General features: G+C 35.4%; 1 protein-coding gene and 3 long non-coding RNA genes across 4 annotated transcripts; 1 reads left to right on the plus strand and 3 right to left on the minus strand.

The window, feature by feature from the left end:
* Positions 1-4,093: 4,093 nt before the first annotated feature.
* On the minus strand, positions 4,094-25,089 carry LOC145797238 (uncharacterized). Its single transcript, XR_014338523.1, has 3 exons — positions 24,751-25,089; positions 10,219-10,688; positions 4,094-4,365 (listed from the first exon to the last, which is right to left on the minus strand). It is a non-coding gene; the product is annotated as an uncharacterized LOC145797238 (long non-coding RNA).
* A 2,129-nt stretch (positions 25,090-27,218) lies between these two features.
* On the minus strand, positions 27,219-31,978 carry LOC114263227 (putative disease resistance protein At4g27220). Its single transcript, XM_082883885.1, has 4 exons — positions 31,361-31,978; positions 31,187-31,269; positions 27,683-30,021; positions 27,219-27,598 (listed from the first exon to the last, which is right to left on the minus strand). The coding sequence occupies exons 3-4, from the start codon at positions 29,966-29,968 to the stop codon at positions 27,254-27,256; spliced, it is 2,631 nt and encodes an 876-aa protein (XP_082740011.1). The 5' UTR covers positions 29,969-30,021; positions 31,187-31,269; positions 31,361-31,978; the 3' UTR covers positions 27,219-27,253.
* A 3,705-nt stretch (positions 31,979-35,683) lies between these two features.
* LOC145797239 (uncharacterized) lies at positions 35,684-42,156 on the minus strand. The gene is made up of 3 exons (XR_014338524.1): positions 42,033-42,156; positions 39,656-39,715; positions 35,684-35,744 (listed from the first exon to the last, which is right to left on the minus strand). It is a non-coding gene; the product is annotated as an uncharacterized LOC145797239 (long non-coding RNA).
* Positions 42,157-47,300: 5,144 nt separating this feature from the next.
* LOC114262114 (uncharacterized) lies at positions 47,301-50,018 on the plus strand. Its single transcript, XR_014338525.1, has 3 exons — positions 47,301-47,738; positions 48,167-48,254; positions 49,722-50,018. It is a non-coding gene; the product is annotated as an uncharacterized LOC114262114 (long non-coding RNA).
* Positions 50,019-72,089: the final 22,071 nt, after the last annotated feature.

Raw genomic sequence — 72,089 nt, forward strand, 5'->3', positions numbered from 1 at the left:
GAATACGGACCGAAAATGACATGACACGATAACATGAAATAATAAACGAGTCGGATTAGTATTGAATTAATTTTGATAGATGACACGACATGAACACGACTCGACATGACACGATGTCTACCCCTAATTATGAGAGAAAAAATAAAATGATTATAATTTGTATGTAAAATTTTGTCTAATTAACTATTTTAATTTTTTTTGTCTTTATTAATTATTTTAGTCAAAAAATTACATCTCAAACAAGGCCTTAGTCTTCCAGTGGCCTAGATTAAAAAAAGCAAAACTCTACTACAAATTCTTATGTTGTTATTGATTTTTGTTATCAACTAAACACATAGATATAGAATGCAAACCCTACATCATATGTGTGGTTGACGGAAAAAAAAAAAAAAAAAAATCTATAATTTAGTTAAGATTTATTTATTTATTTTAAAAACAGTTAGATTGTATTTGGATCTTAATTTTCTTAAGTGAAAAGAAAGGAAAATAAAAATGAGAAAAAGGAAAAAAAAGAGATGGATAGAAGGATCAAAGGAGTCATGTTGTCTCAGAGGCATCAAAGAATCTGATCCTCTATTCTGAATTTTTATCTCAAAATATATATATATATATATATATATATAGAAAAATCTCATTAACCTAACCATTATCTATACTATATATTAAGTAAAAGGGGTTTTTAACCCCAAGTCTTGTGAGAGTCCCAATCTCCCAAACTAAATTTCCTGATTTTTTGATTTAAAAAAAAAAAAAATCTTAACATTTATTAATTTCTCCCAACTCCCAAGTCTTACCATCATAATAACACTTTAATGCAATAAGAACAAGCATAAAAAAAATTCTTTAAAATCCAACACATATGAATTCCTTGAAAAGTCTCAACACATATGATTATTATCCCTCATAATAATATTTTAATGCATTAAGAACAAGCATAAAAAAAATTTCTTGAAAATTCCAACACATATGATTATTATCAAAATATTAAAGTTTAATATAATATAATAAAAAAAAAAGACATTTAATTCATTGAAAAGTTTAACACATATGATTATTATCAAAATATTAAACTTTAATATAATATAAAAAAGGAAAAAAAGAAGACATTTAAAAAAAAATTAAAAATCACAATTTATATATATAGATAATTGTAAACACAATCCGTGCATAGTACGAGCGATATGCTAGTTTCTTATTACTGCAATATAGAACTTTCATTTGTTAGTGATGTCATATATCATCGTTAAACTACATATTTAATTAAACTTTGACAAGATTTTATTAATTTTCAATTGATAGCATGAAAAATTTAATGGTTTACTAATGAAATAAAAATCTATTGATTTCAAATTCAACCAGACCTATCTTCCTGTTCGAATCAGCCTAATGTCTTCTTTTTGGGCCCTCCAATGATCAAAACTTGGTCTATCTCTTTGTGTATTAATGTGATTGCTATGTTTTTTGTGGCAACTGAGAAGAACATATATCAGAAATGATAGAGAGCTCTCTAACCGGGGCTCTAAACCCAGCTCCAGCGATGTGGAAATTCAAAAAAAAAAAAAAAAATCATGATCAAAACATCACATCATATCACGCCCCAAAATTTATTACTATTGTTGGATTAATGTATTTTTAAATTGGCATTGTGCATAAGATTTTCAAAAGATGAGAAAAATATTTTGAGCATGACATGACATATGCATTCATCTCATAAGATTGTATAAATGTATTTGATGCATTGTTAGATGTCATTATGAATTGTTTAATTATTTGATTCAATTGACAATGAGATAATTGAATAAATTAAAAGGGGTGTTATGTTACTGTTGAGGCATGCTTATTTATTTAAGTTAACTGGTTATGGTTAATTAAATAAATTGAATTTAAGAGATTATGTAATAGAATCATATGGTTTGACATGATATGATTTCACGTATATGTATGAGTACCTTTGTACTCGCATATCTTCTAATGTTTTAATATGAGCCTGTTTGGTGAGTTAGTGGTTGCTCACCCCCTACCTGTACATGTGTACAGGGAATGCTTTTGGATTTGAAGATCAAACAATGAGTTTTACCATTTCATAAGTGTAATGTAGTGATGGATTGTACTACTTCATTTGTTTGTTTGGTTGAGTGCTATTTTTTTGTAAAGAATAGTGTCCCCTCTTTTATTGTAAATCTCAGGGCATTTTTTTTATTCGTATGTAAATGTCTTTATTGTATTACGAGAGGAAATATGTATATTTAATTATTTATTATTTCATCAAAGGATGAATTGTCATTTGTAAATGAACTTAATTAATGAATATTGGTAATGTTATTCGAGTAATAAAAAACGGAGCGTGACACATCACATGAGGTCGATCACAGATTAGAGCTCTCTAGAACTCATAAATTAGAGCTCCCAATCTTTTTTCAAACATATATTTATGGGTTTTTTTTCACTAAAATCTCTCTATTTGCCCAATAAACTATAAATATAATGAGTTGCATTACAAATAAGCAATATAATAGTATAGTATTGCTGCACCTTATGGGGGTGTTTAGTGAAGATTATTTTAAGTTAAAGGCTAATAATCAGAAAATTGAAGTTAAAAGCACTCTCCTCAACTTCTGCAAAATCAAATTTTTTTAGTTTATTTAAATTATTTCTATTTAATAAGCTATAAACAGAAATTGTATTAAACAATCTGTCACAAATTTTTAAATTAAACTAAGTTATAAGCTACTTGCATAATCCCCACCAAACACCCTCATAAAAATGTTACATATTATTGTGGGGAGTAGAAGTTTGGCCCAAATATCTTATGCCCAAACAACCCAAGAAGAAGAAGACCTAGCACAGTGACAAGCCCAAAGCATGATCGGCTAAAAGAAACACAATGTAGTTGATCATTATAAGAGGCATAGTTTAGCCGATCTCTAAGAAGTGACTTCTGATGAGGGCCATCCGTTTGATAAAAGAGGAGATATCCAACGCCATATGACAATGGCAAGTTGAACATCGTTTGACTATAAAAAGAGAACTAAGCAGCATTCTAAGCACAAACATACAAAACAAACAATTCATTATAATTTTCTATTGCAAATGAGTCGAGCAGAGCTGAGTTTTGCTGAGCTTGAGCTCGGTACATTTGCTTATCGAGCTCATTTATTGAGTTCGAGCTCGGTTTATAAATAACTGGATTTGAGCTAGGCTCGGCTTTTAATATTAATGAAACTCGAGTTCGGCTCGGCTCGATAAGATTTTTTTACATATTATTTATATTATTTAAATATATTTATATATTATTTAATATATAAATAATGTATTTATTATATAATTTAAATAAAGATAAATGAGTCGAGCCGAGCTCTTAACGAGCCGAGCCGAGCTTGTTCGTGAACAGTTCGATTCATTTGCAGCCTTATGTATGATCAAGATATTTGACTCGATTATTGGAGAGTCTTCCCAACCATTGTAAGTCGAGAAGATAACTGACTTTGGATTATTTTGCAGGATAGGCAGAAGCTTAGACGCACATTTTCATTACCTACCTGGGGAAACAAATCCATCCTCCACAATTATTTTATTGCATAAATTATTATTTCTCTCACAAAAACGACGGGTAAATACCCCAATTATTATTGGTGATTTATGTAGTGAAATATAGTTTTAAGTCCGTAAACTCTAACACAAATGAGAGAATGAAAACATAGTTTGGGAAAAAGGGATAGGTAATTCTTTATCCTTCAGCCTTCCAAAATCAAGGCTTTGACAAAGGAGGGAATTGTCCATACATAGTTTAGAAGAATTCTTGCTTTCAATGGCAAGAATAAGCGCTTAGTTGTCTTGTTTGATAATTCCATCCAGAATAAGGTCTTAACAATTTAGGGATTTTAAAATAAATTGTTAACATGAAAGAGTATATATTTTTGCTTCTAAACACATAAGAGTCTATATGTATCCTACTGTATACATACACTAATTCAAAATCAATCACATCCTTACCAAAGGAAAAGACATGACATCCAACTATTAAAAACTTTTATAGATAGATATTGGTCCACACAATAATATTTTTCAAATCCAACAACAGTATACACAACCATGGTTCATAACAATATATAGTATTACACATAATCAAATGGTCTCTTAGATTTACATACTTATTATGCAGCCCAAACCAAGCAAATCTTAAACTAAAAAAATAAAAATAAAGTCAATTTTGACACATCCAAATGAACAAATAACCATCATTCAGCATATTTGTGATATACTAGCTAACATAAGATGATAATGAGCCAAATTTTCTTTGATAATCTGGACTCCCATGTAAAGGCAGAGCTAACCTTGTCTAAACATATCACAATATTGAATCACCTGTAAGCAATTTGAACAACTACACCAAGTCAATAACTGTACAGTTGCATATTTTTATAGTGTTACACTTTTTCATCAAAATGTTACTCAACAATAATAGATTATATTATATTTCAACTTTTTGTAACATTTCGATAAGAAAAAAAAAAAAAATTACACTACCATAAAATATGTGACTGTATCATGATTATTGTAATTTCATTTTAAAAATCAAAAATTATCATAACACTACACCAACAAATTATGTAACATTTGTTACAAAAATTCGTAACATTTACTTCAAAAATACTTAACTAGCATTTCCCTTGATTTGATTATATAACTATGCATAAGACATGGTCTATATTAATTTTTAAATACCATTTTACTCGAATAATATAAATATTAATGTTTGAAACATATGAAATCTATTCAGTGTCTATGGATATCAACGTATACTTATATTGGACACTCATACTTGAGTTCATGTAATGTAAGGTTGAGAAAAAGTAGCAAATACTTCTAGCAAATCACTAAAATCACAATACTTCGGTGTGTCGGCGGCCAATATTATAGTGCGAACTAGTCTCCAACATTGAACTTCATGTAATTTAATTCTTGTGCTATTTCAAATTCTATAAATTAGTAGAAACCCTTTCAAATTATATTTCACCATTAAAATTACAAATTCAAATTACTACTGTACATTACTAACATTAATCAGTATGTGTTAGACAAAGTTAATAATAATGTGTTGGCATGAGTTGTAAAATGAGAGTGAGTGTGGCATGAGTTGTAAAGCAAGTGTGCATGTGGCATGAATTGTAAAGCAAGAGTGCATGTGGCATGAATTGTAAAGCAAGAGTGCATGTGGCATGAGTTGTAAAGAAAAGGGATTGTCTAGAATAAACTCTGTATGATAGTCTATATATATGGACTTGTATTTCATAGAAAAAATAAATAAGAGCTATACAGTTGTTCCATGTCTCTACATGGTATCAGAGCAGAGATCCTAGGCTTTCTGCTTCACACTTTACACCTTCACGCCGACTATGGCAACTCCATCCACAGACCAAACATCCATTACCAACCCAACCCTAGAAGACCTAACATCCAGAATGACAGATTTACTGTCCCAGACCCTGACTCAGAACCAGGCACCAACCCATGAACTTTCCGCTGCACCGATCGGCATCAAGTTGGATGGCACCAACTATGCTCTGTGGTCCCAAGTTTTGGAGATGTATATCTCCGGCAAGGATAAACTTGGATACATCAATGGAGATCTCCAGCAGCCCCAACAAACTGACCCAACATGGCGAAAATGGCGGACTGAAAATTCGATTGTGAAATGGTGGTTAATTAACTCCATGGAACCAAGCATGATTGGTAATTTCATTCGATTCCCAACGGCAAAAGCAGTGTGGGATGCCATCGCCACAACTTTTTTTGATGGCACAGACACATCGCAGGTTTATGATCTCAAGAAACGGGTGACCAAGATGCGACAGGGCGGTGGGCAAATTGAAGCCTACTACAATGGCCTTCAGGCCTTATGGAGGGAGATCGATTTCCGACGCCCCAATCCGATGGTCTGTCCCAATGATATTCAGAAATTTACTTCCATTCTATAAGAGGATCGAGTGTATACCTTTCTTGATGGCTTAGACGATCGGCTTGACAAGGTTCGTAGCGACGTACTCCTCATGAACCCGTTCCCCTCAGTCGAACAGGCATATGCCTATGTTCGCCGTGAAGATTCACGACAGTCCGTGATGATGGTCAGCACAGATGGACAGGTTGGCGCTGCTATGGCATCTCGAGGAGGAACCCGCTCCAATCCGCAGCCTCTGAAACAGCAGCTATCGATGGTCCCAACTGGGAAATCTGCAGCTGGAACTCGGCCTGCAGCTGGAACTCGGTCCAGTGCAGCGCTGCCCAAATCTGGTTTGTCTTCTTCCAGCCGTAGCTCTGGGCAGCCATCTACTGAAGGTCATGGATGTACTTATTGTGGCAAGCCCAAACACACCCGTGAGACCTGTTTTAAATTACATGGGTTTCCAGAATGGTGGGACGAGTTCAAAGCCCGGAAACAAAGTGAAAGTGAAGCTGCTGTCAACAGTGTTTCGGGACGGGCGGCTTTAGCACATGCGGAGCCCGAGTTGTCTCTTCTAACATCCACAAGTACTTCTCATCTCCTAGATGGCTCTACCCCTTTCAGTGCTTCAGGTAACTGTGGTTACGCTTTATTTAATTCCATTCCGGATGCCTTTAATGGTTGGATACTTGATTCGGGAGCCACCGATCATATGACGTTTGATCCCAATGACTTTACTTCTATTACTCAACCAAAACGGGTAAATATTGCTAATGCCAATGGGGTCACTTATCCGGTTATTGGAGCCGGCACTGTCTCTCTCTCTTCCTCACTCTCATTGTCAAACACTTTACTTGTTCCATCCCTATCAAGTAAATTAATATTTGTGGGACAAGCTACTGAAGAATTCAATTGTTGTGCACTAATATATCCCAAGTTTTGTTTTCTTCAGAATATTCTCACCAAGGAGATCATTGGTCGTGGTACTAAGAGGGGGGGGGGGGGTATATGTTATGGATGATTTCAGTCCCGGCCAAGCTCATCATGTACAACAAGTGCCCAATGTGAAACGTCAACAGATTTGGCTTTGGCATCGTCGCTTGGGGCATCCATCCTTTAGCTATTTAAAGCATTTGTTACCCGATTTATTTTCTGCCATTAGTGAGTCTGATTTTAAATGTGACACTTGCATTTTGGCCAAGAGTCACCGTGTGCCTTATCCTTTGAGTTTGAATAAAAGTAATGTTCCATTTACTTTGGTACACTCCGATGTTTAGGGACCTTCTCCAGTTTTAACTCCTTCTGGGGTTCGTTGGTTTGTGACCTTTGTGGATGACTGTACTCGCATGACTTGGGTTTATTTGTTGAAACATAAGAGTGACGTATTTCCTCTTTTCCAGTCCTTCCATGCCATGATTCAGACTCAATTCTCTGCCAAGCTTCAGATTCTCCGCTCCGATAATGGTGGCGAATATATGAATGATGCATTCAAGAGTTATTTTAACACTCGTGGTCTCATTCATGAGACCAGTTGCTCTGCCACTCCTCAACAGAATGGTGTGACGGAACGGAAAAACTGACATATCTTGGAGACTGCTCGGGCCCTTTTGATTGGTGCCCATGCCCCTCGTAGTTATTGGGCCGATGCCATTGTTACAACAGTTTATTTGTTGAATCGCATGCCTTCCAAAGTCTTGGACTTTCAGACACCGCTTCAGGCTCTCTCATGCCATGGCTCTTTACCCTATGTCCTGATGCTCCCACCTCGGATATTTGGGTGTGTTGCTTTCGTACATCTCCCGAAACCTCAACGTACTAAGCTTGATCCTTGTGCTCTACGTTGTTTTTTTCTGGGCTATGCAACGCATCAGAAAGGGTATCGATGTTATCATCCCCCCACCCGACGTACTTATGTTAGCATGGATGTCACATTTCTCGAGTCTGAGTTCTTTTTCCCTAACCCCATGATCGATTCTCCTCTTCAGGGGGAGATACGACATAATGAAGAGCAAAATTGGGCTGTTTTCGATTTCCTAGCAATGGGGACAGAAGTAGCTTATCCCGAGCCTACCGCAGCTTCTATCACTACTACAACCGCCGCTCCTACTGATGTATCAGGAAGGACTGCTGACCCTGGAATGGAAATCATAACTACACCAGCTTGTATGGCTGACTGTAGAGAAGAACCTGGTAGAAGTCGCGACGATGAAGACCCCACTCATCAACCTCTAATACCCGAGACTGATCAATCTCTTGCGAATATTCGTAAGGTAACTACTCCTCCTCCTGATAATGCTTGTGATACCTCTGTTGGTTATCAATTACCTTTCAGGCATAACCGTGGAAAACCACCAGACCGATACTCTCCAGATCATGTGAGTAAGAAATCCATATATCCGATTGCCAATCATGTCTTATCTCAGAGGTTATCAGATTCACTCAAAACATTTGTACACCAGTTGTCTGTTGATCATATTCCTAACCAAGTACCCGAAGCCTTGAGTGATCCGAAATGGATGCATGCTATACAAGAGGAAATGGCGGCTCTTCAGAAAAATCAGACATGGACACTTATTCCTCTGCCGAAAGGGAAGAAGACTGTCGGATGCAAATGGGTCTTTTCTATCAAACACATGGCTGACGGATCTATTGAGAGGCATAAGGCAAGACTTGTGGCAAAGGGGTACACACAGACTTATGGCATAGATTATCATGAGACGTTCTCTCCAGTGGCGAAGCTGAACACAGTCAGGGTATTATTGTCTCTTGCAGCTAATCTAGATTGGCCACTGCATCAGTTTGACGTACGGAATGCCTTCCTTCATGGTGATCTCAAGGAGGAAGTATATATGGATGTTCCACCTGGATTTTCATCTTCTCAAAATGGAGTCGTATGTAAACTGAATAAGGCACTATACGGCTTGAAGCAATCTCCCCGTGCATGGTTTGGACGGTTTAGCATGGCTATGCGACAATGTGGTTTCAAGCAGAGCAATTCAGATCATACACTATTCCTAAAACACTACAAGGGAAAGATAACAGCGTTGATTATTTATGTTGATGATATGATAATTACTGGAGATGACGTTGGGGGGATTTCTAAACTCCAAGAATATTTGGCGACCGAATTTGAAATGAAAAATTTGGGTGGGTTGAAGTATTTTTTGGGAATTGAGGTGGCTCGGTCAAAGCAGGGCATCTTTCTATCCCAAAGAAAGTATGTGTTGGATTTACTCGCAGAAACTGGAATGCTTGATTGTAAGGCTGAGGACACTCCAATTGTTCAGAATCATCACCTAGGAGAGTATTCTGATCAGCTACCTGCGAATAAAGAGAGGTATCAAAGGATAGTTGGAAGACTAATCTATTTGGCACATACTCGACCAGATATCACATATGCTGTGAGCGTTGTAAGTCAATTCATGCACTGTCCTAGTAAAGATCATATGAATGCAGTTGTTCGAATACTTCGATACTTGAAATCAGCCCCAGGGAAAGGACTTATGTTCTCTAAGAATAATCATCTAAATATTGGTGGTTACACAGATGCAGATTGGGCAGGCAACAATACTGACAGAAGATCTACTTCGGGATATTTCACCTTTGTAGGAGGAAACCTTGTTACTTGGAGGAGTAAGAAACAAAAGGTCGTGGCTCTTTCCAGTGCAGAAGCTGAGTTCAGAGCGATGAATAAGGGACTTTGCGAACTCCTTTGGTTAAGGAAGTTACTTACAGAATTTGGTTTCCCACCTGCTTCAGCAATGGAATTATTTTGTGATAACAAAGCAGCCATTAGTATTGCTCACAATCCGGTCCAACATGATCGTACAAAGCATGTTGAAGTGGATCGACATTTCATCAAAGAAAAGCTCGAGACTGGGATAGTTCAGTTTCCGTTTGTTAAATCAGAAGATCAACTGGCAGACATGCTAACTAAAGGCGTGTCAAGTAAAGTGTTCTACAACTCACTCGACAAGTTGGGCATTGGCGACATCTTTGCACCAACTTGAGGGGGAGTGTTGGCATGAGTTGTAAAATGAGAGTGAGTGTGGCATGAGTTGTAAAGCAAGTGTGCATGTGGCATGAATTGTAAAGCAAGAGTGCATGTGGCATGAGTTGTAAAGAAAAGGGATTGTCTAGAATAAACTCTGTATGATAGTCTATATATATGGACTTGTATTTCATAGAAAAAATAAATAAGAGCTATACAGTTGTTCCATGTCTCTACATAATGAATATGAAGGTTTTGGATGAATATAAATAAGAGAATGACATACCTCTTCATTGGAATGGAAAGATTTATTGATTTTCTCTCTCACATTAGGGGTCTAAAGGAGGGACATTCTTGTATTGACAATTGCACTGATGGTGGCAATTTATATCCAGAGCAAAAGCTTACCAGGTGTGGTAATTTTTTAAGGGAAACACTTTCTAATTGAGGAGGCACGGGAATATTTTCAACTTGTTCGCTTGTTGCGTCATCTCTTGAAACTATTCCTTTCCCTGCATTTGATTCTCTGGTTTTGAATATCTCTTCTATGGACTCACAATATTTTATCTCAAGTGATTGTAGATTCTGCAAACTTCCAAGTAGTTTTGATGGAGCAACATACAGTAATTTGTCACACCCGTCTACATACAAACGTGTTAGTTTGTTGAAGGAGTTGGTTGGAGGTGTGCTTATCCATATCTGTTCAAAGTTGTCCATGTACATAATCCTCAATTCTTTCAGGCAAGGAAACACAACCTGTATTATTGATAACAACATGAGAAATAAGGAAAAAAAATTACTAACTTCTATTAAAAGGAAAAAATGACAGATAAAAAGAAAGAGCTTCGATCTCTCAAACAAGTGAAGAAACAATAAATCATATAAAAAGTGTTACTGGTGGTTTAATTTTTTATACTTTCCTCTCATTGACCACAATCAACAATAGAACTGATTTGATTTTTGCTTAATAACAAGATACAAATAAACAAATTAGAACTGGTTACCCTTTGAAATTGTTAAAATTCTCTCTCTAATGAGGACCACGACTAAATGCAAGAGTGAGTACCCTCTCTCTCTCACAATAGAAATTTTCACATAAAAAGGTACATTTGAATTTCTAATCACAGCTAGGAGATGGACGATTTGTTGGTATTACTATCATGCATTTTCATGCATTTCTAGTTCACCAACCTAATTGCATCTTTTTAGCATGTCTCCCAATTCCGTTACTACTATGAGTATCTCAACAATGATTTGCATAAACGTGGTAGAGAAATATTTAATAAATTTTATTATTTTAAATTCCTTAATTTGTTATTGATGTTTTTAGTTAAGAAAGTAGAAAATTCACAAAAAAATCAAAGCCAAAAAAGTTAAAACGTCACAATATACATATCAATTATTCACTTTTTTTCATACAATTCTCTATTCAATTACTAAAAAATCATTTCAAACATATTAACTTTTTCACCGCACCAAAAAATGAAAAAGTTACTAAGAAAGACAAATTGCCAAACATGGCCTCAGAGTGGGTTTGTAATTTTTTCCCACAAGTTAAAATATCTAAATTAGTTCTTGTAGATAGAGTTTTCATTCAAAAAAATAAATTAAAAAATATATATGATTTTTTGAGATGTTTGAAATAATGAAAATAAGCAAACAATTTAAAACAGATAGAGTAATAAAAAATGTATAAATAGAATTAAGCAGAAAAACGTCTATTTACCTCTTAGTTATTTTTGAGACCACAATTTTATTGGAAAATTTCGAGTCTCTAATATTGTGTTTGATTGAGAGATTTGATGAGAGATTTAGAAATTAGGTGAAATGTAGGTATATTTATTCATATTTCACCTACATTTTTCCTTTCTCTTTTCAAATCCCTCCCCAAATCTCCAAACCAAAAACAGCATAATAGTTAGGCTTGGCTTATTTATTTTATTTTATATTTTACCAATTGATAAATGATTAATTAACATTTTACTTAGTGATTATGTGGTACCTTTTGTGGTGTGAGATTTTTGCTTCAACTCTTATAGATAGGAGTTTGATACCTTTTGTGATGGTGTTTGTTTGTCCCCCATTATAGGGGTTGAATGTAGATAGTAGTTGTTGGGCTTGGGATTGGTTGTGTTAGGTTTGGTGGTGGTTGTTGACTATCTAGTTCTTGTTAGGCTAATAGTCTATTTAATATGTAAGAAATAACTCAAGCTCAACAAATTGGGCCAAGGAAGACCCATCAAGAATATATCTCTAAAGAGAGTCCAACAAGCCCATCCGAGGAGGCTTAGATCATACAAGCGTCCGAGGAGGTTAACCGTTGCTTTCAAAAGATATGAAACCCTCGAAGGAGATTCATTTTCTGAGGTATTGGCTTAGTCTTGAAAAGGTTTGGAACCACGAACCTAGAGACCTATTTGAGCTCGGACTCAAAAGGGTTCGGATCAATGAACCTAGAGATCCAAAGCGCTTGGCTTCAAACAGATTCGAATGTAATCTAAAAGTCGCTCCGTTAATAAGTCCTAGAACACTTGCGGGCTCAAAGCTTTTTGGAATCTACGCACCAGAACCATGGGTGTGACGAAGTCTAAACAAAGGACTCGATCCCGAGGAGGGTGAGTGAAGAAAAATTCACTCTTCGGTTAAACTGGCCTATACCCAGGTCGAGGTAGAACAATCTAGGGGGTCCCTAAGACTCGGCAATATTTTCGGTAGGGTGTTCTCTTGAACTACCCTTGACCCTTGTAATGCCCTCAAAATAAACCCATAATATCATACATTCAAGGTACAGAAAAGAGATATTATATTACAATCATCTGAGTATTCTTACAAAATGTATTACATGTTAGCAATTAAAGTAAATGCCCTATGGACTTACAACTTTCCAAGTCAACACTTGGGTTACAAAGAAGAGTACTAACTCAGAATACAAATTAAGCCCTTGGCTTGATATACATGTAATACAACAAAATTAACAAATAAGAATCTTCAACTCCCTCAACCTTCCAAGCTAAGGTCTCGGAGACGGCATAACACCTGAACTTGAAAATGATGTCCCATATAAGGTGAGCCAATGCCCAGTAGAGATATGCTAAACATAGTATGAACAATAACTAAAATGTCAACAATTGATAAATGTTTAACTCGTACACAACTTATAATACTATTCAATCCCATGACTAATATATCCATGTTCCATTTCAACTTCCATTTCCTATCAGATCCTCGATTTATAATTACGATTCAGAACTAGGCCAATCATCTTAAATGAGATCACATCTTACGGCTACGGTATTTCTATTTCAGGTGAGATAATAACTCATTTTAAACATTTCATACTCCATAATAGATACACATTTTGGTGTTGTATCACAGTCAGACAAGACATTCCCATGCTTCTCAAATGATATTCATTTTAGTGCTATATCAAATAAACACGGAAACACTTCTATACTTCACACCTGATACACATTGTAGTGCTGTATCAATGTCAAACAATTTTCGATTTAGAGGTCTATCCCCCATCTTCCAATAAACCGTGGAGTACATCCCCCATCTCCTCCCACACAAAGCATTGTATATAAGCAGTTATTATATACAAGTTCAATCAATCAATACAAATGATACACATTTTAGTGCTGTATCAATGTCAAGCAAAACACTTCTAGACTTCACGAATGATACACATTGTAGTGCTGCATCAATGTTAAACAATTTCTGGTTTAGAGGTCCATCCCCCATCTTCCAATAAACCATGGAGTACATCCCCTATCTCCTCCCACACAAAGCAATGTATATAAACAGTTATCATATACAATTTCAATCAATACATAAAATTAATGTATTCTTTCAACCGTCATATTCGATGACACATCCAATCGATTAGTTTTGGTTTGCCTAATCATCATGCATTGTCTACAACAATCAAAACTACCCTCCACCGGTAGCCTAAGGCAATTATTTCTAAACAGATAATAAAAGAACCAATAGATAAATTATCCGCATTTTCAAAAGTGACCGATTTATTAATCTGACTCTACTATTCCATCTCATAATGAACTGCTAACATTATATTCAACTCAATTTCACAAATCCATAACTTTCTCAAATTAGTTATACCAATTAATTTATACACAATTTAGGGCTTTCTCCCCATTTTCTCAATCTTGACCCCCAAGGGTCCAAATATTACCAAAAACATCAACATACTCATTTTGAAACCCAAATACACGGTTATGGTTCAAAAGAAACAAAACCCCTCTTTTCAAAATCACACATTTGAAACCCTAACTTCCAAAATCCAAAACCATTTATACAAAAGCTCATAATCTAGGTCAAGCCCATAAAGATGAGTAGGAATCCCTACCTCAAAGATGAAACCCAACGAAGAAGATGAAGGAAACGAAGATGCTCCAAATCCCAAAATTCTTGGATCAAAATATAGCCCTCAACGATCAACATACTTTTTGTAAAGGCCGAAAGAAAGGGGAACACCCTAGCTAGATCAAACCCTAGAGAGAATGGAGATTCTAGAGAGAGGAGCTCTCAAAAATGGTTCGGATGACTCATATATGCACGACCCGCTCGAGCGGAGAATAGAACGCTCAAGCGTCAAGCACAAAAATCTGGTCCCGCTCGAGCACCGAGAAACAAAAGCAAAACACATCCGCTCGAGCGTGAAAAACTAGTCCGCTCGAGCGCAGATGTTCATCTCCCAAAACTTTTCAAAAAAAAAAAACTACCCGTTCGAGTGCCAAAAGGCCCGCTCGAGCGTAAGGAAACCCGCTCGAGCGTGAAAAACACACCTGCAGAAGTTTTGCAGAGGCACGAAATACTGGAAGGGTGTAAACCCCGCTCGAGCACAAGAAGACCCGCTCGAGCGGACAACTAAAAACCAAACTCCACTCGAGCGCATAATGACCCGCTCGAGTGTAACACCAAAATTCTGGGCAACAACACTAGAGACCAAAACTCAATCCACCCGTTTAAAACATGCGCAACATATCCTAAAACTCAAACACAAGGAATTAAAGGAAGACAACAAGGTATACAACCACCAACTCCACGGAACCAAAGTCCGGAATACAACAAATACAGAAAGGGAAAACCAGGATCGCTAGCCTTCTTCTTGGTACCAAATTGTGCTCGGCGATTGTCATAATTCTGCCTCTTCCTCTGGCTCTCTCCTGAACTCTGGTATCTGTTCAAGTTAGCTTCGGCCAGAATGGCTTTGTCCAATACTCCGGCGTAAGTTGGCATGTTGAGCATGTTAACTCGGTCTTGTATCGGTCCACGAAGCCCACTTTCAAACTTCCTAGCCTTCATATATTCATCGTTGACCATGTGGGGTGCATACCTCGCCAACTCGGTAAAAGCATGGTCGTATTCAACCACTGTTCTATTGCCTTGCGTCAAAGTCTGAAATTCGGTAGTCTTGCGATCTCGAACACTTAGGGGGAAATGCTTGTTGTAAAACAACTCCAAAAATTGGGTCCAGGTCAAGTCTGGATTGCCTTCTCGAACCATCATCCACCATCTGCAAGCGTCGTCATCTAATGTAAAGGCTGCCAATGACACCTTCTGAACGTCGGTGTTGGGGAAGATCTCAAACAGCTTTTCCATTTCCAAAACCCACGCTTCGGCTTTCATCGGCTCTATACCCCCTTGGAATCTCGGTGGCTTCATTTTTTTGAACTCTCTGATCAAAGCTATCGTGCCGTCCCCATATAAAGCTGGCTGTGGGAGCATTTGTGGTACTGGAGGAGGTGGAGGTGGAGGCCGAACTGCATTTCGGCCGTTTGTCTGTTCGGTCTAAGTCGAAGTAGCACTAGCGTACTGCTGTCTTGTTTGCCTCAATTCGCAGGCCAAACCTTCAACTAACCTTTCCAGTCTGTCTAACCTGTCCTTGGACTGATCTCGGCCAACTGGAGGTCTACCTCTCCTCATGATGCTATGAGTATGCAAAGTGTGACTTTAAAACAACATGAGCAAATAAACACGTAGGCAAGTAACAATTAAGCATGCTGAAACGATGCACACCTTGTTCAAGTAGCAAGCAATATGATGTAATCCTAACATCATTCTAAGGGAAATCCTATGCTCTTTAGGACTCAAAGTGTGTGAATAACGTATACTAAGGAACTTGTGCTCTGATACCATTCTGTCACGACCCCATTCCGCCCCTAGTAGAATGGTGCCGTGATAGCCAGTAATCCGAGATTACCGAAGGCCAACTTTCAAAATTCACACATAATCAGAGTATTACATATGGGGCTAACATGTGCGGAAGCAATAAATTAAAGTATAAGTGGTCCATAAGAGCCGTGCATAGATCAAATGAAATATCATACATCTTAACATAGGTTACAACTTGGTTACAAATAAAGTAAAGTACATGTTACATCTTGATCAAAAGGCTTCTCAAGCCGACGTATGCAAAATATAAGTATTACAAGTCGAGAAGCATAATCTTCAAGATTGCCGACATGAATACAACCAGGTCGACATAACATGAATCCAAAACAAGCTTTCAAAACACATCTAGGCGTCACCGCCTTCTTGCTCATCACCTACATATATATAAGAGAGGGTGAGCTTGGATACTCAGTGAATGGTACTAGTAATAAAGGGTTTGCATGAATAATAGCCGAAGTCTTTTCAAACAATACATATCAAACTTTACATAACAAGGGATGAACCACGTTTATCTAACAAATCTTCAAAGCTTCAAGGGATGCTTACTAGCATCAACGTATTGCAAATGATGACATTCCGGACAAACAAACCCACGCGGTAAACCGTCAGTGGCAAAACAAGACAAAACAAGGGAGATATCTCAAACGATGGTGCAGTTGCATTATAGTCCCCTGGCACTAAGGACTTTTCTAAGAATGTCATCAAAACAAACGTATTTACTTGATACATAAAAATAGGGATATTCATTCATGCTTGAACAAATACTTTTATCAAAACAAGGCAAAGCAAAGCTTTATAACATAGCTTTATTAAAAATACCACTCACATAGTTCTTCAAACGTCGGGGTCAAGGCAAAAGTCCAAGTCCTACAAACACATGGCAAAGTCTATTGAACGCACTTTCAAACAAGCTTCACATGCAAACGGATGATCTCGGCATTCTTCAAAACTAAGTTAAATCAAAACAAAACACTGTTTCTCATCTCGGGAAAGCATGTTGGGCACCAACCAGGTCTTGGTCGAGGTCCCACACCTTCTCGCCGAGGTGTGGTCCCGACAGCCACATTCAAAAGCGAAGTCAGGAAAATCTGGGTTTCCCTTTGAGGAACATGAAGAACATGCATGCTTAAATCATAACTTGTCATTAAAAAATTTGAGATTTCATGCTTATGAGTTCGAAAACATGGACCTGGGTACCCATACTTGAAGATCTTGTGAAAACAAACACAAAAACATGGTTCTTGATGCAAACTTTTGGATCAAAACAAGACTTTTCTTCAAGAACACATGAACACTATCTTCTTTTACTAAAACCAACTTTAAATCAATGCAGGGCATGCGGAACAGGTTCGATCATGCAATGCAGCTGGACGATCAATAAGAACAACAAGAGTAGATTAAGATTCTAACCTCAAAACTCGCATCTAACGGTACAAACTCCAACGGTCAAGCTTGGAGGTCCACTCTCTCACTCCAAAGCTTCTCCTCCTTCTTCTTCCTAGAGTCTCTCTCTCTAAAAGACAAGATTTTATACAAAAATGATATGTTTTCTCGACAGTCACTGACTTAACTCTCTGCTGGGACACGTGGCATCGGCTGATTGGCTCTTCTCAAAAAGGTGACTGACTGACAAGACAAAACCGTGACAAAGTGTGTTCAACAAGCTAGACGGCAAGAGCACTCCGGCAAGTGATGATCTCGGCTAAGGACAAAGCTTCGGCAAGTAGGGTGACAACGACATCGGCTTGGAAGGACAACACTTGACTAAGCTGTGCCACACCTTGGCCTAGATGTGCCACACCTCGGCCTAGATGTGCCACACCTCGGTCTAGGTCATACCAGTCCAGGAACAAAATCACTTAGGTGCAAGGATACACATCTCGGCTTAGATAATACACATCTTGGTCTTGGTGCTGCACACCTCGGCGTAAATAGCGACATCTCAGCCAATATGCCAGGGTGAAGATGGAGGTCAACCGAAGTGGTTCCAAGATAGTTTTAAGTGTAAAAGGGTTCAAGGGTGACTAGGCTTAAGATGATCTTGGCAACACACCAGGCAAAACAAAGTGTGCAAGCAACACTCAAGCAAAACAAGACAAGATTTGCAAATGTAACATAACAAAACAAGATCATACATAAATGTATGCAAGTATGGCTAAGTTGAAGTGAGGGTTGTTACATACCCGGAGGGGTGCATAGTGCTGAAGTTCATCAAATTCAATGGCAAATAAGGAAATGCTTGAGAACATGTTGTTCGGTTCACCAAGACTTTGGGGATTCATCGTTCAAATCATGTCCTCTGACTAAGAGAATTCTCCAAGTCCCTCACCGATCGAGCATATAGTTGGTACGTGAAATTGGCCCCAAACTCTATTCGAAGTTGGGAGGAGATGGTTAACAAATTCTACGCCAAATTCTTTCAAATGGCCGAGAAAGTGACCACACTTACCCTGTGTAAGGAAAAGCAATGGGAGGGTGAAGACGTTCTCGAATATGTGAAGAGGTTCCAAGACAAAGCCATGGACTATTATGAGGCTGTAGAGGAAAGCTACTTGGTCCAAATTTGTGTTAAAGGGGCATTGAATGGGTACAAGATGCTTCTTGTTAATCACAAGCTACCCACCTTCTCGGCACTAATTGAAGCATCTCGGAACATCAACATACCTCAGTCTTAAGAGATCGGGTTCGAGACTAGTTATAAAACCAGTTTCAAGTCATCCCGAGGACCTTTTGTCACTGCGACTTTCGCGTCTTCGACCCAAAAGTTGCAGGGGGAGGGATCCAGAGGCCAGAAGAGAAAGAGCTACGAAAATGACGCTCATTTTCCATGTAGTATTGAGGAGGTGAAGACCTTAGTCAAAGAATGACAAAGAATTGAAGTTATCTCATATCGAAGAGCTTTTACCGAAGAAGGATCGCGAGGGCTCTAATTATTATGTTTTCCATCGATCATTAGGACATCTTACAAAAAATTGTCGAACGCTTAAGAAGGTCTTTAGAAAGAAAGTTGAAGCAGATGAGCTAAGTTTCAAAGAACAGGGGCTCCGGGATATCCTAGAAAACGTGGCTATGATGGCATATGACAGGCCAATGATTGAAACAATTGAAAACTTGGAGGATGATGACCACTCCCTCAAAGACACCCTTAAGCCGAAGGATGAGGAGCATTTCCCCAAAGACGCCCTCGAGCCAGAGGATAAGGAATACTCCTTCGAAGACGCCTTTGAGCCTGAAGGCGAGGAAGTTTCTTATAGTGAACCTTTCAATCTAGAAGGAAGAGTTGGTTACGAAGCATCCTTAAATCCAATGCCTTAGCCGGATCTCTCGAGGATATCCAAACTCTTGTTTAAAGGCTTAATAGAGGCTGATAATAAGAAGAAAGCATATTGTTTGTATGCCATCCTACTTCAATGAAACTGAAGAGTTGGTTAACTATGAGCCGCCGAGGATAGAGAAAGATCCAGATCACTAAGCAAAGACTCTCTAAGATAGCATCAAGTTCAAACAGTTCTTTGATCAGCTCGGCCTTTTCGAGGAAGCGAGAATTGGAATTACCAAGTCCATTATCAATATTGCCGAGGCACACCATAAGGGAGGTGTGATAGTTGAGAGATCTATTCCAAGGAAAGAAAGGGAGCAGACTAATGCTATAATCTTTTCTGAGGCAGACCGGAAGTACCCTTTTCCACACAACCTACCATTCTATGTGACCGCTTACATCAATAAGGTTGAGTTCAAGAGGACTTTGCTAGATAGCGAAACTTCCATCAGTATCATGACCTGAGCAACTCTAGAGACGGCCAAGATTTCTGAAAACCGCATCGTGAAACAACCAGTAGCCATCACGTGTTTCGGAGGAGAAGAGAGAGTTACTCTGGGGTATGTGCTAGTTGATTTGGCTGTAGGGGTGATTCGCTCGGTCACTAGGTTTCATATTATTGACTCTGAGACAACTATCATATTATCTTTGGGAGGACTTAGATGCACAAGTATGGTGTTGTACCTTCAAGTTATCATTAATGTGTCAAAGCTAAGTGGGGAAATGAGATAGTGACTATAGAGGCTTCAGAAAGACTTTTTGGTACATGCGAGCCTTGTTACTCAAATAACAAACCAAAGGTCGAGTCAAGCAAACGGCCATTGTCCCAACTTTCCTCTTTGCACAAAAGCTCTTTTGTCCCTCGGAAGATGATGAAGGTTCGAGAGGGAGGCAAGACGGTGTACTACTCATGAAGGTGTTGGGGGTCAGTTTCTTCCATAGCTGGCCCCGAGTTGAAAGAAGAACCTCCCAATGAGGGCATAGTGTTAAAGCCTAAAATGGCTCTAGAAATGTATGCAAGATGGACCGAAGCCGCACTCGAGCAACTGGTGAAAGCTTTCCGAATGACTTCGCAACTCTAGGGCAAAGGTCAACATTCCACAGAAGAAGTCTATCTATGACATTTACAATTTGTATTTACTGTATTGTCCAAGAAATTTTATCTTTCTTTCTTATGTTATGAAGAAATTTATTTCCTCCACATTGTGTATCTACGTTAGAAGTTTATTTTCTCTATATTGTGTATCTTCATTGTGTTATATTGCTTGCGACAGTTTTTATTTTTTTTATTATTTTATTTTATTTTTTTGCCCCTTGAAGAAGAAGGAGGAGTGATAGACTCGGTTGCCAGCCATAAAGGATCTTTCTTGCCAAAGAAATGAGTGTGCTTCCACCCAAACTTTCGAGGGACAGCCCTTGCTTTCATTTGGACTTTCAAAGGACAACCCTTGTTTCCGTCAGTGCGAGCTTCAAGAATCTTTCTTATTAAAGTAGAGTGTGTGCTCCCACTCAGACTTTCGAAGAACAGACCTCACTTCCATCAGTGCGAGCTTCGAGGATCTTTCTTACTGAAGTAGAGTGTGTGCTCCCACTTGGACTTTCGAAGAACAGCCCTCGAGACTCGGTTGCCGGCCAGAAGGGATCTTTTTTCTCGAAGTAGGGTGTGTACTACTTTCAGACTCATGAGAGACAGTTTTACTTCTGTTCGGACTTCTGAGGGACAGCCCTTGCTCTCATTAGTTCAAGTTCTAAGGGCCCCAAGGTCGTGGATTTTGCACAAGAATTCATTTGTCTAAAATAGTAAAGTTGACAAACGAGATAAACAATATCGAGTTCACATTACAATTCAAGCATTACCAAAATAGAGGTGACATCAACAATAGTAATGAGTAACTTATAACAATTCTACTCCTCCGAGCAATTTCATGAAAATGTAAACAACATTCAACATCAGTGATTCAACTTATGCAAGATTATTAACTCCGATTTTTGCTCTACAAAAGTGTGTTTGCCAAACATGGCATAAGGATAAAAGATTCCTTCTTATTAATATCATTTGACAATCTTTTCCATAACTTATGATGAGTCATCAATCTTATCCAAAAGCCACATAAGGATAAAATATTCCCGAGGGCGTAATGCGAAGCATGGCCGAAGAAGAGAAAATATGCATGTTCGAGAAATTCAAAATTTCCCATACATGCAATGGGAAAAATGTTAGAGGGGTTAACTTGAGCCCATTAATTAATTGGGCCCAATCGAAAAGCCTAAAAATTGCTGAGCTTGGAGAAATTATTGCCAAATGGGCCCAAGTCAATTCTATTGAACAAGCCCATAAGAAAGCTAACAAATTGGGCCAAGGAAGACCCATCAAGCATATATCTCTAAAGAGAGTCCAACAAGCCCATTCGAGGAGGCGCAGATCATACGGGCGTCCGAAGAGGTTAACCGTTGCTTTCAAAAGAGATGAAACCCTCGAAGGAGATCCATTTTCTGAGCTATTGGCTGAGTCTTGAAAGGGTTCGGAACCATAAACCTAGAGACCTTTTTGAGCTTGGACTCGAAAGGGTTCGGATCTACGAAACTAGAGATCCAAAGCGCTTGGCTTCCAACGGATTCAAATGCAGTCTAAAAGTCGCTCCGTTAATGAGTCCCAGAATACTTGCGGGCTCGGAGCTTTCCGGGATCTATGCACCAAAACCATGGGCGTGGGAAGTCCGAACAAAGGACCCGATCCCGAGGACGGGCAGTGGAGATAAATTCACTCTTCGGTTAAACTAGCCTACACCCAGGTCAAGGTAGCACGATCTAGGGGGTCCTTAAGACTCGGCAATATTTGTGGCAGGGTGTTCTCTTGAAGTACCCTTGACCCTTCTGCGGCAGGGCATCCTCTAGGACTACCCCTGACCCTTTGGGATAATTGGGGATGATTGCTTAGATGTGACTAAGAAGAAGGGCGCGCCGAGAGGTTGATCTCCTCTTCAGGTTTTTCTCTTCCTCGAAGAGGTCATCTTCTTGGATAAGGTAGTTAGAGGAAATATTCCCCATGTGCCTTGCACATGGGCTCCATCTTACATCATGAGGTGCCTATAAATAGAACCCACTCATAGCTTTACAAGTGATGGATTTTGGAGAGACAATTCTTGGGAGAGAACTAATTTCCTTTCTCCATTATCCACTTTCAGAGTGAAAGTGGGAGATCATGGGAGAGCCTTGCCATTATTTTCTCTCTAACTACTTTGCCTTCTTCTTCACCCAATCTATTATCTCCATCATCTCTTTGCTATTGTGTTTCTAGTTGCAATCATTAAAGAATCTAAACCTCTCACTATTTCTAGAAGATTCGAAATTTCCGGCGATATTTGAATTTTTCGATGGACATTTGAAGATTCCAGTAACTTTTCTGGCAACCTTCGAATTTTCCAGCAACATCCCTTAACCCTCTCATACAGTTATGCCTTAGTTATTTTCTAGACACTAAGACGTGTGCATTCGACTAAAAATTAACTTTTTGTTATTTAATTTTCCACATAAAAATTAATTTTTTAACATAAGATTCATGCACATGCAATGGAATATTAATTAACAAATTATCACACAAACACACCCTCAAATTTGCTATTCAGCGAGTCCAATCCTACGTAATCAACAAACAAGCCAATAATATTTTTTTTTCCTCAAATTTAATTTTTAAGTATTCATAATGAATAAACTAGAATTTCAATTCTGTGAGATCCACTTTTTTTTTTGGTTAATATTAGTTGCATTTTATGTTGTATTTTTGGATAAGAAGAAGAAGATTCTAGGTTTAGTTCCGGGGGAAACCCATTGGAATGTAACCACCATAATTGCAAATCAAGTATTCTCACTCGTGCTGTAAATTTCCCTTTGAAAAAATAGAACAATTTCATCAAATGACAAAAATAATTATATAAGTTTTTCAATATCTATATATTTGATCTACCAAACATGCTATTGTAATATTGTTTGCCATATGGGGTTATGATCCACCCGTCCCCAAATTGACCACCAGTCCCAAATTGACCGTTTAAACAAAGTTCATAATTCTATTAACAAATATTGTCATGGGTTTAGGATAAATTTTTGTTTTTGTTCTAATACCAGATGCTTTAGGACTTTGTTTTTACAAGTTTAAATAATAATACTATGTTTAGATCTAGAATTTAGGAAAAGTAGAAAAATGAAAATGAAAGTATTTGTACTTGTTCATTTTTTTACATTAAAAAAAGAAAGAAAGAAAGAAAGAAAGAAAGAAAAGAAAAGATATATTGGAGAGCTATTTATTTTCTTTTCATTTTCTTAGTTCAACCAATAAAAGTAAAAATATTCAATTCATCTCACCTGGTTTTTCTTTTATATTTTTTTTTTCCCACTTCCCTAAACAAATACTAGAACGAAACATAACGTAAGAATTCATAGATTTTGTGATTAGGAGCTAGGGTCAGAAAATAATATTATCTCTTGAGGTGGTTAATTACATTTTGCGATCATTAGATGCTATCAATCATAGCTTTATCATAATTAGTCGCAACAAAATCACAAAAATATATAACTTTGCTCACAAAAAAATCATAATTTTTTAATGTTTATAGCATATAACTATAAAATTCATTACGCAATCACAATAATTTGTAATTTGAATGCTATCAATCATAGCTTTATCATAATTAGTCGCAACAAAATCACAAAAATATATAACTTTGCTCACAAAAAAATCATAATTTTTTAATGTTTATAGCATATAACTATAAAATTCATTACGCAATCACAATAATTTGTAATTTGAATCACATGAAGTACCCCTCTGAAAAAAAAAAAAAAAAAATCAAATGAGGTAGTATTGTATCGTGAATTTTACCAAAGTGGTTTATGAGTTGACTGACTGATTAGAAAATGGTAAATTACAAATGTATTTTTTGAGATTTATTTAAAATATAAATTGCTTCCGATGTTTTAAAAAATTACAGATGCACCTTTGTCAGATTTTTTATTTAACATAATTAACTAAAAAGATAAAATTCTTAACTGCTCTCATACAATAAAATAAAATTACCTAAATTGTTAATTGAAATAAATTTTAACACCACTAAAAACTGTTAATTAACTTGATAATTTATTAATAAAAGAGGCAATTTGTTATGAAATTAGAAATCTCATAGACTGGGATGCAATTTCTTAAAAAAATAGAGACAATTCGTATTTTAAACAAATCTCAAATAATGTATTTATAATTTACCCAATTAGAAAATTAATACTTCTAAAAACTCATAAAAACAGTCATACCTTTTCATTAAAGAAGGGTTGTGGTTTGAAAATTTCTTTTTCTGCTTTAGATCCACAAATGCTGTAGAAACTCTTCAGATTCTTCAAACATTCAAGATGTAGAGAATGCAGGTCACGAAAAATGAGAGGCTTATCGTGGGCCCCTCCTTCCTTATTAGCTACTAATATTGCTTTCAATTCGGGGCAAAAGACTATGCGTAGATCTCGGAGACACGGTAGGTTCCAAAAGGATTCATTCTCTTCTTGTTGGACTGGGAGTTTTAATTGTTTGTCCTCTATTATCCCTAATATGTTTCTTACAAATTCGATTGTCAAGTCCTCCAAGACAGGGAATGCCACCTGCAAAATTTAATAAATCAAACTCACTTTTTTTTCAAAAAAAATTTACGCATAAAAAAGTATATTTGAATTTTCTAATCAGAGCAACGAGATGGATCTATTATTTGGTATCATTATGATGCTGCATTTTCATGAATCCTATCAAAGTTGTAATCATCACTTCATATATAGTTGTTGATACCAATGACATGGTATCACCCTTATATTCATTCCCCCTCCCCCCATATAGAATTGTAAAAAAATGACCAATTCAACTAGTCTGGTTAATTATACTACAATATATTAGAATTTTAGAGATCAAATTTTTTTGTCTCTAAAAGTGAAAATTTTGTTATAAAGGACATTTAGGAATTAATTTTTATCGTCGTGAGGATAGTCGCTAATAAATAGACTTTTAGTGACAAAATAATTTGATTTCAAAATGATTTATTTTTTTAGACCCAAAAAAAAAAAATGGTCCTAAAAGAATAATAATGCATCAATGTCCAATTTTCGTTATTAAAAATATAATGACAACATTTTTCGCAACAAAAATATTTGATCCCAAAAAAATAATCTTGCTCCTAAATTTTGATATCTAAAATCTTAATTTTCTGTAATGTTAGGCTTAATTAATTACCCCTTAATTATTTTAGAAACACTGAGACGTGTAGTCGACTGAAATTGAGTTATAAGTTCAAACTTGTATTTTATTCTTACTAATGTAAGATTGTTGGCTAGATAGTCTAATAATTTTTGTTATTTGATTTTTCGCGTAAAATTGTACATTTTATACAATTCCTTTACTTTTAACATAAGATTCACAATGGCATATTAATTAATTATCACACTTACACACCCTCCAATTTGCTATTAAGCAAGTCCAGTGGCACGAAATTAATAAACAAACCAATAATTTTTTTTTCTCAAATTTAATTTCAAAGGATTCAAAATGAATGAACGAATCTTTTACAGACTTCTTTTTCTTTTTAAAATTAATTTGCATTTGATGTTGTATTTTTGGATAAGAAGAAGATTCTTGGTTTAGTTCTTAAGGAAACCTATTACACTGTAATCACAATAATTACAATATAGTATTCAAACTCTTCTCTCATGCTATAAATTGGCCTTTGAAAGAAAAGAACAACTTCATCAAATGACAAAAAATAAAACATGTCATTGTAAATATTGTTCTTAATAAGTGCTTATGATTCATAGTCTCCAAATTGAAGTTTAAATAGAGTTCATAATTCTATTATCAAATATTGTCTTGGGTTTAGGATAATTTTTTTTTTGTTCTGATACCAAATGTTTTAAGGTGTTGTTTTTAAAAGCTTAAACAATTTTGTTATATTTAGATCTAGAATTTAAAAATGAAAGTATTTGTACTTGTTCATTTTATCTATATAAAAAAGAAAAAAATATATAGATATATTGGAGAGCTATTTATTTTTCTTTATATTTTCAACAAAAGTAAAAACATTCGGTTCATCTCACTTAGTTTTTCTTTTCTAATTTTTTTATTTTTTATTTTCACATCCCTAAACAAATCCTACAACCAAACATAACTTAAGAATTCATAGGTTTTGTGATTAAGATCTATGGTTAGAAAATAATATTATCTCCGCGAGGTGGTTAATTTTATGTCTGATGTTTCCGTTTCAAAATCTACTTTAATTAGGTTTCAACTCAAGATCTTTCAGGTGCTATTAATCTTATTTTGGTTGGGAATGAATAAAGGGAAATTTTTCATACCGACTCCGTACCATATTTCATAACTTTACCATATTTAGTCGTAATAAAATCACAAAAATACATTAGTTTGTTCATCCAAAAAAAAAAAAATCTTAGTTTTTTTAATGTTTATAATATAACCACAAAATTCAATAATAACTAACACTACAAAAATTAGTATACTTCCTTACGATTAAAGGTAATATGTGTACAAAAATTTTAATAATAGATCTTTGAACTCAAAAAAATTGAACTAGAAATTTATCCAAAATGAAGATAGCTGGCTTAGATTGAACTTATGTGTTGTGGATTCATATCTAAAATGCATTTAGACATTTATTAAAGTTTTTGAGTAAGTTTATGGGGCAAATATTATAGGTATGCAGCACTATCGAATTTTTAATCACATGGTAGTATTGATATTTCTAAAAACTCATAAAATGTATGACAGTCATACCTTGTCATTAAAGAGGGGTTGTGGTTTAGAAATTTCTTCTTCTGCTTCAGATCCACAAATGCTGTAGAAACTCTTCAGATTGTCCAAGCTAAAAAGATATAGAGAATGCAGGTCACGAAAAATCAGAGGCTTATCCTGGGCCCCTCTTTTCTTATTAGCTACTACTATTGCTTTCAAGTCCCAGCAGTCGGATATATATAGATCTCGGAGACGCGGTAGGTTCCAAAAGGATTCATTCTCTTCTTGTTGGACTGGGAGTTTTAATTTTTTGTCCCCTATTATTCCTGATATGTCTCCTACAGAATCGATTGTCAAGCCCTCCAAGGCAGGGAATGCCACCTGCAAAATTTAATAGATCAAACTTATGTTCTTTCAGTTATCAAGCATTTCCAAATCAACAGAAAAAGTTACAACAAAACAAACCTTTTCACAAAAGAGAAGTCGTGAAGGGTTAGAATTGTTTGCCTCTGTTGTTGAAGTGTTTTTCATACTCGAATAGAAGCTTCTAAGTTTCGGTAAGTCCTTTAACACCATTTTTTTTAAATGATGAAAAATAATTTCCTCCTCGTCTCCTTGTCTTTCATTTCTAATAATATCTTCCATATCCTCACAGTCTCCTATTTCTAGACATTGGAGTTGCTTAAGACCTCTTGCAATGGAGTGTGTGAAGAGAAATTTAAATTGACAATTTTCAACACGCAATTCACACAAGTTACAAAAAGAACCTGGCGGAATTTGTGGTTGAGATTTTGGAAACTGTAATTCAGAAAATCCCGTTCCATCTTCGTCGTGAGACAAAACCTTTTTCATACCTGTAAGCTTAAGTATCTCAAGGTTCCTTAAACTCCCAAATAAAGCTATGTTTGTCATCAGTCGGCCACCATTTAGACATAACATCCGAAGCTTAACTAATGTTGGAAGTGATGATGGGAGGCTCTTTATAGGCATTTGACTCAGATCTAGGACTTCAAGATTGTTTTCCACTCCATTGAAAAACTTGTTGGGAAAATCTGTTGGTGAGTCATTGCTGCACTGTAACACCAATGTATGGAGTCCTCTACATTCCAACTCATTAGGAAACTCGTGTATTTTTGCGGTGAACCTTAACGAGATTGCCGAGTAATGTTCATATCTGCCTTTCTCTGGCCACTTTTTGATACCATGTTTTACTAGATATCTTTGCTTATCTTCCGCGATCGATATAGCAACATCCCGAATAATATCATGCATTTTGACCACACTTTCATTTCTGCCATCTAACAACAAACAAGATGTTTTGAGGACATCAACCATCGCAAGTACTCTATCTCTTACTTCATCAAATATATTCAGGTTTTGATCAAGTAACCTCATGCCAATGCTATATCTCACCAATTCGTCAATTGAAATCTCAGCATCTTCCTTAAACAAAGAGCAAAGCAAGAAGCATGACCGTGCATCCTTGGGCTCTAGACGATCATAGCTCCATTTTAATGAGATGAACAAATTTGGATCGATATCCGCAATTTCTTTTATCTTGTAATTTTTAAGTTGTCGCAGTGCATCTTTCCACGCATGCTCTGCCTTGCCTTTCAATGCTGCTGCAACTGCACGTATAGCAACGGGCAAGCCTCCACATTTGTCACACACTTCCTTTGCTTCAGAAGGGATTTCAGAGTCCACAGAAATTTCAGCCACCTTCGTAAATAGGCTCCATGCTTCTGTCTTTGTTAACACATGAATTGGGAAATTTTTTAGTTCACTAGACTTTTGCATCATTTGGCACACACGTTGTTTCCGTGTAGTTATCACAACTTTGCAGCCCATATCACTACCAGTTGTAAAAGGAATTCCAATATCTGGCAAGTTAAGTTGCTCGTTGTTACCACCATCTGTAGTAGGAATTCCAATATCTGCCAAGTCAAGTGGCTCCCAAACGTCGTCCAATATTACAAGGGTTTTTTGCCCATTCCTCAGTCTATTCAATAGTTGACCTGCTCTTCCATACTCATCTAGCTTTAGTCCCAATTGACTTCCCAGTTCACCTTGAACTTTTTCCTTTTCCACAGCTTTGGACACAGTTGTCATTGCGACGGAATGAAACAGCCCATTTCTCTTTGCTAGTTGGCGAACCTCTTCCACCATTGTCGTCTTGCCAACACCGCCTGGTCCGTAAATGCCAATCATTTTAATGCTAGGATCTTTCAACGATCTTATGATCTCCTCGAAGATGTGTTTCCTTGAATCAAATGCTTCATAATTTGCAGAGAATGTGAATCCAACGTCTGGGAGAGGTGCGCGGTGCGACAGTGGGCATGTCATAAACTTGGCGCCCTCCTCTTTTAGGGTAATAACACCAGCAATCTTCTCTTTGGACTCCTTGCCTAGCCAGTAACGCCAATGAATATTTGGACACGAGCATTTGAAGCACGACTTGTTTTCCCTTACCATGTCTAATAGAAACACCTCGACTTCTGCTTTCATCCCATACACGGACATTAGCCACATCCAAACATCATTCTCAACGACTTCTGCATTGTCTCTGGCTCTCTGGGCCTTTCCATCGATCCTTCTCCACTCATCATCAAGTCTCACAATTTCATCTTCAAGTTTTTGAATGTTCTTCTTATAGTGAATCACATAGCCAACGTGAGACCAGCCAGCTTTGCCGGTTTTTATGACACCGTCCGAACATAATATTTTAAAGATGTCGCCCACACCAATACTCATTTTTGTATTCTATTTTTTCCCTCCTTTCCTTTTGGTCTCTTTTCTCTCAATTTCTGAAAACAAAAGGGCGCAACGTTGATAATTGGGGAAAAAAAAAAGTACATGAGGTTTTAGCTTCAGGAGTTCATTTTTTCTTTTGAGCCCTGCTTTTCAAAGAAAAAAACCAGAAGCTTTGCTTGCCAAATTTCCTGATTCTCACCTGGTTTGATTCCTCATTTGAGAACTTGGTTATTTTAGTTGACATTTTAATTATTTTAGCTTGATTAAAAAAATTATGTTTGAGATGATAGTTGACTTTTTTTTAGATGATTTGATGATTGTAAAACAAAAAATAAAATGATTATAGTTTAGATGTGATATTTTGTTTTATTACCAATTTTAGTCTATTTGGCCTTGTTTGGAAGGACTAAAATGACTAAGGCCAAGATTGGCATCTACTAAATAATACAAAAAGTCAAAAAGTCATTATCCTATTTAAGTCACATCATCTTATTTAAATCGCATCACCTTTCTAACACATCATATCAAACCCAACCCAAACCCAACCCATATAAGCCAATAAGTCAAAAAGTGCACTTTTTTAGAACATCTCAAACCAACCCTAAGTAAGTACAAAAAGACAAAACAGACTAATTTAGTTAATAAGACAAAATGTCACATTAAATTATAATTATTTTATTTCTTCTTTCACAACCATCACATCCAAACTTTAAAATAAAATAAAAAACGAAAAGTTTTTTTTCCAAATGGAGCTAAGCCAGGCTAAATTAGACAAAAAGTTAGTCTAAATTAGCTTTTCTCAAACGAAGACTTTGTCTTTATTGACTATTTTAACTAAAGATAGGTTCAATTTTTAATTCAGCTCAAAACCAAAGATAAATATGTCAGTAAACACCCCTAAAAATGATAGATAAATCTCACATATACACGTCACTTATTGCATAAAATACACATAAAAAATGAAGTAAAATAGTGAAGCTAATGCAGTGATAAATAACATATCTGCATAGGAGGCTATTTTCGTCATTTACTAATAAATGTTTTCTAGCACCTTAGAAATAATTTTTGTGATTTGAGAAGGGTCGGTGATATTTTTTTGGTAATTTATTTTTTACTATTTTATATGATTTTAGTTAGCTTTAAATTAGTTTTACAGTTTGTAATGGTAGATCTAGAAAGCAAACAAATAATTGGAGAGAATGTGGTAACGCATTTAACCTGTAGCCTGTAGGTGATCTTTTTCAGATAAGATAATGAGGGGAGTAGAAGATGCTCAACTCTGTTATAGTAAATTGTTACAACTGCATAAGATGAGTTTTGACGCTCAATGGGAGGGGAAGCTAAGCCACCAATTCAACTTTAATTAATGAGGATTTTGAACATAAAAACTACCTTGGAAAAATGTGAGAGTAGTTCAACTGTCAAAAACATGCAGCTCTACTACACTAACCCTCTTCTGGAACTCTGCTATAACTTCAAGAAAAGTGAGCTTAACAAAATAAACAAATAAATAATCAAGAAGAAAAAATAAAATTGAACATATCAAGAAGTTCTTGGTTGAAAGGATAATTTGTTATCATGACATAGAGAGAGAGAGGTGAGTATGTAGTTTCAAGTAAATCCCAAGGTGGTCAAGACCTGGGTATAGGGTGTGGTCTCTAGGAAAATTATTGGATATTCTTGGAGGATCGCGTGCTCATATTTCTTCACTAATCATCATTTATCATATCTCCTCGTATTCCTTAATCACTTAACACAAAATTATAAGTCTTACATTTTCCATCAATCATAATATCCTGGAGCACCACGTGGCCGTGCTCAATAGGAGTATCCAATAACTTCTTGTGGTCTCTCTATTCAACAATTTTCTTTTTATAATTTTCCCTATAATTATTGGGCTCTTAAATCATGAGAGAGCAATGCACCTTGTCTCTAATAATAAATTGATTGGAGGATGAGATTCGATGACGAATAGCCTTGCCTCTGTTCTGTGGAACAAATTGAAAAATACGCGTACAATAAGCTATAATTAATTTAACAAAGATAAAATGTTAAGTATATAGGAGGAAGTTAATACATTAGTTGATATTTATTTGATGAAACAGAAGGAACTGCATTAGTTTGACATTTTTATACTCATATACAAACAAAAATTATGTGTTATGTTATTGGTCTATAACTATAACCCATTAATATATTTTTATGGGTAAATTACACTGAGCTGCTGGGATGTTGTCGATCTTTAACATTAAAGTTGCTCTGGGCTGCTGCTGGGATGGAGTTGGGGTTGTACAACTGTGTCATGCAGGGCTTGTTGCATCTGTCATGGGATTCTGTTCTTTGCTGGTATGGTTCTGTTCGGGGCTGCTTGTATGGTGTTAGGGAAGTTTAACTGTTCTATGCTTTCTTCTGGGTTGGTGCCTTACCAACTGATCTCTGTCTTTTTATTAATTTTGTCAATGTTTTTGCTTGATCATTATCAATAAATTTCCTCTTTGGCTGTTTCAAAAAAATTACACTCACCTCCCTTAGAAAAATATAGTAAACTTTATAAGTTTGATATAATTACATTGTATTCTCTCAACATTTTAATTTATATAACATTTGGCCCATCTATTATCAAAAATTCGTTAGTTATATAAAAAAATAAAAAGATGATGTTATTATTTCTTTGAGGGTAAATCATACTAGTAGTCCCAACATTTTACTCTTTATGTTATTTTAGTCCCTATACTTTCAGTTGACTCAATTTTGACTCTTAATTTTAAATTTTACGTCAATTTGGTCCAATTGATAATATTATTAGTGTTTTTGATAGAAAATAATCACTAAATTGATTAAGATTAACTTACTAACCAAATTTATAATTTTGTTTCTAAAAATATGATACATCACTTATGTAATTAGACTAAATTGAAATAAAGTCATAAATTTAGAGTCAAAATTGAGTCAATTGAAATTACAAAGACCAGAATGACATAATGACTAAAATAGAGGGACTACCGACGTAAATTGCCCTTTCTTTTACACTGAAATTTTATTTCACCTCGTGTATCTTTTAATTTTACTAAAAAAATAGATTGTGCAATTATATCAAAAATTTTTAAGGACATCAGTACCCATCTTTTATTTATAAAAAAATCACTGTCATGCCAGTTTGGTGGATAATTCTGAAAGAATATTTTTTTGTTGATATTAAAAAAATAAAAAAAATAACTATTTTTAAATAGAAACCATTGGAGAGGTTTGAGGTCTGTGCTATTAGCCAAATATGTTCAAATAGAAGATTAAATGAAGAATAAAAGTTGCGTTTTCCTGAAAATGTGATCACGTTTGATTCCCTTCCGTTAGAGAACGTTGTCTCGTGGACTTATCACATGTCTAGGTCTTTTGGTGATTTTTATTTTTATTTTGACAAAAAACAAAATTAAACATTTTAGATACACACAAAAAGTAAATTATAATTTATATGTACAAAACAAACAAAAAGATCAAAAAAGTCTGCACATTTTTAAATTTTATTATTATTATTATTATTTTGGAAAATTTTTTTCCAATTTTTTTCACTTTTACAAGTGAATTAGGTGAAATTTTAATTATATATATATATATATATATGTAAAAAAGCAAAAATCCTAAAATAAATTCTGTAAACCAAACCAAATATGCATGTCTTGAATCACACTTTGCCCTGCTCCCAATTACTTTTATTCACGTCTCAATATTTATTACCTTATATTTCTTGTCTGTCAACAATTCATCATCCACACACAGCTAACAAAATTTGAATATGAAGAGTTGGGATGAGATTCAAAAGAAGCAGACTTATAGATTTCCGGTAGATGAGACCAATAAAAAGTTAACAACGATGTGTTGTGTGGCTATAATTTGTAGTACCTCTCCACTTACACTGTTGTTGACTTGCATTAACTTGGGGGTTTGAGTTTGGTTTGGAAAGTGGTATGATTTTTGGTTTTTAAATTTTTTAAGTTATTTTAGCTTGAGTTAAAAAATTTCGTTCAAGATGAATTTTTTGACTTTTTTTAATTTTTTGGAGAAAAAAATTGAAATGATTATGATATAGATATGACATTTTATTTTATTAATTTTTTAATTTATTTTGTCATTTTGTGACTATTCTAACTCTAACCTATGATGCCAAACAAAGCATCAATATTTAGTGCCCTTCCCTTATCATTTGCTTTATACATTTACGTTTGGTTTTTTTAAGCAGAAAATATTTTTTAAAAATATTTTTATTTATATTTTTGATATTTAGTACGATAAAAAATAAAAATCAAAAGAAAATAATTTTATGTAGGCAAAAAATATTTTTCATTTTTTAAAAACAGAAAACATTTTCATATTGAACTTAAGGTCTTTCACATATGAAAATATGAGAATTATGAATAAGGTCTTATGCTGTGTTTGGTTGAGGGATTTGGGGAGGGATTTGGAAAGGGAAAGAGAAAAGGTGTGTGAAACTATATGAAATATAGACATGATTTATTCACATTTCACCTAACTTTTCCATTTTCCTTTCTAAATTCTTTCCCAAATCCCTCAACCAAACACAACATTAAGGTCGATCAATAAGGTCTTTCAATATGAAAATTCCCCATTAACTTATTGGGCTCTTAAATCATATTGAACTTAAGGTCTTTCAATAAGAGCCCTATAAGGTCTTTCACATTTGAACTTTCAAAATGGGTGCCGAATGCTTCATTATGGAGGAATGAATCTTTTGAAAATATGATAAATAGAACTTAATTATTCATATTGAAACGCAATAATAATTTCGAAAGCAAAACAAGACTCATTAATATATATATATATATATATATTTTAATTCACCTCAAAACCAAAATAAATCAGTCAGTAAACAGTCATAGAAAGTGATAGATAGATCTCAAAATGGTGTGTATTATAATATTTTCCCAAACCCTAAGAGAGTGAAGTTAATGGGGAATTTTTTTTTTTTTTTTTGTGCGCGCGTGTTAAAGGTAGAATGTTAGTATGTTATTAAAATTAAGTTACAACTTAAAGGGGCCACCCCTGATCCATCAGCTCGAATCCAGACCTTCCACTTACCGCACCGCACCCTGAGGTGCGGCTACATGCCACTTAGCCAGAAGGGCCTCGACTAATGGGGAAATTTATAGGATGTATACCATATAAACTTTTAGTTACGATTTTTGTATTTAGTTATAACCTAATATGTTGGTAGTTATGATATATTATGATGTTAGTTATGACATTATTTTAATTATAATTTAAGAGTTGTTTGGATATACCTCATGTGTTGTTCAATTATAACTCAATTTTTTTAAAAAAAAATTATGACTCTCATAGTGTTGAGTTATACAATTTATGATAATTAAACTTACAAATGACCTAACTTACCACAGTATTTCCCTTCATTTATCGCATAAATACACAAGAAGTAAAAGAGTGAAGTTGATGTAGTGATAAATAACATTTCTACAAAGAACAATATATAGAAAGCTAATTTTGTCATTTACAACAAATGTTTTCTAGCACTTCTGGTATAAAAATAATTTTTGTGATTTGAGAAGGGTGGGTGATATTTTTTTGCTAATTCATTTTTTACTATTTTCTATAATTTTAATTGGCTTTAGATTAATTTTATAGCTTGCAGTCGTAAGATCTAGAAAGCAAACAAATAATTAGAGAGAATGTGGTAATGTATTTAACCTGTAGCCTGTAGGTGATCTTTTGCAGAGAAGATAATGAAAGGAGTAGAAGATCCTCAGCTCTGTTGTAGTAAATTGTTACTGTTAATGTACACTAAACCTAACCCACTAACCTAACCCACTACATCCATCCCACTAAACCTAACACACTTACCATCTCCACTACCACCCACCACCTCCACTACCATCCACTACCACCACTCACTTACCTCACACCTCTCCTATATAATAGCTTGTAACATACAATACAGAAACACATCAATCTTGTAACAACAAATCAATCAATAATACATGTGTTTTAACATGGTATCAGAGCTATAGGTTAGCTCTTGGTGATCTTCACCTTCCGGCGGGCGGCAACCTTGCCTTCACCGCCCGCCGGACCCCAACCATGCTTATTGAAACCTCCATCAACTCCATTACCTTCTGGTCCATCATCTCCAACGGCAGGTTCTGCAAGTTCAGCCAACCTCCATGGCTCTTCTAGCTCGAAACTCACATCGAATGGCCCTAGTCGCATCACAGAGATCAGCAACAAACCTGTCTCACCTCGCTTTCGATACAGTTCACAACAACCCATCAGATCTATCTTCTTGGCTCGAATCCATGATCACCGAGCTCAACCCTCTTCCTGAATTTCCCTCTGCAATAGCGTCAGAAACACCCAATCCCAAGAAAGTGAATTTCGTCCTCACACCAAGCCCTTCCGATGCCAGAACAATTGGGTCTCCAGGACCCTCCTCAGCCAGAGGCAAATCGGGGTTCAAAAATCTTCTACCGAAACTGAGCTTCAAGGCTCGGCGTTCTCAGTCCGACGCAGAGAGAGCTACTGCACATCCAGTAGTTGAAGCTTCGTCTCCATTGCCTTTACCGCAAGAGAAGCCTTCTATCTCGAGGTCATGGTCGCTTACCAGAATTTTTACTCCCAGGATGAAGAGTACAACATCATCAACACCGTGTTTCTCCAGTAGCCTGGCAGCAGTGCATGTAGTCATGATGATGATGATGGCGTTGTCGGAGGAGCTGTGGCAGAGCGATACGAACACGACAGAACGCATCTACTCCCCCGATCTCGGCGGCTACGGAGACACCGATGCTTCTCCTTCCGCCACCAGCTACACCGTCCTCCACATCATCAGCGATCTCGTCTCTCTCCTCTTCTATTTGATGAGCTCAACGGCAACCTCACCATGATCCACATGGGCTTCTGCTCAACCCTAGCCTTCATCATCATCCGCATCTTCAAGCTCGTCGAACCAGTCTCCATGTCCAGAGACCTCTATCTCTTCTCCTCTCTCGGTCTCCGATCACACTACAACACACATACAGCTTTCTCTCACACACGGTTTAGCGAGAGAGGGGACACACACTCAAGAGACCCACTCTCTCTCTCTCTTTCTTTTTCTTTTTCATTCCTTTGCTGTTCCCACTCACGACCAAGCCAACCTGTAAATCTCCACCATTCTTTTTTTTTCTTTTTTATTCTTTCCACTCAACTTTCTTTTTCTTTTTTTTATTATTTTCCTTCAAAAGACTTTTGGCCAAGACATATCTGAGCCATTCCACCATCTTTTTTCTTTTTCATTCTTTCCACTCAACTTTTTTTTTATTATTATTTTACTTCCTCTTTTGAAACAAACACAACTTGCTTTGTCCCCCTTCTTTTCCTTTCTTTTATTTTATTTAAACAAAAAAAAAAAAAAAAAAAAAACAACAACAACAAAACAGACGAAGCGGACTGCAGACCAAACTCATTTTATTCATCTCGGGGCTCACCCCGATCACCATTTTACATTCAAAAAAAAAAAAAAAAAAAACAAAACAAAAAAAAAAAAAAAAAAAAAACAAACAAAAAAAAAAAAAAAAAAAAAAAAAAAAAAAAAACAAAAACAAACACAACAAAACAAACCACACCCACAGCGGGATTTTTTCTTCTCTACTCTACTGCAGGTCTCTTCTTCTTGCTTTTCTCTTGGGTGTCCCTTCCCGGTGTTGCCTCCGTGTTTCCCACTCCACTGGGCATGATCAGTACTCCCTGCTCCTCCACTGCAGCATATGGCGGCCCTCCAAATCGGAACATCACAGTGGCCTTCCGCTTCAGCTCCTTGTTTTCTGCCCTTAGCACGCTTATCTCTGCTCGCGCATCCTTATACATGCGTTGGAGCAGCGCCAGCTGGGCGTTTAAATGCTGCACCTCATTTGTCCTACTCTGCAGCCGGTTCGACAAGTTTGTGACCGCCGTCATGCTTTCCACACATGCCTTCAGAGTATACTGATTGGCCTCCACATCCGACTGCACAGCCATTTTTTGCTCCACCGACTGCATCGGAAAGTTCAACGGAGCAAACCCAGTGGTGTTTGGTTGAGGTTCACGGGACACCGCACCTGCTATCTCTCTTGTGGACTCGTTGAGGTCGGGAAAGAGGGTAAGCAGCCCGCGGGAAGACGAAGCCATTTTTTCTGGGCAACAGAGTGTTATAGAGAGTGTTACAGAGTATCTTCTCAGCAAAACCTTCTCAGCAAAACGAAGAGTTTTTCAGAGGATTTTCGCCAATTGTTTGTCTTCGCCTCTGCCTCAGCTCTGTCTTGGTTAAATAGCCGAGGCAGCCACGCGCATCGCGCGCCTCTTCTCGCCGACAAACTGGCACGCCTTTTCATGCATTCGGGCACGCCTTTTGATGGCACGCCTTTTGAGGGTGCGGGCACACCTTTTGAGGGCACGACTTTTGAGGGCTCGATATATATCTACATGTATATTTTTTTTTTGGGCCGCCTATCTACCCACTCATACAGTGTCTTCTACCCCGGTCAGCTTTATCAATCCCTTTGTTTCAACCTCAAATAGGTTTCTATCTTCACACCTATTTGAGTTTGAGGGGGGGTTATACCAGTATCATGTATAAGTCGCTCATGGCGCACTCCCTAAGTCGCCTCCTCGGTGCACCACCACAGCTGCTCCAACGGTCCGACATGACCCCATAAACTGTCTTCTCCAACGGTCCGACATGACCCCGTAAACTGTCTTCAACAACGGTCCGACATGACCCCGTAAACTGTCTGCTACATCGGTCCGACATGACCCCGTAAACTGTCCTGCTACAACGGTCCGACATGACCCCGTAAACTGTCTTCAACAACGGTCCGACATGACCCCGTAAACTGTCTGCTACATCGGTCCGACATGACCCCGTAAACTGTCCTGCTACAACGGTCCGACATGACCCCGTAAACTGTCCTGCTACATCGGTCCGACATGACCCCGTAAACTGTCTTCTCCAACGGTCCGACATGACCCCGTAAACTGTCTTCAACGGTCCGACATGACCCCATAAACTGTCTTCTACATCGGTCTGACACGACCACACAGTGTCTTCTACAACGGTCCGACATGACCCCGTAAACTGTCTGCTACAACGGTCCGACATGACCCCGTAAACTGTCTTCTACATCTGACACGACCACACAGTGTCTGCTACAACGGTCCGACATGACCCCATAAACTGTCTGCTACATCGGTCCGACACGACCATACCGTGTCTCCTATCCTGTTTTGTTACTCTCTTCTGTTTTATTTATCAGTTTACTTTTCTGTTTTGTTACTCTCTTCAAACTCAAGTTGGTTAGTTCCTATCCTCCTTGAGTTTGAGGGGGGCTGTTAATGTACACTAAACCTAACCCACTAACCTAACCCACTACATCCATCCCACTAAACCTAACACACTTACCATCTCCACTACCACCCACCACCTCCACTACCATCCACTACCACCACTCACTTACCTCACACCTCTCCTATATAATAGCTTGTAACATACAATACAGAAACACATCAATCTTGTAACAACAAATCAATCAATAATACATGTGTTTTAACAGTTACAACTACATAAGATAAGTTCTGATGCTCATGGGAGGGGAAACTTAACCACCAATGCAACTTTAATTAATGAAGTTTTTGAACATAAGAACTTACCCGGAATAGTCGGAGTAGTCAAAAACTTGCAGCTCTATCTACTATCTCTTATCTGGAACTCTGCTATAACAGTTCAACAAAATAAACAAATAAATAATCAAGAACGAAAAAAAAAATAAACATATGAAGAAGTTCATCATTGAAAAGCATAATTTGTGATCAAAATATGGTACGCTAGTTTATTCCCAACCTATCAACCATTTGACCCTTTTATTTAGGCATTTATTTTAAATTGGTAAATACATATATGTTAGTATTTTTATAATTAAAATATAGAGGCTTGGGTAAAAAATTTAGATATATTCGCAATAAAAAACTTTTCAAGACCGAGTCAGCTTATACCATGAGCCATGGTCTAGCCTTAACCTTGGGCTTGACTTAAAATATTAATTGGTCAATTAACAGACATATTTAATAACAATTAATTTAAACTTTATATTTTTTTAAATTATATTATGATTTATGAAGTTGTGTCAGGCACCTTTTGTATATCTCGCTTGGAAATAGATTATTTTAGTAATTTTTTAATTTTTTGTCTAAAATATAAGATACAAAAATTTAGTTTGTTTGGGATAACTTTTTGATTTTTTACGAAATAATGTATAAAAAGTAAAGAAAAAAGAGAATTTTTGAATTTTTAGTATAGTTTATTAGAATTGTAACTTTTGTAATGTCTTTTTAACTTTTAAATTAAAAAGTGATGTTCCCAAGCGAGGCCAAAGAGCCTTGAAATTGGGTTTCCGTCACTTTGTACATGAACAATTCTCAATTCTAATTGAGTTCTTGAAAATTTGTTTAGTTCATTGCACAACTCAGGAGTTACTTGGCTCACTAATTTATTTATTTTTTAAATTAATAAATAAGAAATATGTATATATTTTTTGATATTTTCATTAACACATTTTAACTTTAATTAAGGAATTTATATATTTATTTTTAAAATATATTTAATATCTATTATATCAATATTTAGTTATATTTACATCTAATTTCTATTTGGCTAGCCATAGATTATGTTTTTAAATTAGAAGTTGATCCAAGAAGTGATGGCTCAATTTAAAATTATTTCAAAATTATCAATTTAAATTTTATCAAATTTTCATATAATGTTTTCCTCGATAGGATTAGATTGTTTGATAAATTATAATTTATAACTAAAATTTTCATTCATATTTTTTATTTAAATATTTTTATATTATAAATAATTAAAATTTCATTTGATTTTTTAAAAATCTTAAATTAGATGTGAGTTAGATATGGTTAAAAATTTATTTTGATTTCCATAAATAGTTTTTAAATTTAAAAAAAAAATAGATATAGCTAGATAGATCAAGAGTATTGTCTTTATGTCACTTTTACTAATATTTTGAAATAAGTATATTCAAATTATATATGATTAAAATTCAATTTGAACTTTTATTGCAAAAAAAATACAAATTTAAATTAGATGTGGCTTAAATATGGTTAAAATTCATTTTTGACTTTCTATCTAAAAAAAATTCCAAATTTAAAAAATATAAATTTGATTCAAAAGCTGATAATTTTTTGCCTGTGCATTTCTCAATTTTTAAAAATAAAAAAATAGAACAATTTTAATTAATACTGTGAAACTCCTAAAAATTTTGAACAAAATATTACTTTTCATTCATTTCAAATTTGTTTAAAATATAAATTGTCTAATGTAGTTTGAAAAATTATAAATACTCCCTTATCAAAAAAAATTATTTAACATAATTAACTTAAAAAATAAAATTTTTAACTGCTATTTTATACAATAATAAAATTAAATAAATTATTAATTAAAATAAATTTTTTACATAATTAAAAATTGTTAATTAATTTGATAATTTATTAATAAAAAATATCATTTGTTATGAAATTAGAAACCTAAGGAGGCGCGATGTAATTTTCAAAATTACAGAGAATAATTCATATTTTAAGCAAATATTAGAGATGTGTTTATAATAATTATTTTTTTTTAAATAGTAGCTCTAGTATAGATCTGAACTCAAAACTCTTAGGTAGTGTCTGGTTGAAAACTTATTATGTGTTTTTTTTTTTTTTTTTAAATGGTTGCTGAAGTATAGATCTGAACTCCAAATTCTTATATAGTGTTTGCTTGAGAATTGACAGTTTGATAGATGACCGTCTAGACATTCTCTCAATTGTCCTTTCGATCGACCGGTTGTTTGATAAAAATTAAAAATTTAACATTAAAATCTTTAGTATCAGATAAAATTTTTAACCCAAATCTTTACTTAAATTTTATGAAAAAAAATAATAATAACCATTAGAAATGCACTTATAGTAATCAAAATCTGAAAAGCAATGATGCAGCAACATCTACAGTAAAAAGAAAAGAAAGTAATAGTATTACCGTATTTCTTGTCTGTCACCAATTCACCCTCCACACAGCTAACAAAATTTGAACATGAAGAGTTGGGGGGATTGAGATTCAGATCCATTCAGAAGAAGCAGACGAGAGAACTAAATAATGGTAGAGAATACCTTGAGAGTTGCATACAATATGCAATTAATTGTCAGCCATTCGATTAAAACAAATTCATCTTGACCATTGAATTTTTTAATAATTGGGAAGGGAAATCGCTGTAACCGGTGAAAACCACTCCCTCGATTGCCTCCCACTCTCTCAAAATTTTAAAAAATGATGTATATTATATTAATAATTAATAAAATAATTTTAAATTAGAATATTTTGTACTTTCAAAATTTCAATAATTTGCATCTTCAAAATTATAAAAATTTGCACTCTAAATTATTTATATTACAAAATTTGTAAAATAGTATATAAATCTAATTTTATCAAATATTGATCTATTTTATTTATTATCTTTATTATATTACAAATTTTTTAAAATAGTTTACAAATCTAATTTTATCAAATATCGATATATTTTATTTATTATCATTATTATCTGTTATATTTCTCTGTTTAAAGTTATTTATATTTTTCTATTTATTTTTATTTGTTATTATTCTTGTTTTATATATTTATATTTTTCAATTTTTCTTGTTTTTATATATCATTTATATTTTATATTATTGTTTGTTCATTTTATAGAAATAGGAATATTGTAAGACTATGTAAGACTATAGGCCATGCTTGATTGGGGGTTTGGGAGGGGGAATTGGATTATCAATTTGTGAAACCTATCAAATCCATGTTTGTGTGCAAAAAAATGTCATGGAATTATGAATCTCCTTCCTTGGTGGGATTAGCATTCCCATGAGAGGGTTGAGATAGCTAATCCCTTCACACAAATTGATAGCTAAATTTCTATTTTGCCCTTCACTTTACAAAACTAACAAAATGTATATTATATGTAAGGAGGGTTTTTAGGTAATTTTACAGATTTAATCCTATCTAACTAATATCACCACACTAAAGCTTTGTTTGGAAATAACATTTTGGCTAAAATAGTCATACAAGACAAAATAGACTATTGTAGCCAAATAAGACAAATGTTACATCCAACTCATAATCATTTCATTTTTTCTCTCACAAAGGTTAAAAAAGTCAAAAAGTCTATCCCAAACGAAACTTTTTAAGCCCATGCTAAATAGCCAAAAAGTCAAAAAGCCAACCCGCATCCCAAACGAGCTCTAATACACAAACAAACATATTTTATCTTATATCTACAATCTAATACCACCACTCTAATAATTTCCTTACTCAATCTCGCTGTACTCATAATCCTATCCAACTTAATTCGCCAAACAAACGAAGCCATATTGTAGGGGTTGTTCGGGATGCTACTAAAATAACACACTTTTTGTCTTTTTATCTTTTTTTATATTACATCATCTCTCTACTTTTCTATATATATTTTCGTAAAAAGTCCAAAAAAATTATTAAAATAGTATATTCTCAAAATACGGATTGTCTATTGTAGTTATGAAAATTACATCCCACCCCTTCAAATTTTTATTCACATAACAAATGGTTCATTTTATTAATAAATTATCAAATTAATTGATAATTTTAAATAATGTTAATAATTTATGTAATTTTATTATTATACCGAAGAACAGTTAAAAATTTTATTTTTTCTGATAATTCTATTAAAATATAAAATAATAACAAATGAATATTTATAATTACAAAAAATACTTTATATTTAAAATAAATTTCAAAGAATATATTTATAATTTACCTCATTAATTTTTCTTTGGCTTCTCACTCCACAACTACACCCTCACCCATATTAATGCACAGATTTTGCTGTGATTAATTTTCAAATAACTTGCGGAAATATGAAAATCAAGTGCAATTAGTAAAAAAGAGAGACTCTTCCTTTGGAAAATGTAGGAGTATCTCCAATAGCCTCGGTTAAAAAAGCTTTGTCAAAGTTATTTTTTAGTTTGTAGAGCATCTTCACTAGGTTGTTATTGGAGCAGTCAAAACTATAATATAACAGCTTTGGATAAAAAGGACTATAATATAACAGCTTTGGATAAAAAGGGGTTCTCTAATGGTTTCACATAGCAGTTGCCAAATTTGGCCAAAACCAATTGATTTCCTTCCTTTCCTCCCTCCTTTCTCATCCTTTTCCAAAAAAACTTCCTAAAACAAATCAAATCTTTTTATAAAAAAATCACCATTTTTTTAAAACAGAATTCACCAGTTGTGAGAAAACAACCAAACCCTTCAAAAAAAAATTAAAACAAATTTCACCAAAATTTTAAACAAAATCATACCAAAACAACAACAACAACAACAATCATCCAATTTCAAATAAATTTTAAGTAATCTCAAACAAATTTATAGAGAAATTTCAAACAATCAAGCAATTGAGCAATCTCAAACAAATTTCAAACAATAAATACCTGGATTTGAAGATGGCTGATCGATTTCAGACGATTTTAACATTCTGAAGCTCACTACAACAAAAAGCATTTTTGGCGACACTTTTTAGCAACCAAACAAAAATTTAGTTGCCAAAGATACATAATTGGCAACAGAATATTTGTGGTCACTAAAAAATAAACTTTTGGCAACGAATTTATGATTTTGGTCGCTATTGATTTTGGCGCCAAGTGAATTTCTTGTGCGGGAGCGCGAAAATCTTTTCAGCGACCAAATTAATTTATAGCGACGGAAAATTTAGTCGCCAATTGTATTTGTTTGGCGACAAACATTACTTGGTTGCCTAAAAATCTAAATAACATTTATGGCAACCAAATTAATTTGGTTGCCAATAAATTATTTGTCTTTACCCTAATTTTTTATTGCCAAAAATTGTTGACAAGTGAATAAACAAACAATTGACCTAACTTCTTCACATTTTCTCATCCATTTGAAACGGCACAGCACAGAACGACACAGCACAGATCAGGTATGTACTTCTTCTCTTCTTCTTCTTCTCATCTTCTCCTCTTCTTCTTCTCTCTCTCCCTCTCCCTCCTACTCTCTCGCGCCGCTGAATGAGAAAGGCACAGCAGTGCTCGGCGGCAGCAACAGTGGGCGGCAGCAAATCGGGACCCTCTTTTTGGATCGCTGCTCTGTTCTCTTCTCTGTCTCTGATGTTCTGAATGTAGTCCCTCTCCCTCTCCCTCTTGCTTTCTCGCGCCGCCGAATGCCAACGGCATAGCACTGCTAGGCTGCAGCGCCGAATGCCTAATTTTTATTTTATTTTTTATTTTGGGAATATTCATGGTTATGTCTGTGTATGTATGTACTCATAGATTTGTTAGTTTTCATGTTTATATGGGATTGAGATTGTTGCTTTAGCTAGTTAGGTTACACTGTTTATGCCATTGTATTATCATATCCTTTTACATCTGTAGAACTTTTTAACTTCTATAGGTCATATTTTCGTGGTCCCATAAAATGTTCTATATATTGGTTAGTGCATTTTGGTCAAAATAATTTGGAATATATAAGAAATTTGGGAGATTTAGATACTCCAAGTTAAGGATAAACATAAATACATGAGCAAACCCTGTATTTAGTAGGGTTATATTTGATATGAGAAGAACTTTTCTTCCAAAACCCTCAATCCCAATCATTTTGGTAAAATCCTTACTGCATTCAATTTGCCCTTGGTTACAATTATTTTGATAGGATTTTTAGTGGTTCGAAATTTGAATGTGAAATGATTATTTCAGTGTAACTAACAATAACAATAACAACCCAAAAAAAAAAAAGAAAAAAAGAAAAAAGAGAAAAGGAAAAAAGAAAAGATTATTCTGATGTAAGAGGTGTTACCGCTTGTGAGTATAACTTTTCCTTCTATATGTATTATCCTAATATGATGCATCGGAAGAATGGCCAGTTTGCTTCATTGAAAAAAAATTCAGCCTCTTCTAGTTGGGATTCTACTAAGAGTTGACTTCAAGGAGATGGCACACCTCGTCCAGAAACTGTGTGAGTGGCAACCTGAATCTCAAATTGTTGTTTTAAATATATAGACTGATACTTCACTATCTTCCGCCTAATTAATCTTTATAGTGAATATCATTTTCTGCAATATTGTCCAGTGTTCGAAGATGTCAACATTGTGGTGTTGGTGAAAATTCTACTCCTGCAATGCGTCGTGGCCCAGCTGGACCAAGGACACTCTGCAATGCATGTGGGCTTATGTGGGCAAACAAGGTATGTATAGTCTTGATCATCAAAATCTGTACCTTCTTTTTTTTCGAAGGTCATCCAATATATTCTCATCAAATTGCTTTTTTTTTTTAGTGTGATCGTGAATATATTCAATACCCTTCGCAGCATCTAGCGCGATCTGTGAGGCCTATGCTAAATAAATAAATACCTTTGAGTAATGGATCAATCTGTTGAGAGGCCTATGCTAAATAAATAAATACCTTGAAGCCAAAACCCAATCAAGTTTGTCACGATGTCTACTAGAGTGATAGCCAATTTTGATGTGGACTAGATTGGATCATCTATGGTTGCAGGTTTACAATCAATCATATCTATTAGAGATGAGGATTTGCTATTGTTAGTTTCAATTCTTCTTCTTATGGAGGCCATATTAGAAATTCGTAAGGTTGCAACATCTAGAACATTAGAGTACTTGATTTCTCATTTATTCACAAGCAAATTTCCCTGTGGCAGATATAAGAAAGATGGTTGCTCTTGTTTGATTTTGTTTTTGTTTCCTATTTACATTTTCGGGAAAACTCAGGGAAAAAAGTTTAAATGTTAGAAACCAACTACAGATCAAGCAAGTACTGACTCTTTTGTTCCCCCCCCCCTTCCAAAAAAAAAAAAAAAAAAGAACTAGTTAGGTGATGTATGCTTGTGTTGCTTGTACAACTAAGTTTCATGATACATTGGGCACTTTGTTTATGCTTTCAAGCTTCCCTCTATATGAATTTAGATTTTTTTTTTTTAAATAACAATATGCCCAGATCCCGTCCTTTATTTTTCATCATTTATAAATCCATGTTTTGTTCTCGTAATTAAATTTTTATATTCTTGCATGCATTTTCATGGTTATGATGGTTGGGTTTTGAGATTAGAATATTGAAGGGATCTTTTTACTTGGGAAAGGGAGGAAGATGACAAAGACATTAATTTCTAATTTTGGCCCGAGATTAGAGGCAAAGGATAAAATGTTATGGACTTGGGAATGTAATTGTTAATATTGTGGAGCTTCATTTTGTAGTCATCATCAAGCTTCATAAGGTCTCTCAAGGTTAGTATTCAAACTCATTTGGAAATCCTTCATTCCATCTAAAGTCCAAGTTTTTTGTTGCTTGTGATTTGTTAATTACGAGAAATAGCTTTTATGTCCATTTCATGAAGGTTTGGAGTTTTTGTTTAAAATGGTGGGGTTATTATTAATATGTCTTGTTGATTTGAAAACGTTGATGAGACGGTGATTTGGATTTAAAATGAATGGATTGAAGAAATTAATTAGGGAGTCACTATTCTACACAGTTTTTAATCAGTCTTTTGATTTAGTGCAATAACTCTGTTTCTAACAATGAAATTGCAGGATGAAAGGAAGTTGTAGACATTATCCTAGTGAGAAAAATGCACCGGGTGAAGGACTATAAGGAGATAAAGGAGTACTCAATTAACAACTTTATTACTTACATAGATCTGGTAAGGAAGTATAAATTGTAATTTGGTTTGGAGATTAATTTAGAGGTATCAAGAAAGTTTTGTAATGATTTCTTATAATTTTTTTTTATAAAGAATTTTGTTTCCAAGTTGGAACCCCTGTATTACTTATTAATAAAATTTTCTTTTGCCCCAAAAACATTTCTTTACTCATCACTATCATGTATGGTGATTTTGTTTTCTATTTCATGATTTCTTGGTAAATGGAAGTGAATTCTATTGATTCTCTCAATCAATTTGTAGTGGAAGTGATCTTTATTTGTGGATGCTTGGGAACAAGAAATTTACATCAAACCAGATCTAGACAGGGGACCATATTTATAATGCATATATGGTGATCCTATTTTCTGTTTTAAACATTCTTGGGTACTGAAAATAACTATCTGAAATGGATTTATCTGGTGTTGCAGGAATAGTGGTATTAAAATAACCAAAGAGTAATTGACTATTTGGAATTGTTGCTTCTAGTGCATTTTTAAAATTATTAAAGGCTTTAAGGTATGTTTCTCTTCACTTGGTCAGTTTTCAATTATTATTATTTATTTATTTTTATTTAACATAAACAAGTCAATTGCTCTATTATTTTACTACTTACAAATATTTTAATGAACTTGATTGGTTTGAAGCTCTTGCAAAAGGAAATTAAATCATTGGAGGGTAAAGCATGTAACAAAGTAGGATTACAAGAATAGAAGCATCAATGGTTATTATGTTTACATGTTTGGAGGTATGATGAAACCATGGAGCTGTTCAGAGAGATTTGTAGCAAAACTTGAAGCTAATTTGAGGAAAATAGCATTTTTGGGATCTTTTTTATTATTTAAATCAAATGGGATTGGTGTGCATATAGTCATTAAAGTTAGCAGAGCAGTAGCAGTGTGCATGGGTAGTGTCTGGTGTGTTTGGGTATTGACCTTGTTCTAGAAGAGCAGCAGGAGCAGTATTTCTTCTGGTCTGGACTAGGTTCTTGATTTGCTGCAGTGTGCTTTTTGTGTCTATTGATTTGTTAGCCTTGGGTGATTTTGATTAGAATAGTAGTATGGTTCTAAGCCTCTTGTTTTCCTCAATGAATTTTTTTTTCCTTGATGCCTACCACTAATGCAAGGATCAATATTCTCTTCACTACTACATGATTCATGTCAAATATACTCTAACAAAAGCAAAACTGTTAAACTGTTAGTTTTTAGAGTTTTTAGAGTCCCCCCCCCCCCCCACAAAAAAAAAAAAAAAACTAATAAAACAAGTTCACCTATACAAATGTATGGCATTTCTGAGGAATAGATGGAGAGATTCTAAGACATGGAAATAAATCAATAAACCAAAAACATATGAATAGATCGGTAAAAACCAGACAATTGAGAGATAAGAAGCACAGAAAAATGAAGTAAAAAACAGAGAACCAGCTTCAAATGATGAAAATGTTAATGCAGAGAGAGAGAGGGAGAGAGAGAGAGAGAGAGAAACCTAAAATTCGAAATCACATGATTGATCCTCGAATAGGAGAGATTGCTTCGGGCAATGTGGTTGAGAGATGTCTATATACCTAAAATCTCCACAATTTCAACAGGAGAGATTAGTAAGAATCAGCCACAATCTAACACAAAATAATATTAGTCAGTCCAAATTAATACAAACAAACAACTGTGGTCATTGCACTCCAAGATCAAAAAATAATATTAAAAAAAAATGCTCATAATGTGGAGAGCAAAAGGATTTTTTTTCATCCATTAAACATGGGATGTACTCAATTCTCACTCATTTCATCCACTTATTGATAGTGACAAAGCTGTTTCAACTGTTTATATTCTCAAGCTACAATTGAAAGTACATTTCTGGTAGTATTGATTGATTTCTCTTTGTTCAACATCAACTTGTTCTAGATTAGCTGTTTGAGCATAGTTAAGCTGATAATGGTGCATTACACTGTGTCGTTTCTAGTTCTTTACATTCCTTTTGGTTGTTCAGTATCAGCAGCCAAACTAGATTGAAACACAAACACCATTCTCCACCGCTATCCCAAATTTCACAACCCCCTTCTCCTCCACCTGAACCTTTCGACCCAACTACTGGTGGGACTTCTTACAATTCAAGTACTGGCATTTTTGATGTATGAAAATTTGGTGCTGTGGGGGATGGAATAACAAATGACACAGAGGCATTCAAAACAGCGTGGGACATGGGCTGCTTATTTGAGTCAGTGGTCCTCCTTGTTCCCTACAGTTATTCCTTCATGATTCAATCCACAATTTTCACTCGTCCTTGTCAGAGTGGTTTTGTGTTCCAGGTAATTAATGTTGTCATTCTATTCCTCTTGAGACTTTTTTCAGGACTCCAATGGTAAAAAAGACTAATGTCTTTTGGTACTTACATTCTTTTATAGGTTGATGGCACTCTTATGCCACCAGATGGACCTAATTTGTGGCTAGATAGTAACAGTAAGCACCAATGGCTTATCTTCTACAGAATCAATGAAATATCACTGCAAGGAGGCGGTCTAATAGATGGGAGAGGAAAGAAATGGGGGGATCTTCCCTACAAACCCCACAAGGTATTACTGTTCAGTTTATTAACGAATGATTTCGTTGTTAAAAGAACTTCACTAATTCGCTATATGTGCACACAGGGAGCTAACAGAACCACATTGTCAGGACCATCTTATAGTCCAATTGTAAGTGAGTCACTTTGCTTAATATCTCTACCTGATTTATCTGGAGTTGCAAACCAAATTAGGGCTCTTGAATCAGAAAGAGAGGCAAAACGAATTGGAAAAGGAAGAGTCTGATATGTGTTTGGAAATTAATGGAGGAAGTCATGTCTGCTATAGAGTAGTGGAAGAGGAAAAGGCGCCAATTTTGGATATATTTTTATATAAATAAATATATTCAAATATATATAATCACATATATATTTTTTATATATATAATGACACTTAATTGAAAAGTGACATAAAAAATAAATATATCACATGTTAATTAAAAAGTGTGATTAAAAAATGTATATATATAATCACACCTAATTGAAAAGTGTAATAAAAAAATATATATAATGACACTTAATTGAAAAGTGACATAGAAAATAAATATATCACATGTTAATTAAAAAGTGTGATTAAAAAATGTATATATGTAATCACACTTAATTGAAAAGTGTGATAAAAAATATATATATAATCACACTTAATTGAAAAGTGACATAAAAAATAAATATATCATATGTTAATTAAAAAGTGTGATTAAAAAATGTACATATATAATCGCACTTAATTGAAAAGTGTGATAAAAAGATAAATATTATCACACTCAATCCAATCAAGTGTGAAAATATTAATCTAATTTTTTTTATCACACTTCTAATAAAAGTGAGATGTTTTCATGTATCAAAGTGTGATCTTTATCTGTTTTTGTAGTAGTGGTCACAACCCTTCTTCATGGTTGAACTTGAATTAATTAAGCTAAAAATGTGGGGGAAGAGGTGGTGTACTGATACATGACACTTCCTTCTGCACAGATTCTTTTCCGAGTCGTTCTTTATTTATTCTTTTTTTTTGTGTGTAGAAAATTCTTTGTTTATTCATTGTTTTGTGCAATCCTGACTCAACTGCCATTCTTTATCAAGATTTTGTGGCTAATGCACTTCCATATACAAATTCTGTTTAACTTTTTATTTTTATTTTTTATGTTTCTATATCATTACTCTATTTCTAATGCACACCATTACTCTTTCACATGCACACCATTACTCTTTCACATCTTGTATACAAAAATATCACTTTTTATTTGAAATGAAACAAGAGCAATAACTAGCCCCTTATACATAGAAATTTAAAGTACTTCAATTAATTCGCAACACAGAACACAAGAACTAGTAGTACATAGAAAAGAAAACCGATCTGCAATTCGAAACTGCATATTTTTATTTTTGTTGAAAATATGTTTTGGCAGAGGCGAGTAGTTTCTCTCTGGGTGGCAGATGTTCTTTGATGACAGAGCAATTAACATACTCTTCGATCCATTTGTAGAGTCTGGGAATATACGCCAAGTTTAACTAGTGAATCATGTGTTACTTTTTGATTTTGGTATATTGAAATTTTGTAATTCACCGTAGGAAAATTTGCTCTCAATTTGTTCATCTATAATGTGAAACCAATGTTTTTAGACCAAGACCTTTATTATTAACATTTTAACATTATAATTTTTTTTTTCATATGTTTGACAGATTGGCAATGGATGGAATATAGTTCGGGGAGCATCAAAGGATTACATTTTGAATTTTTGGATATATTTTGTCATAGGTTTTTGTTATGAATTTGCAAGCTTGGAAGGTTTTTTGGAATTACATGTTTGAAGTTTTTTTCACATGTTTGACAGATTGGCAATGGATGAAACATAGTTAGGGGAGCATTAAAGGATTACATTTTGAATTTTTGGATATATTTTGTCATAGGTTTTTGTTATGAATTTGCAAGCTTAGAAGGTTTTTGGGCATTACATGTTTCAAGTTTGGGATTGTAAAAGATTTGTACTTAAATTGGGTGTTTTGGATTTGATATGTTGTTTATATTTAATATGGTACTACTTTTGAATTAAGATTACATTTTGGATACTTTGCACAAGTGTTTTAATTTGAATTATATTTTGCTTATGTTTATAGGTTTGTGAATTATGTATTAAACAGGGAAATTGTTAAAAAAAATTATAAATAATGGATTTTTGGTGATAAGTTTTTTTAGTTGTAAATTTACTTTTGGTGACATTTTATTTATGTTGCTGAAAGTATGTGTCAATTTTCTTAGCGACGCAAAACTTGATTGGTCGCCAAAAGTTTAACATTCAACAACCAATTCTTTTAGTCACTGAAAGATATTTTTAGCGACGCATTTATATGTCGCTGAAACTTAACATGTCATCAGCTGAAGGCTACTTTTAGTGACTAAATGTTAATTTATGGCAACGAAATTAGTCTTTTGGCGACAGAATTATTTGGTCGCCAATTTATTTATAAAGGCAACCAAAATTGATTTGGTCGCCGAAGCACTTAGTGACAGGGCTTCAACGACCAATTTTGTTCATGTCGCGGATACTTTCAACAACCAAAATTACACTTTTGGTGACTAAAAACAGGTCGCTAAAAGTGTTTTTTGTTGTAGTGGCTTCATCATCACCTTCTTCATTTTCATCTTCTTTAGAAGCTGATTTGGAATAATTTCGGTTCAAGGGTTTCAAGGGTTTTATATTCTTCTTCAAGTCATTTGAAGGGTTTCAGATTCTCACAGACAGATCGAAAATAAAGGGTTTAGGGTTTAGAGAGAGATAGAACAGAGGGTTTTGAATTTTTTGTTTGGTGAAGAAGATGAAGACGAAGTTTGTGATCAACGATCCAAAAGGGGGGGTGGGGTAGGTGAGATTGTTGTGATCAACTGATCTTCACCGGAGACTAGGAGAGAAACCAAAAGAGATGGAGAGAAATCGAGGCTCATCGATTTCTTTCACTCTCTCTCCCTATGATCTTCACCTCTCTGATCTTCATCGGAGGCTCATCAACTGATCTTCATCGGAGGGAGATAAGGATTGTGATGTTTCGGGTTTTAAATCCAACTATCTTTCTAATTGTTTTCATTCAAGTTTATACTGTGAGTTTTTTATTCTAATTCAAGACCTCATCAGTCATGTGACATCGCCTTGTTTCATATCTTTCTTGTTTTGAGTTTTTCTAAAATCTCTCAAAATTAAAATATGAGTTTTGGGCATGGGAACGAAATTGGAGAAGTGAGAAATGCCCTAGAAACAGATTATGTCCAGGTTCCAGTTCTGCACGTGCAAATTTGTGCAGTCCGGGATTTCATTTCTGGAGGTGATTTTTGCATGTGCGGGAGATGAGGCTAAGCCCACATGCGGGGGTAGTTTCCGCAAGTATAGAATGAGAAGACTGAAGGGCTTTTTATGCTGGGTGAAACCGCACGTGTGAGAAAAGGTCATTGCAAGTGCGAGAAAGAGGGCTCCGTATGTGCGGCCAAAGGGTCTGCACATGCTGCAAAGCGCGTCAGGCAGCTCCAAATTTCGTGATTTCAAACCTTATTTTGACTCTTTTCTCATTTTTTTCCCATTTCAAATAACTCTCTCTCTCTCTCTCTCTCTCTAAAATATTTCTATCACTCTTTCCTCTCCATTCTTTCTCTCTCTCCAATGCTCACAAATCCTTTGATCTAGCAAAATCTATAGAGTTTTAGATTGGTGTTTTTAAGACTTTTTCGGATAGCTCATCAAGGACTATGTTGTATGCAGTGGAGATTGATTTTCGTCATCATAAATTTGGAAATTTTTGTCTTCTCTCCTTTCTAAGGCTTGAGGTAGGGATATTCTTTGAGTTATATATATATATATATATATATTTGTAAGTCTATGTTTGTTTTAAGGTTGATTTATTATATATTGGGTTAGGTTTGAGCTATGGAGTTATGAGGGGTTTTTAAAAGAGAGTTTTGTGAAATTTCTTTAAAACTTTCAAAATATTTGAGTGAAGAAATAGTGGGAACTCTATTTGGGTTAACATCTTTCAAAAAATGAGAAATCCTAATGTCACCACCCAAACCTGCCCCTATAGGTTTCGCGTCGTAATCGGCTAGTAATTCTAAAATTACTGAAGGCCTCTTAAACAGATACATAATATTAGGGGCTAGCGAAAGCAAAATACAAACATACATCGTCCATTGAGCTGAGCAGACGTACATAAGACAAAAAATATTTAAACTTTTTTATTTATATTTTTTTATATACATATATTATCACATCATTCATGCGTCATCATGTAAATACAGATGAGACAAAAGGGACTTAGCCCTATATACAAAATAAACAAAAACTTAAACTTTGATTACATAGCCTTGGCACTTGACATATCCGGAACCTCCATGGGAAGGCGCATAGGTTGGCTGACAAAAATAGATTCCAAGCAAACACCTCTAAGCCTGGTCACGCGCTTGATCACCTACATATATATACATATACAATGAGTTAAAACCTAGTGAATAACAACAGTGTAAAGGGTTTATGAATGATGTCCTTACTGTAATCCAAATCGCTCAATTTTAGTAGTAAATAGAAAATCAAAATCATATGCTTAACAGATCCATATTTCATACAGAAAGTATAGTAGTTATGCGTGGTACATCCAATAGCAGAATAGTACAAATGGTCATGAAAACCGAATAGACGTATATCATGGCCATCAATATAGTAAACAGAAGTTCCAAGAATTGGAACTGGCGGAGATATCTGTAACAATAATAGTAAACAGATGCTAAGGATGCCACGAATACAGTTCAGGAAAACAAGACAATAATTCATTTGAACAGAATTATCATCTCATAAAACAGAGTATAATGTAAGTCAGAAAATACTCATAATCGAATATATCTTTGCAAGGTTGTTACTCAAAGGTAGCTCCAAAGACAGATCAGACGGGCCGTAGCGCATAACCTACACAAACACATAATAGATATACATTGAAACACAATATCACTTCCTTGGTCAAACTTGACTTTTCTTGTCTTTTGCTGTTTAAGTAATTCGAAGTTCTACTACGCTTATTCTTTCTTTATTCAAATGAATCGGATTCTCATTTCACATATTCTTTCATTACCAAATTCTTCTTTTCCAGATAGATTGATTTCTTACTTGGCTTCTTTATTAATTACTACTAAATCAATGATTTCAAAATTTTTCTTCTTTTGTTTTATAAAACATAAAATTAAAGCTATAAAGCTCTTAGGAAAATATTTGCATGTATGAAATTTAATTCAAAATTAAACCATTTTTTGATTCTCAAATTCTAAATTTATTCAAATTTAAATTTAATTCATTTTCTTCATATCAAACCCAATTTTAAACCCACAAATTCTAAAATGTGAATTAAACTTTCAAAACCCAATTTCGTGCCTCAAACTCATGCAAAACTTCATCAAAACATGAAAATAAAATATGAGTCATGATCAATCTTCATCTCAATTAAATCAAAACTTCTATTAAATTTAAAGATCAAACTCTCAATTTTCATCGACTCATAATTTTTTAAAACTTTTCTTCAAAGTCATTTATATACTCCATTGCATGGATTAAATTAATATTCAAACAATTTTTGTTGCATGTAATTATAGAGCTTCATTCAAAAATAATTCTCAAAATTGAATCCAAAGTTAACAAATTTAAAGAATCATAACTCATATTCTTCAACCTGATTTAATTTAATATCCAAAACCCAATTTCCATCAATTTATAAAATTAATCTCCAAATTACTTCATCCTTTCATTATTTCTTTCCAATTACATAAAATTGAACCCAATTATTTCTTAATTTCATCTTTTAGCCAAATCATTTATAAAATCTAAGCTTCAATATCTTACTCAAAAACCAATTTCTTACAAAATCCATAAGATTAATTCCATAACTTTTTAATTTCAAGTTCAATTCCTTAGTTCGTCCAAATTATATATAATTGAACCTAATTTCTTTCTAATTCCATGAATATAATCTCAAATCCTTCTCAATCTCAAATATTATAAGATGATTCTACAAAATCAAACCAAAATAATTAATTTCTAAGTTTATTTGTAACGCCCTCAAAATAAACCCATAATATATATAACATTAACATGCATTAATAAAAGAAAACCAACCATTATACCATTCATCAGAGTATTCTTATTGAAAAGCATTACACGTAACATCAAGTAAATGCCCTACGGGCTTACATCTTTCCAAGCCAACACTTGGACACAAAATATGAGTACTAACTCAACTACAAGTTAAGCCCTTGGCTTGAGTGTTTACATGTAATAACAAATAAAAGCAAACAACTGAAAATAGTCTTCAAAATCCAAGTCCTTCCAAGCTAAGTCCTTGGAGGTAGCTTATCACCTGAACCTGAAAATGATGTTCCCATAAAGGGTGAGCCACAGCCCAGTAGAAATATACTAAACCAAATATAAGCATTGAATAAAGCAATAGCATTCAATAGATGGTTAACCAAGATAATCAATTACATCATTATCCAATCTCATGACACTATTGTCAACGACACGTTTCACTTTCCAACATTATCAATATGGCTCAGAACCTGGCCAAACTTACAATAGTGAATTATATATATATCATATTCACATTCTTCCAATGTCAACAAACAAATGAGACTCAAGCTCAAATCAAAACACTTCATACTTCCAGTTTGATACACATTTTAGTGCTGTATCAATAAAACACTTCTATATAAATAAGCACACATAAAAGTGATGCTAATGGAGTCCATCCCCTATCTCCTCCCAAACAAAATCCGGTTTAGAGGTCCATCCCCTATCTTCCCCTAAACCGTGGAGTACATCCCCTATCTCCTCCCAAACAAAAATGCATATACAATGTATTAAACACTCGTCATATACAACACACAATCAATACATGTATTTTCTGTATTAATTCAACAGTCTAAATCAATGACTTAACCAATGTGATTAGTTTCAGTTTTTCCTAATCCACATGCAATGTCTACAACAATCACGACTATCCTCCACCGATAGCCCAAAACAGTTATTTCTAAACAGGAAATAAATGTATCAACTAACGTAATTCCAACATTTTCCATAGGTGAGTGATTAAACTAACCTACTACTCCATTTAATCAATAAATTCATTAATTCCATGAATTCAACTAAATTCCCCAATTTTTCCTAAATTAATTATATAAATTAATTTATTATAACAACTAGGGGTTTTTCCAAAATTACCAAAGTATCCCCAACATATCAAAATACCAAAACTTAGAACAAAACTTATAGAATGGAGTAGGAAATCCCTACCTCAAGTTTAGAAGGGGAAGGAGGAAGAAAACCCAAAAGTCAACGGAGGAGAAACCAAGCTTTGCTCCGATCAAAATGAAGCCCTCGACAAGCTCTACACTTTATCTCAAAGGAGCAAGGTGAGTAGAGGTCTCCAAACAAGTAGATCTAAGGATCTTTGAGTAAAAAGTGCCCTTTGAGAGAGAGAGAAGGTGTTTCACGGTTTAGAGAGAGGAAAGGGAAGAAAAAGTGAAAGAAAAGGTTAAGTGAGGGCCTTTATATAGTACTAGGTCAAAAATAGATATAAGCCCCAAAGTCAACTCAAAATATCTAGTCAAAATATCCCCAAAAAGTAGGTCCAAACCGTGAGAAAAATCTGGGAAAAAGTCGCAGGTGTCGACCCTTCACAACACAGGTGTCGACACCAACGAAGAAATCTGGAACACTAAGTGTGACTGCACTGCAGGTGTCGACCCTTCCCTAGGCTGGTGTCGACACCATAATGCAGTGGGCAAATTCAGAACAAGGGTCGACCCTTCCCAGCTTTGGTGTCGACCCTTGCGGCCAACCAAAAGAGAAGGTGTTGACACCGCTAAGACCGGTGTCAACCCCAGAACATGATTTTCAAGTTTCCAAACAACTTTTCAACGCGAATGAGCGTGAACGAGCAATCCCAACAAGTTTAAATCAATTTGCACACCTCCAAAACTGAGGTACAACAACACCAAAGATTCCCAAAATAAAATAAAGGGTTCAAATACATTTACCAAAAGCTTTAAAGGGCTCAAGTGCTACATTATTTCCATAAACTATGAACCTAACTTAATTTGCTTCTTCAAACTCATTTCCTTACAAATTCCATAAAATTGATTCCATAGCTTTTTTAATTTCAAGTATTATACAAAGATTCTACAAAAATCAAGCATAAATTTCATACCTTAAACATTAATTTCAAAAATTATGATTGATTTTTCTTTGGATCTCCTTACTCTCATTCAATTTTCTTGAGTTTTTCTCTCTTCTTCTTCACATGGAATTTCCAGCACAAATCTCTCTCTCTCTCTTGGTTTCTTATTTTTTTTCTTTTTTCTTTCAGCCCTACAGAACTCTCTCTCTCTCTCATACATATTATATTAGCATATCACACGTGCTATGTACAAGATAAAATAATATATTATTTAATAAAAATATGATAATTATATTTAATTTTTTTATATTATTGAAAATAAAAATTAAATGGAAGCTAGCCAATTGAGATTTTCTTAATTGTTTAAAATCAAGAAAATTAGTATGAGATATTGATCAAAAGGCTTCTCACTAAAAATCTCATTTTGCTTATATAAATGGGAGTATAAGATTCATTTTATGTAAGTGAAACAATTCACTTTTTTCTTTTTTTCTCGATGTGGGATTATAAAATAAAAGCTAAATGAAAGCTACCCAATGAGGATTTTCTTAATTATTTAAAAGTTAACAATTATTTGGCGGGAAGTTTATTTCGAATCAAGCAATCTTAGTCGTTTAATCTTTAATTAGGTCAATCTTTAATTTATTTCAAATCAAACAACTTTAACCAATATATTTTGATAAAATCGCTAAAAACGCAGTTAAATCAGCGAATCAGTCAAACCAAAAATGGTTCACCCTATTGGTTAGATCAAAGGACCAACCAACTTATACAAAAATTAATTAATTAAAACTTTTAAATTTTATTTTAATTTTAAAATTTAAACTGTCTTGAACGGAAACATACACAACACTACAATATTAAATGGGAGCATAAGGTTTATATAGTGAAACAACTCATTTTTTCCTCCTTTTCCTGATATGTGATTATAAAATAAAAGTTAGCAGTTGTTTGGGCGGGAAATTCATTTCTAATCAAGCAATCTCAGTCGTTCAATTTTTAATAAGGTCAATCTTAATTTATTTCAAATCAAACAAATCTCAGCAATATATTTTGATAAAACAGCTAAAATCGTGGTTAAACCAGCGAATCAGTCAAACCGAAAATGATTCAGCCTAATCGGCTAAATCAAAAGACCAACCAATTTACAACAAAATTAATTAATTAAAACTTTTAAATTTTATTTTAAAGTTTAAACCATCTTGAACTTAAACAAGCACAATACTATAATATTAAATGAGAGTATAAGATTCACTTTATATAAGTGAAATAACTCATTTTTTATTTCTTTTCTCAATGTGGGATTGTAATTATTTTAAATTTAAATATTATGAGAGTTTCACAATCTCATAGGGAAAATGGACTTTTTAGTAATAAACCTTCCAGGAGCTCCAAATCTTCATTCTAATTTTCTTAATTTTAAACAATTAAGAAAATCTCCATTGGCTAGCTTTTATTTGATAATCACGCATCAGGAAAAGAAGAAAAAAAAAAAAGAGTTATTTTACTCATATAAAGTAAATAGTGAGTAGCCGTGTGAGAGTTTCAATATCTCATATTAATTTTCTTGATTTTCTTAATTTTAAACAATTAAGAAAATCTCCATTGGCTTGCTTTTATTTGATAATCACGCATCAGGAAAAGAAGAAAAAAAAAAGAGTTGTTTTACTCATATAAAGTAAATAGTGAGTAGCCTTGTGAGAGTTTCAATATCTCATATTAATTTTCTTGATTTTCTTAATTTTAAACAATTAAGAAAATTTTCATTGGCTAACTGTTATTTGATAATCTCACATTGGGAAAATAAGCGAAAAAAATGAGTTGTTTTACTCATATAAAGTGAATCTCATACTCCCATCTCATTTAATATTGTATTGTTGTGCATGTTTCAATTCAATATAGTTTAAATTTTAAAAGTTTTAATTAATTAATTATGACCTAACCGATTAGGCTAAATAATTTTTGATTTGATTGATTCGTTGATTTAACTGCGATTTTAGTGATTTTATACTTTTATTAATCCCACATCAGGAAAAGAAGGGAAAAAAATAAGCTGTTTTACTCATATAAAGTAAATCTTATACTCCCATCCCATTTAATAAGGAGCCTGTCATGTCCCAAAATTTGGACAATTAAATATTAAATTAGGACTAAACCCTAATTAATATTCCATCATCCAAGTCCTAGGGGTGAAACAAAAAAACTAAACGCCAAACAAACCATCCACCATAATTTCATAAATAACCAATACCACCAACATTAAAGTAACAATACATAATCAAATAACTTAAATAATGTACGGTTACAAACCATGCCAAATTATACCAATACTAAAGTCATAAAAAAATAAAATAAATACATAAACTACTATCAACCCTAAGCTCAAGAAAACAAAATAAATCTAAGAGACATGTCCAACAACTATAGTTATTCCACGTCACCACCGTAGCCTCAACTAATCCTGCAAAGGAAGCTCGGCTGCGCTCAAACAGAGCGCACCCGAGTTGCCAAGGGACAAAACGGGTCAGTATACAGGTATACTGGTATGAGTATAAGATTTAACACTCACGTGTCCACCAGACATAAACAAAAAATACATTTAATTCTTGTTATGGGACAAGTAGTTCCAACCGCACCAAGATGAATCGGTAGTTTCTCGAGATGCGGTGGATAGTCTTTTGCCCGTACACAACGAAATATAAATTGAGTATAAAATAAACAAAATAGAAATAAAAATATGGTGGGTCAGCCCTGCATAAAAAGTTAGTAAGACCCACCATCCTGTAAAAAAAATAAAGTTAGTATAATTTAATCATAAGTAACTTGCTGAAGAAGTATAAAAATACATTGTTTCATGTATAAATAATTCAAGTTGACCAAAGCTCAAAGAAAAAAAGTTGCACATAATCAAATTTCCTAAAATACAATGCAAACGAATTTAATAGAAACTGAACAGGTTGAGAGAAAAACTTGATAGAAGAACCTAGACGGAATTCAACCAAAAAATCTGAAACTGAAAACGAAAAGAAACTATCCTAAGATGATTTTTTTCGGAAAAGTTCAAAACATAAAAAGTGTTCAGAATAATGTTTTACTTCAGTTTTCATGAAACCAATAAAAATGAGCTCGTTCCGTGGGTTAAAACAGTCTCTAAAATCTGTATTGCTAAAATGAATCAAAACTACAATAACCAAGATCATCCGATTATAAGTTCTAATTGATCTTTTTAATAAAAAGTTAAAACACAAAAGTTATCTAGAATCACGTATACCTACCTCTGCGTAACGCCCCGAAAATATCCCAACACAAATTAAATACATTAACCAACATCCATTAAGGAATAAAGATAGATCTCCAACCCTTTTCATCATAAGTCCATAAAGTGTATACAAAAGTTCTACATGCGAATTATACATTCAACGGTATAAAAACACATGAATCTATAGCATGTAGAGCATCAAATCTCAAAATAAATAAAATGCCCTTAAGGGCTTACACATTCCAAGGCTTGAGCTTGGTTACACAAAAATGGTTTCACGAACCCATACATTTAAAGCCCTTGGCTAGCAACTAGATTCACAACAAAAATAGAGCCATCTACTCTTCACAAAAAAATATGTCCACGCCCTCAACTTGGCGGGATCACCGCATCTTTTCCTGCACCAAAATCCCATAGGGGTGAGCATAAATCCCAGTAGATAATCCTTATAAAGTATATACAGTTATGCAAGGTTTCCAATATTAAATGCAAATGCCATGCAATGCCAATTTAAAGAGAATTTCATTTACATGCTCTTTTGAAAAATCACCACATTCAACAACAGTTTGAAATCTCAACAATTTTGAAACTTACAATTTTATTCAATAGGGACGGTAAATACGACTCAGGTAATCCTTAGGTTGGTGTCTACAAGTAGGCTCAACTGGCACTACCAAAAACCCACTTTACCGGTTGCTAACCGGAAGGGAAATGGTACCTCCTCCACACGTGTTTTCGGTCTTTCACCCCGGACACTCAGGCCAACTTATCAATTCCATCTACACCTCCTATCCGGACTTACCAACGTATTTACTCCAAAAACATTTCCTTAGTTCTCTTTTCTTAACAATTCTTTTCTCAATGCAAGATGATCAATTTCAATTCAAAACATGCGATAACCAAACAATAGTTTATGCAAACAACAATTGATAATGCTATAATAACCATTCCCTTTTTCATTCTTATATATTACAACAATAATCTCAAATAAACGAGCTTTCATTCTTTCCGATCCATATTATTTCACAATGGAACCATGTTCCCATTTAATTTCATTGACAATTAGCCACATGCCTACCTTTCAAGCAATTCCAACAACATCATCATTTCAAGACTATAGCAACAATTGAATCATAATTTCTTTCCAACACCAACATTTTTCTCTATTTTATGAGATTCACCAATTGTAACTATAAGTAAGAATCCTTCCTTTCTTAACTCTTTTGATATACAAAATAATGCATAAATAATAAAACTTCAAGTGTTCTCATCATTTATTTTGAAAACCCCAAATTTCTAGTTTTCCTCTTTACAAACAACACACACACACACACACACACACACTAAACACTTGAAAAGGACCCTCAAGATCACACCATCTTCCTTGCCTAAGATATTTTCAACTCTCAAGATGCTATCTTAGAAGGATTTGAGATGTTTAAAACCCACTTTTGAAAATCTCTACATTTGGGGTCACAAAATCAAAATCAACATAATAACTTCAAGAAAACCTTTAAATCAACATCAATAATTGCAAAACATGTATATATAACTCAAGGAGGTCCCTACCTCAAGGTTTTGGAGAAGATGAGAGAAGAAACCCTAGAATCAAAAGGTGCCAAAACTCAATCTCCATCGCACACAATGTAGTTTTTGCTTTGCTCACCAAGATTTGTGAAGGGAGATGGATCAAAACTCCATGGATTGTAAGAAATCAAGGTTTTGGGTGTTTGGTAAATGTTTTTAGAGAGAAGAAGGAGAAAAATTCCTTTTTAGAGTGAGAAGGGAGGGTTAGAAAATGATACCAACTCAGCCAAAATGAGATAAAAAAACAGAGTTTTCGGCCTGCTAGCGTCCCGCACGTGCGGAGCCTACCTCCCGCACGTGCAGCCCTCAACCCCGCATGTGCGACCCTCCCATGCCGTACCTCTTCCAGTTAAACCAGCGAATCAGTCAAACCAAAAACGGTTCACCCTATCGGCTAGGTCAAAGGACCAACCAACTTATACAAAAATTAATTAATTAAAACTTTTAAATTTTATTGTAATTTTAAAATTTAAACTATATTGAATTGAAACATACACAACATTACAATGGTGGTGTTTGGGAAGCAAGTTCCCAAATTTTTTTCTCATTTTTTTCACTAAAAGACAAAAGTTTTGCAAAACCAAAAAAAACACATCCAAACAAAATATCACATCCAACCCCATAATCATTTCACTTTTTCTCTCACAAACATCACATCCAACCACATAAAAACCCAACTATCTTCCCAAACACCAAAAATTTTTTATCTCATAAAAACCTACATCTACTAAAATCTACATAAAAACTCACTTCCCAAACACCATCAATATTAAGTGGGAGCATAAGGTTTATATCGCGAAACAATTTTTTTTTTTTTTCTCATTTTCCTGATGTGGGATTGTTAAATATTAAAAGTTTAACAGTTGTTTGGACGGGAAGTTCATTTCTAATCAATCAATCTTAGTCGTTCAATTTTTAATAAGGTCAATTTGAGTTTATTTCAAATCAAACAAATTTAAGCAATATACTTTGATAAAACAGCTAAAACCGTGGTTAAACCAGTGAATCAGTCAAACCGAAAACAATTCAGCCTGATCGGCTAAGTCAAAAGACCAACAATTTACAACAAAATTAATTAATTAAAACCTTTAAATTTTATTTTAAAATTTAAATCATCTTGAACCGAAACATGCACAATACCATAATATTAAATGAGAGTATAAGATCCACTTTATATAAGTGAAACAGTTCACTTTTTATTTCTTTTCTCGATGTGGGATTGTAATTATTTTAAAATTAAATATTATGAAAGTTTCAAAATCTCATACAAAATTATTTTTAAAATCAAAACGTCTATGTGGGATTGTACAATAAAAGTTAAATGGAAGCTAACTAATGGAGATTTTCTTAATTGTTTAAAATTAAGAAAATCAAAAAAAAAAATAAAATGGAATTATAGGGCTTCTCTCTAAAAATCTTCTTTTGCTTATATGAATGGGAGCATAAGATTCACTTTATATAAGTAAAACAATTCACTTTTTCTTTCTTTTCCCGATGTGAGATTGTAAAATAAAAGTTAAATGGAAGCTAACCAATGGAGATTTTCTTAATTGTTTAAAATTAAGAAATTTCAATAATTTATATAAATTGAAACATAAGATTCATTTCATGTAGATGAAACAATGCACTTTTTTCTTTTTTCTTTTTTCCGATTTGGGATTGTAAAATAAAAGGTAAATGGAAGCTAGCCAATGAAAATTTTCTTAATTGTTTAAAATTTAGAAAATTCAATAATTTTAGAATGAGGGTTTGGACTTTCTAGAAGGTTTCTCCTTTAAAGCTCCTTCATAAGATTCATTTTATATAAATGAAACAATTTACTTTTTCTTTGTTTTCCCGATGTGGGGTTGTAACACTTTATATATAGCGATCTTGGTTTTTACCCCGATCTTCATTGTGTTCCGGACTCGGGTTCCGTGATTGTATGTTGTTGTCTACGTCTTGTTCCCTTCCTTTAATTTTTTGAATTTGAGTTTTGGGACTTGTTGGGCGAGTTTGGAACAATTTGGTTGTTAGTTGGTTCAAAAGGTTATTGCGCAGATTTTGGCCTCTTCGCTCGAGCGAAACTTCTTGTGCTCAAGCGAGCCTTGTGTACCTTGCCTCTTCGCTTGAGCGAGGCTTCTTGCGCTTGAGCGAGAACTGAGGGTCTTCAGGTTTCTTTTCCAGACGCAGCTTTTCTAGGAAGATGTAAGTTCTTTGCTCGAGCAAGACTTCTTGCGCTCGAGTGAGCCTTGTGAATTTGTTTCTTCGCTCGAGCGAGACTTCTTGCGCTCGAGCGTGAGTCTGCATCTATGGCAGACCTGAAGCTTTGCATTCTACGCTCAAGCGATACTTCTTACGCTCAAGCAAGGTCACTGTGTGTCTGGTCGCTCGAGTGACGACTCATTCGCTCGAGCGAGGATTGCGTATATCAGTTCGCAGCAGAGTGATTTTACTTCACTTTTTGATTTATTTTCTCCTAAAAATCCTAGATCGACTGTCTCTATCTCTAAAACACCCTCTTTCTCTACAAATAACCCTAGATCTAAGTATCTCTCAACCCTTGTCCTTTTGTTAAAGTGTTGGAGTATCTCAAGGGCTTTCCTTTGATCTGAGCAAAACCGAATTTGGGGCATTCTTGAAGCTCTTCATCATCTCCTTTGGTCTCCTAGCTTTGAGGTAGGGATATTCTATACCTTGTTATGTTGTTTAACCTAGGTATTTGTCATTTTGAATATATGGAGGGATTTGGAAGTGATTTGGGCAAAGTTAAGTTTTGGGGTTCTAAACTAAAAAGAGGGCTTTTCATGTTGATTTACAAAATAACCATGGGGTTTGTGTATGATGTTCTCTAATGTTGAAATGGTGAAATTTAGACATATGGGTTGATATTTTGGAATAAGGGGAAAATTTGCCCTAGCTTGGATTGAATAATTATTTTGAATAAAAAACAAAATTGATATGGAAAACGTGCAATTGGGAGGTTATATGAATGGATTGTGTAGTTGGATTGTTAAATTACTTACCCATGGAAAATTTGATAAATTATCTATTTGATAGAATTATTTATCTGTCTAGAAATATCTGTTTTGGGCTATCGGTGAAGGATAGCCATGATTGTTGTAGAAATTGCATGTGGATTAGGTAAATTGAAACTAGTCACACGAATTATGTCATTGAATATGACAGTTTGGCTGAATTGTTGAATATGTGGTTTGGTTGGTCATTGTACATGACATTGCGTTTAAATACATTGCATATGTATCATTGTTTGGGAGGAGATAGGGGATGTACTCCATTGTTTGGGAGGAGATAGGGGATGGACACCATTGGAAATTAAGTTGGCTGGAGTGTCCAGGGTGAAAGTCCTGAAATCTTGTGTATATGGGTGCCGGTTCCCTTGGATGAGAATTCCGTAAAATGGCAAAGATAGAAGTGTTGGAGTGGTGAATCATTAGTCTCAATTTGGATTGATTTGATAAAAATGAATTATACTCATGAATTGATTGGAAGTGAATGGATGGAAAAAGATTGAAATGTCAATAACAATATCGCATGATCATGAAAAGTATGTGAATTATTCATAAAGGTTGAACATTTAGCTGATGCATATATCTTAGTTAAACTTCATATATTGTGTTAGCATATCTCTATTGAGCTTTGGCTCACCCTACTTGGGAAACCATTTTCAGGTACAAGTGATATGCCGCCTCTAAGAACATAGCTTGGGAGGACAGGGCTGAAGGCTCTACTTTGTTTATTTATGTTTATGTGTTTTTTATTCAAGCCAAGGGCTTTAATTGTAAAGAGCTTATGGCTCTCTTTTGTTGTAACCAAGTTATCACTTGGAAAGATGTAAGCCCGTAGGGCACCTATTTTTGTTGTTCGCAATTAGAGTTATATGCTATAGTTTCAAGATGAACATTTATGAAAGTGTAATGCATGTAATATCTTTTGTAATATAGACTCTGATGAATGAGAATATAACATTTCTATTCACGTTTATAGATCTTATGAATGATTTATTTATATTTTTTTTGAGGGCGTTACAACTTGGTATTAGAGCGTACAGGGTTTGAATACTTTGGGTACGTGGGAAGTGGTTAGTACCACAATGGGTTTGTCTCGCTTGTTAGAGACTCAAGTATGATGTTATGTGCTTGTATGATAACATGTCTACGTGATTATATGGGTATGAGATTTGATTTCTAGGATGTTGATCGGGTCCATGGGTTTCTGGGAGTCCTGTTGGAAAGGCACTTGATCACTACCGTTTTAACTGGAACTCTAGCAACGCCACGGGACAGTCATTATCCGGAAATGAAATTCGTATGTGTTTATGTGATTATGTGGAGTGAACTATAGCTGTCCATCGAACTAGGACGCGGGTGAGAAAGCTTCGGCACATTTGTAAATGTGCTAATATCTTTTGTTACCTTTATTGGGATGTCAGGACGAGGCCGTGGTGGTTGGCGTGGTAGGCCTAGGAGGCATGAGATGCCTATACCGGATGAGATTTCGGCGCAGGAGGAGGGAGTTGGTCAGGCCAACGTGGCTGAGCCAGTAGGTCAACAGGCCATGGGCGCCTTAGCCCGTGAAATGGCAGGAGCATTGAGGGAATCTATGGACATTCTCAGGGCTGAGAATCAAGTCCAGGCCCAAGTAGCTGAAGTAGGGTCGCCTTTTCTGAAGAGGGAGTTTTTCTAGTTGAATCCGGACGAGTTTTTGGGTGATCCCAAGGAACCACTGAAGGCTGACGAGTGGTTGGAACAGATGACGAAGACGTTTGAGATGCGTGGCATCGAAGACGGAGGTTTGAGAGTGACCTTGGCGTCCTTCCAACTAAAGGGAGACGCGGGTCAGTGGTGGAAGTATGCGCGAGGGCGCATTGGAGGGACTTGGGAGGCCTTTGTTGAAACTTTCCAGGACAAGTACTTACCTGTTACAGTAAGGGAGAAGCTGAGGGATCAGTTTTCTCAGCTCAAACAGTTGAACACACTTGTGGCTGAGTTTGAAGCCACTTTCACTAGCTTATCGAGGTTTACACCAGAGTTAGTGGCAACCGAGGAGCATTGGTGTTTGGAGTTTGAGAAGAAATTGAGGACCGGACTCATGTTTAGAGTTGTCGGGTCCATGATTAGAGACTATGGGTGCTTTGTGGAGGCTGCAGCCCATCTTGAGACTATTATGCACGCAGAGGAGGAGATGATGAGGGGCTCTAGGAGGAGTCAGGATAGTTAGGGGGACAGTAAGAGGCAGAGGGGTTCTAACCCTCAGCAGTCCTAGGGAGTACCTTCGAGATCTACCTTTCCAGTGCCAAGTTCGGGTTTTGGGGGAGGCGGTCAGGGAGACATTAGTTGTTTCAAATGTAGTTAGTTGGGCCATAAGTCTCCAGCTTACCCGCAGAAGGGAGGAGGGCAGCGAGCAACATCATCTTCGGCTCGTTCTCAGGGCCGGAGTCAAGGTAGAGGCCAGCCGCTCACTTGTTATCAGTGTGGGCAGGCGGGGCACCTAAAGAGGTTTTGCCCACAGTTGGGCGGCTTACCTAGTACGTCTAGTTCGAGGCATACACAGAGTCACTAGCCAGTGCAGTCAGCACAGGCCTCGAGGGCCGATCAGGGAGCCTCTTCGACTCAGTCAGTGCAACAGTCTTATGCTCCGAGAGGTGAGCAAGTTGATCAGAGGCCTATGGGGCGCCTGCATGCTTATACAGCGCCAGATTTTGTACTTGCTCCATCAGTAGTGAAAGGTACTTTTTTGTTTTGCAATTCAGTTGCTAGTGTGTTAATTGATACGGGTGCATCCCACTCTTTTGTATCTTCTGCATTTGCATCAGTTTTGGGGTTGGAGTTGGCACAACACCCATACTGTAGATTCATCCAAGATAGAGGCAGTGCAGGATTGGGCACAACCTAAGAATGTTTTCGAGATCCGTAGTTTCTTGGGGTTGGCTGGGTATTACTGTCGGTTTGTGAAGGATTTTTCCAGATTAGCTTCGTCTTTGACTAAATTGACGAAGAAAGGGGTTAAGTTTGTGTGGAGTGAGACTTGTGAAAAGTCGTTCCAAGAGCTTAAAGTTAGACTTACCACCGCCCCAGTCCTAATTATTCCGGAGAGGTTTTTGGGCTATTCAGTGTATTATGATGCCTCACGAGAGGGTTTGGGTTATGTATTGATGCAAGAGTGGAACGTAGTAGCCTATGGCTCACGGCAGTTGAAAACACAGGAGAAGAACTACCCTACTCACGACCTAGAGTTTACAGTGGTGATATTTGCCTTGAAAATTTGGAGGCACTATTTGTATGGTGAGAGATTTGAGGTGTTTTCTGATCATAAAAGTCTGAAGTATCTATTTACACAAAAGGACTTGAATTTGAGGTAGAGAAGGTGGATGGAGTTCATAGAAGATTATGACTTCGAGTTACATTATCATCCTGGAAAGGCCAATGTATTGGCTGACGCATTGAGTAGAAAATCTATCGGCAGTGTGGCTTGTATTGCCATCCGGGAATGGGAGATGTTGGGTGCTCTTGGGGAGTTTGACTTGCATCTAGGTGAGTCTGTTGAGTCTACAGCCTTGTTCTCAGTGGTTGCACAACCTTGTGAACCGAGTGTTAGAAGCACAGAAGGGTGACCTTGAAGTGGAATCCCTCTGGGAGAAGATCTCCAGCGATAAGGTAGAGAAAGGCTTGACTGTGTGTCCTGACCTTAGTGTGAGGTACCGTGATCGTTTGTTTGTACCGGAGTCTTGCTGAGAGGAAATACTCTGAGAGTTTCACCATTCACGCCTTGCGATGCATCCGAGAGGCACAAAGATGTATCATGATCTGAGTCACCAGTTTGGGTGGAGGGGTGTGAAGAAGTGGCAGTATTTGTATTGAAGTGCCTTACTTGTCAGCAAGTGAAGGCCGAACATCAGAGGCCAACGGGTTTGTTGCAACCCTTGCCTATAGCTGAGTGGAAGTGGGAGCATGTCACGATGGATTTTGTGGTGGGTTTTCCGAGGACTCAACGGGGTAGTGATGCCATTTGGGTGGTAGTTGACCGGTTGACCAAGTCGGCGCACTTTATCCTTATACGCGTAAGAGATTCGGTAGATTACCTTGCTGACTTGTATATTCGGGACGTAGTGAGATTGCACGGGGCCCCAATAACGATTGTCTCAGATAGAGATCCGTATTTCACTGCTCAGTTGTGGTAGAGTTTGCAGAGTGCCTTGGGCACTAGATTGACTTTTAGCACGGCTTACCATCCTCAGACTGACGGGCAGTTCGAGCGTGCTATTCAGATCCTTGAAGATATGCTTCGAGGCTATGTCCTTGACTTTAAGGGGTCATGGGAAAGACACTTACCCTTAGTGGGGTTTGCCTACAACAACAGTTTCCAATCGAGTATTGGCATGGCACCGTTCGAGGCCTTGTATGGCCGACTGTGTAGATCTTCTGTGTGTTGGGCCGAGGTGGGTGATACACTTTTGCTAGGTCCAGAGTTGGTTTGGTAAATGACAGAGAAAGTGGAGCTTATCCGTAAGAGGTTAGTTATAGCCCAAAGCCGTCAGAAGAGCTATGCCGACCATAGGAGGAGACTTTTGTCATTTGAGGTGGGTGATCATTCTTTTTGAAAATATCTCCTAGACGGGGTTTGATGAGATTTGGGAAGAGTGGGAAGTTATCCCCTCGATTTATTGGTCCTTTTGAGATCCTTGAGCGGATTGGGGAGGTTGCATACCATTTGGCGTTGCCTCCGCAACTTTCTGGAGTACATGATGTGTTTCATATTAGTATGCTTCAGAAATATGAGCCGGATCCATCACATGTGTTGGATTGGACCGACTTAGAGGTAGATGAGGATACCTCGTATGAGGAGAGACCGGTGCGAGTCTTGGATAAGCGGGACCAAGTCTTGCGAGGTAAGACAATTCCCTTGGTCAAAGTATTATGGAAACATCACGGGGTTGAGGAAACAACTTGGGAGCGTGAATTGGAAGTCTGTGAGAAATATCTAGACTTATTTGTTGATGTTTGAGTGTATGTGTAGACACCCCATTTTTGACCGACCTTAAGACTCAGACGTCATCGATTGAGCGCTCGGTGATTGGTGCATGTTGTGCTCGTTTCGAGTTTCCAGAGTTTTGGCTGAATGCCTTGCCTCCGGGCCTCTGAACTCTTTATGCTTTGGCTTGGTTTGTGGACCGAATCTTGTTCTCTCTTCCTGGAGGGAGGGAGAGGTCTTGTAGACCATCTCTTTGTGGTCGTAGACCACTTTTCCCGTTTGGAGACTAGTTTTCGATTTTTGGAGCCTTCGGCCGCGCGCCTTGTCTCGGGACTGCTTAACGTTCTCCGTTTGGCGTGATTTTTGAACCATGCCTTGTTGCCTCTGCCTAGAGGAATACTGTGGTCCGGGAGACCACTTTTGTGGTCGTATACCACTTTTGATACTCGTAGACTAGTTTTCGAGGCTTTCGGCCGCGTGCTTTGCCTCCCGATCTCTCGTCTTGCATTCGTTTTGGTTTGTTTTTGGTACAAACCTTGTTTTCCTTGTTTGGAAGGTGGTACAAGGGTGGGAGACCATTTTTTCCCCTCGGAGACCACTTTTCCTCCTGCCAGCCAGTTTTCTGGTCGGATAATTGGCTTTTTTGGTCTTTGGACCATCTTTTCTGGTCAGCCACCATACCACTTGCTTGTTGTCAGTGTGCAGACTCTCTCCCACCATGGCCGACCAGTTGTCTTATTGGGAGACCACTTCAAATGGTCGGTCAACCACTTCAAGTGGTCGGC

The sequence above is a fragment of the Camellia sinensis genome, chromosome 8 (genome assembly GCF_055761805.1).
Source record: "Camellia sinensis isolate YWXY chromosome 8, ASM5576180v1, whole genome shotgun sequence".
NCBI lineage: Eukaryota > Viridiplantae > Streptophyta > Magnoliopsida > Ericales > Theaceae > Camellia > Camellia sinensis.

Coding starts and splice junctions, on each gene's coding strand:
- LOC114263227 (XM_082883885.1), bottom strand. CDS start 29,968: ATGAGTATTGGTGTGGGCGACATCTTTAAAATATTATGTTCGGACGGT. Junction 27,599..27,682: donor GACTTCTCTTTTGTGAAAAG/GTTTGTTTTGTT, acceptor TAAATTTTGCAG/GTGGCATTCCCTGCCTTGGA.